The sequence below is a fragment of the Gasterosteus aculeatus genome, chromosome 8 (genome assembly GCF_964276395.1).
Source record: "Gasterosteus aculeatus chromosome 8, fGasAcu3.hap1.1, whole genome shotgun sequence".
Classification (NCBI taxonomy): Eukaryota; Metazoa; Chordata; class Actinopteri; order Perciformes; family Gasterosteidae; genus Gasterosteus; species Gasterosteus aculeatus.
Window position 1 is genome coordinate 321,580 of NC_135695.1, and position 65,872 is coordinate 387,451.

The window sequence follows — 65,872 nt, forward strand, 5'->3', positions numbered from 1 at the left end:
ATCCCCAAATATTTTGCAAAAAGTCATGAAATTCTATCTTTAGTCATATGAAAGTGTACGATGGTGAGAAAACCTACTTTTGAATAAAAATCCGAATTTTTTCTAAATATGAGTCAGAAGACATTCTAATGGCAGCAGTTGACACGGTACAGTGGTTTAGTGGTTAGCACTCTCGTCTCCCAGACAGATGCCTCGGGTTCAACTCCACCCAGTGGCGCTTCTGTGTTAGGTGGTGTAGGCTAAGCCTGCATAGGGTTCACTCCATACTTGTAAAAGTAATGGAATTTTTTTTTTTAAACTTCCGCATCTGAAAAGAATCCCCAAATATTTTGCAAAAAGTCATGAAATTCTATCTTTAGTCATATGAAGGGGGACGCCGGTGAGAAAACGTACTTTTGAATAAAAATCTGTATTTTTTCTAAATTGGAGTCTTAAGACATTCTAATGGCAGCAGTTGACACGGTACAGTGGTGTAGTGGTTAGCACTCTCGCCTCCCAGACAGATGCCTCGGGTTCAACTCCACCCAGTGGTGCCTCTGTGTTAGGTGGTGTAGGCTAAGCCTGCATGGGATTCAGTCCATACTTGTAATAGAAATGGAAAAAAGTTTTTTAAAACTTCCCCATCTGAAAAGAATCCCCAAATATTTTGCAAAAAGTCATGAAATTCTATCTTTAGTCATATGAAAGTGTACGATGGTGAGAAAACCTACTTTTGAATAAAAATCCGAATTTTTTCTAAATATGAGTCAGAAGACATTCTAATGGAGGCAGTTGACACGGTACAGTGGTTTAGTGGTTAGCACTCTCGTCTCCCAGACAGATGCCTCGGGTTCAACTCCACCCAGTGGCGCTTCTGTGTTAGGTGGTGTAGGCTAAGCCTGCATAGGGTTCACTCCATACTTGTAAAAGTAATGGAATTTTTTTTTTTAAACTTCCGCATCTGAAAAGAATCCCCAAATATTTTGCAAAAAGTCATGAAATTCTATCTTTAGTCATATGAAGGGGGACGCCGGTGAGAAAACGTACTTTTGAATAAAAATCTGAATTTTTTCTAAATTGGAGTAATTAGACATTCTAATGGCAGCAGTGGACACGGTACAGTTGTGTAGTGGTTAGCACTCTCGCCTCCGAGACAGATGCCTCGGGTTCAACTCCACCCAGTGGTGCCTCTGTGTTAGGTGGTGTAGGCTAAGCCTGCATGGGATTCACTCCATACTTGTAAAAGTAATGGAAAAAACTTTTTTAAAACTTCCGCGTCTGAAAAGAATGCCAAAATATTTTGCAAAAAGTCATGAAATTCTATCTTTAGTCATATGAAGGGGGACGCCGGTGAGAAAACGTACTTTTGAATCCCAGACAGATGCCTCGGGTTCAACTCCACCCAGTGGTGCCTCTGTGTTAGGTGGTGTAAGCTAAGCCTGCATGGGATTCACTCCATACTTGTAAAAGTACTGGAAAAAAGTTTTTTTTAAACTTTAGCATCTGAAAAGAATCCCCAAATATTTTGCAAAAAGTCATGAAATTCTATCTTTATTCATATGAAGGGGGACGCCGGTGAGAAAACGTACTTTTGAATAAAAATCTGAATTTTTTCTAAATTGGAGTCATAAGACATTCTAATGGCAGCAGTTGACACGGTACAGTGGTGTAGTGGTTAGCACTCTCGCCTCCCAGACAGATGCCTCTGGTTCAACTCCACCCAGTGGCGCCTCTGTGTTAGGTGGTGTAGGCTAAGCCTGCATGGGATTCACTCCATACTTGTAAAAGTAATGGAAAAAAGTTATTTAAAACTTCCGCATCTGAAAAGAATCCCCAAATATTTTGCAAAAAGTCATGAAATTCTATCTTTAGTCATATGAAGGGGGACGCCGGTGAGAAAACGTACTTTTGAATAAAAATCTGAATTTTTTCTAAATTGGAGCCATAAGACATTCTAATGGCAGCAGTTGACACGGTACAGTGGTGTAGTGGTTAGCAGTCTCGCCTCCCAGACAGATGCCTCGGGTTCAACTCCACCCAGTGGTGCCTCTGTGTTAGGTGGTGTAGGCTAAGCCTGCATGGGATTCACTCCATACTTGTATAAATAATGGAAATTTCTTTTTTAAAACTTCCGCATCTGAAAAGAATGCCAAAATATTTTGCAAAAATTCATGAAATTCAATCTTTAGTCATATGAAGGGGGACGCCGGTGAGAAAACGTACTTTTGAATAAAAAATCCGAATTTTTTCTAAATTGGAGTCAGAAGACATTCTAACGAAAGCAGTTAACACGGTACAGTGGTTTAGTGGTTAGGACTCTCGCCTCCCAGACAGATGCCTCGGGTTCAACTCCACCCAGTGGTGCCTCTCTGTTAGGTGGTGTAGGCTAAGCCTGCATGGGATTCACTCCATACTTGTAAAAGTAATGGAAAAATGTTTTTTAAAACTTCCCCATCTGAAAAGAATCCCAAAATATTTTGCAAAAAGTCATGAAATTCTATGTTTAGTCATATGAAGGGGGACGCCGGTGAGAAAACGTACTTTTGAATAAAAATCTGAATTTTTTCTAAATTGGAGTCATAAGACATTCTAATGGCAACAGTTGACGCGGTACAGTGGTGTAGTGGTTAGCACTCTCGCCTCCCAGACAGATGCCTCGGGTTCAACTACACCCAGTGGCGCCTCTGTGTTAGGTGGTGTAGGCTAAGCCTGCATGGGATTCACTCCATACTTGTAAAAGTAATGGAAAAAAGTTTTTTAAAATGTATGCGTCTGAAAAGAATCCCCAAAAATTTTGCAAAAAGTTATTAAATTCTATCTTTAGTCATTTGAAGGTGCACGATGGTGAGAAAACGTACTTTTGAATAAAAATCTGAATTTTTTCTAAATTGGAGTCATAAGACATTCTAATGGCAGCACTTGACACGCTACAGTGGTGTAGTGGTTAGGACTCTCGCCTCCCAGACACATGCCTCGGGTTCAACTCCACCCAGTGGCGCCACTGTGTTAGGTGGTGTAGGCTAAGCCTGCACGGGGTTCACTCCATACTTGTAAAAGTAATGGAAAAAGGTTTTTTAAAACTTCCGCGTCTGAAAAGAATCCCCAAATATTTTGCAAAAAGTGATTAAATTCTATCTTTAGTCATATGAAGGTGCACGATGGTGAGAAAACCTACTTTTGAGTAAATATCCGAGTTTTTTCTAAATTGGAGTCATAAGACATTCTAACGGCAGCAGTTGACATGGTACAGTGGGGTAGTCGTTAGCACTCTCGCCTCCCAGACACATGCCTCTGGTTCAACTCCACCCAGTGGCGCCACTGTGTTAGGTGGTGTAGGCTAAGCCTGCACGGGGTTCACTCCATACTTGTAAAAGTAATGGAAAAAGGTTTTTTAAAACTTCCGCGTCTGAAAAGAATCCCCAAATATTTTGCAAAAAGTCATTAAATTCTATCTTTAGTCATATGAAGGTGCACGATGGTGAGAAAACGTACTTTTGAATAAATATCCGAATTTTTTCTAAATTGGAGTCATAAGACATTCAACGGCAGCAGTTGACACGCTACAGTGGTGTAGTGGTTAGGACTCTCGCCTCCCAGACACATGACTCGGGTTCAACTCCACCCAGTGGCGCCACTGTGTTAGGTGGTGTAGGCTAAGCCTGCATAAGGGTTCACTCCATACTTGTAAAAGTAATGGAAAAAACTTTTTTTAAACTTCCGCGTCTGAAAAGAATCCCCAAATATTTTGCAAAAAGTGATTAAATTCTATCTTTAGTCATATGAAGGTGCACGATGGTGAGAAAACGTACTTTTGAATAAAAATCTGAATTTTTTCTAAATTGGAGTCATAAGACATTCTAATGGCAGCAGTTGACACGGTACATTGGTGTAGTGGTTAGGACTCTCGCCTCCCAGACACATGCCTCGGGTTCAACTCCACCCAGTGGCGCCACTGTGTTAGGTTGAATAAAAATCTAAATTTTTTCTAAATTGGAGTCATAAGACATTCTAATGGCAGCAGTTGACACGGTACAGTGGTCTAGTGGTTAGCACTCTCGCCTCCCAGACAGATGCCTCGGGTTTAGCTCCACCCAGTGGCGCCACTGTGTTAGGTGGTGTAGGCTAAGCCTGCATGGGGTTCACTCCATACTTGTAAAAGTAATGGAAAAAAGTTTTTTAAAACTTCCGCGTCTGAAAAGAATCCCCAAATATTTTGCAAAAAGTCATTCAATTCTATCTTTAGTCATATGAAGGGGGTCGATGGTGAGAAAACGTACTTTTGAATAAAACTCTGATTTTTTTTTCTAAATTGGAGTCATAAGACATTCTAATGGCAGCAGCTGACACGATACAGTGGTGTAGTGGTTAGCACTCTCGCCTCCCAGACAGATGCCTCGGGTTCAGCTCCACCAAGTGGCGCCACTGTGTTAGGTGGTGTAGGCTAAGCCTGCATGGGATTCACTCCATACTTGAAAAAGTGATGGAAAAAAGTTTTTTAAAACTTCCGCATCTGAAAAGAATCCCTAAATATTTTGCAAAAAGTCATGAATATCTATCTTTAGTCATATGAAGGGGAACGCCGGTGAGAAAACGAACTTTTGAATAAAAATCTGAATTTTTTCTAAATTGGAGTCATAAGACATTCTAATGGCAGCAGTTGACACGGTACAGTGGTGTAGTGGTTAGCACTCTTGCCTCCCAGACAGATGCCTCGGGTTCAACTCCACCCAGTGGTGCCTCTGAGTTAGGTGGTGTAGGCTAAGCCTGCATGGGATTCACTCCATACTTGTAAAAGTAATGGAATTTTTTTTTTAAAACTTCCGCATCTGAAAAGAATCCCCAAATATTTTGCAAAAAGTCATGAAATTCTATCTTTAGTCATATGAAGGGGGACGCCGGTGAGAAAACGTTCTTTTGAATAAGAATCTGAATTTTTTCTTAATTGGAGTCATAAGACATTCTAATGGCAGCAGTTGACACGGTACAGTGGTGTTGTGGTTAGCACTCTCGCCTCCCAGACAGATGCCTCGGGTTCAACTCCACCCAGTGGCGCCACTGTGTTAGGTGGTGTAGGCTAAGCCTGCATAAGGGTTCACTCCATACTTGTAAAAGTAATGGAAAAAACTTTTTTTAAACTTCCGCGTCTGAAAAGAATCCCCAAATATTTTGCAAAAAGTGATTAAATTCTATCTTTAGTCATATGAAGGTGCACGATGGTGAGAAAACGTACTTTTGAATAAAAATCTGAATTTTTTCTAAATTGGAGTCATAAGACATTCTAATGGCAGCAGTTGACACGGTACATTGGTGTAGTGGTTAGGACTCTCGCCTCCCAGACACATGCCTCGGGTTCAACTCCACCCAGTGGCGCCACTGTGTTAGGTTGAATAAAAATCTAAATTTTTTCTAAATTGGAGTCATAAGACATTCTAATGGCAGCAGTTGACACGGTACAGTGGTCTAGTGGTTAGCACTCTCGCCTCCCAGACAGATGCCTCGGGTTTAGCTCCACCCAGTGGCGCCACTGTGTTAGGTGGTGTAGGCTAAGCCTGCATGGGGTTCACTCCATACTTGTAAAAGTAATGGAAAAAAGTTTTTTAAAACTTCCGCGTCTGAAAAGAATCCCCAAATATTTTGCAAAAAGTCATTCAATTCTATCTTTAGTCATATGAAGGGGGTCGATGGTGAGAAAACGTACTTTTGAATAAAACTCTGATTTTTTTTCTAAATTGGAGTCATAAGACATTCTAATGGCAGCAGTTGACACGATACAGTGGTGTAGTGGTTAGCACTCTCGCCTCCCAGACAGATGCCTCGGGTTCAGCTCCACCCAGTGGCGCCACTGTGTTAGGTGGTGTAGGCTAAGCCTGCATGGGGTTCACTCCATACTTGTAAAAGTAATGGAAAAAAGTTTTTTAAAACTTCCGCGTCTGAAAAGAGTCCCCAAATATTTTGCAAAAAGTTATTAAATTCTATCTTTAGTCATTTGAAGGTGCACGATGGTGAGAAAACGTACTTTTGAATAAATATCAGAATTTTTTCTAAATTGGAGTCATAAGACATTCTAATGGCAGCAGCTGACACGATACAGTGGTGTAGTGGTTAGCACTGTCGCCTCCCAGACAGATGCCTCGGGTTCAGCTCCACCAAGTGGCGCCACTGTGTTAGGTGGTGTAGGCTAAGCCTGCATGGGATTCACTCCATACTTGAAAAAGTAATGGAAAAAAGTTTTTTAAAACTTCCGCATCTGAAAAGAATCCCTAAATATTTTGCAAAAAGTCATGAATATCTATCTTTAGTCATATGAAGGGGAACGCCGGTGAGAAAACGAACTTTTGAATAAAAATCTGAATTTTTTCTAAATTGGAGTCATAAGACATTCTAATGGCAGCAGTTGACACGGTACAGTGGTGTAGTGGTTAGCACTCTTGCCTCCCAGACAGATGCCTCGGGTTCAACTCCACCCAGTGGTGCCTCTGAGTTAGGTGGTGTAGGCTAAGCCTGCATGGGATTCACTCCATACTTGTAAAAGTAATGGAATTTTTTTTTAAAACTTCCGCATCTGAAAAGAATCCCCAAATATTTTGCAAAAAGTCATGAAATTCTATCTTTAGTCATATGAAGGGGGACGCCGGTGAGAAAACGTTCTTTTGAATAAGAATCTGAATTTTTTCTTAATTGGAGTCATAAGACATTCTAATGGCAGCAGTTGACACGGTACAGTGGTGTTGTGGTTAGCACTCTCGCCTCCCAGACAGATGCCTCGGGTTCAACTCCACCCAGTGGTGCCTCTGTGTTAGGTGGTGTAGGCTAAGCCTGCATGGGATTCACTCCATACTTGAAAAAGTAATGGAAAAAAGTTTTTTAAAACTTCCGCATCTGAAAAGAATCCCTAAATATTTTGCAAAAAGTCATGAAATTCTATTTTTAGTCATATGAAGGGGAACGCCGGTGAGAAAACGAACTTTTGAATAAAAATCTGAATTTTTTCTAAATTGGAGTCATAAGACATTCTAATGGCAGCAGTTGACACGGTACAGTGGTGTAGTGGTTAGCACTCTTGCCTCCCAGACAGATGCCTCGGGTTCAACTCCACCCAGTGGTGCCTCTGAGTTAGGTGGTGTAGGCTAAGCCTGCATGGGATTCACTCCATACTTGTAAAAGTAATGGAATTTTTTTTTTAAAACTTCCGCATCTGAAAAGAATCCCCAAATATTTTGCAAAAAGTCATGAAATTCTATCTTTAGTCATATGAAGGGGGACGCCGGTGAGAAAACGTTCTTTTGAATAAGAATCTGAATTTTTTCTTAATTGGAGTCATATGACATTCTAATGGCAGCAGTTGACACGGTACAGTGGTGTAGTGGTTAGCACTCTCGCCTCCCAGACAGATGCCTCGGGTTCAACTCCACCCAGTGGTGCCACTGTGTTAGGTGGTGTAGGCTAAGCCTGCACGGGGTTCACTCCATACTTGTAAAAGTAATGGAAAAAGGTTTTTTAAAACTTCCGCGTCTGAAAAGAATCCCCAAATATTTTGCAAAAAGTCATTAAATTCTATCTTTAGTCATATGAAGGTGCACGATGGTGAGAAAACGTACTTTTGAATAAATATCCGAATTTTTTCTAAATTGGAGTCATAAGACATTCTAATGGCAGCAGTTGACACGATACAGTGGTGTAGTGGTTAGCACTCTCGCCTCCCAGACAGATGCCTCGGGTTCAGCTCCACCCAGTGGCGCCACTGTGTTAGGTGGTGTAGGCTAAGCCTGCATGGGGTTCACTCCATACTTGTAAAAGTAATGGAAAAAACTTTTTTTAAACTTCCGCGTCTGAAAAGAATCCCCAAATATTTTGCAAAAAGTGATTAAATTCTATCTTTAGTCATATGAAGGTGCACAATGGTGAGAAAACGTACTTTTGAATGAAAATCTGAATTTTTTTCTAAATTGGAGTCATAAGACATTCAACGGCAGCAGTTGACACGCTACAGTGGTGTAGTGGTTAGGACTCTCGCCTCCCAGACACATGACTCGGGTTCAACTCCACCCAGTGGCGCCACTGTGTTAGGTGGTGTAGGCTAAGCCTGCATAAGGGTTCACTCCATACTTGTAAAAGTAATGGAAAAAACTTTTTTTAAACTTCCGCGTCTGAAAAGAATCCCCAAATATTTTGCAAAAAGTCATTAAATTCTATCTTTAGTCATATGAAGGTGCACGATGGTGAGAAAACGTACTTTTGAATAAATATCCGAATTTTTTCTAAATTGGAGTCATAAGACATTCTAATGGCAGCAGTTGACACGATACAGTGGTGTAGTGGTTAGCACTCTCGCCTCCCAGACAGATGCCTCGGGTTCAGCTCCACCCAGTGGCGCCACTGTGTTAGGTGGTGTAGGCTAAGCCTGCATGGGGTTCACTCCATACTTGTAAAAGTAATGGAAAAAACTTTTTTTAAACTTCCGCGTCTGAAAAGAATCCCCAAATATTTTGCAAAAAGTGATTAAATTCTATCTTTAGTCATATGAAGGTGCACAATGGTGAGAAAACGTACTTTTGAATGAAAATCTGAATTTTTTTCTAAATTGGAGTCATAAGACATTCAACGGCAGCAGTTGACACGCTACAGTGGTGTAGTGGTTAGGACTCTCGCCTCCCAGACACATGACTCGGGTTCAACTCCACCCAGTGGCGCCACTGTGTTAGGTGGTGTAGGCTAAGCCTGCATAAGGGTTCACTCCATACTTGTAAAAGTAATGGAAAAAACTTTTTTTAAACTTCCGCGTCTGAAAAGAATCCCCAAATATTTTGCAAAAAGTGATTAAATTCTATCTTTAGTCATATGAAGGTGCACGATGGTGAGAAAACGTACTTTTGAATAAAACTCTGATTTTTTTCTAAATTGGAGTCATAAGACATTCTAATGGCAGCAGTTGACACGATACAGTGGTGTAGTGGTTAGCACTCTCGCCTCCCAGACAGATGCCTCGGGTTCAGCTCCACCCAGTGGCGCCACTGTGTTAGGTGGTGTAGGCTAAGCCTGCATGGGGTTCACTCCATACTTGTAAAAGTAATGGAAAAAAGTTTTTTAAAACTTCCGCGTCTGAAAAGAGTCCCCAAATATTTTGCAAAAAGTCATTAAATTCTATCTTTAGTCATATGAAGGTGCACGATGGTGAGAAAACGTACTTTTGAATAAATATCCGAATTTTTTCTAAATTGGAGTCATAAGACATTCTAATGGCAGCAGTTGACACGATACAGTGGTGTAGTGGTTAGCACTCTCGCCTCCCAGACAGATGCCTCGGGTTCAGCTCCACCCAGTGGCGCCACTGTGTTAGGTGGTGTAGGCTAAGCCTGCATGGGGTTCACTCCATACTTGTAAAAGTAATGGAAAAAACTTTTTTTAAACTTCCGCGTCTGAAAAGAATCCCCAAATATTTTGCAAAAAGTGATTAAATTCTATCTTTAGTCATATGAAGGTGCACAATGGTGAGAAAACGTACTTTTGAATGAAAATCTGAATTTTTTTCTAAATTGGAGTCATAAGACATTCAACGGCAGCAGTTGACACGCTACAGTGGTGTAGTGGTTAGGACTCTCGCCTCCCAGACACATGACTCGGGTTCAACTCCACCCAGTGGCGCCACTGTGTTAGGTGGTGTAGGCTAAGCCTGCATAAGGGTTCACTCCATACTTGTAAAAGTAATGGAAAAAACTTTTTTTAAACTTCCGCGTCTGAAAAGAATCCCCAAATATTTTGCAAAAAGTGATTAAATTCTATCTTTAGTCATATGAAGGTGCACGATGGTGAGAAAACGTACTTTTGAATAAAACTCTGATTTTTTTCTAAATTGGAGTCATAAGACATTCTAATGGCAGCAGTTGACACGATACAGTGGTGTAGTGGTTAGCACTCTCGCCTCCCAGACAGATGCCTCGGGTTCAGCTCCACCCAGTGGCGCCACTGTGTTAGGTGGTGTAGGCTAAGCCTGCATGGGGTTCACTCCATACTTGTAAAAGTAATGGAAAAAAGTTTTTTAAAACTTCCGCGTCTGAAAAGAGTCCCCAAATATTTTGCAAAAAGTTATTAAATTCTATCTTTAGTCATTTGAAGGTGCACGATGGTGAGAAAACGTACTTTTGAATAAATATCAGAATTTTTTCTAAATTGGAGTCATAAGACATTCTAATGGCAGCAGCTGACACGATACAGTGGTGTAGTGGTTAGCACTCTCGCCTCCCAGACAGATGCCTCGGGTTCAGCTCCACCAAGTGGCGCCACTGTGTTAGGTGGTGTAGGCTAAGCCTGCATGGGATTCACTCCATACTTGTAAAAGTAATGGAAAAAACTTTTTTTAAACTTCCGCGTCTGAAAAGAGTCCCCAAATATTTTGCAAAAAGTTATTAAATTCTATCTTTAGTCATTTGAAGGTGCACGATGGTGAGAAAACGTACTTTTGAATAAAAATCTGAATTTTTTCTAATTGGAGTCATAAGACATTCTAATGGCAACAGTTGACACGCTACAGTGGTGTAGTGGTTAGGACTCTGGCCTCCCAGACACATGACTCGGGTTCAACTCCACCCAGTGGCGCCACTGTGTTAGGTGGTGTAGGCTAAGCCTGCACGGGGTTCACTCCATACTTGTAAAAGTAATGGAAAAAAGTTTTTTAAAACTTCCGCGTCTGAAAAGAGTCCCCAAATATTTTGCAAAAAGTCATTAAATTCTATCTTTAGTCATATGAAGGTGCACAATGGTGAGAAAACCTACTTTTGAATAAAGATCCGAATTTTTTCTAAATTGGAGTCATAAGACATTCTAATGGCAGCAGTTGACACGGTACAGTGGTGTAGTGGTTAGCACTCTTGCCTCCCAGACAGATGCCTCGGGTTCAACTCCACCCAGTGGTGCCTCTGAGTTAGGTGGTGTAGGCTAAGCCTGCATGGGATTCACTCCATACTTGTAAAAGTAATGGAATTTTTTTTTTAAAACTTCCGCATCTGAAAAGAATCCCCAAATATTTTGCAAAAAGTCATGAAATTCTATTTTTAGTCATATGAAGGTGCACAATGGTGAGAAAACGTACTTTTGAATAAAAATCTGAATTTTTTTATAAATTGGAGTCATAAGACATTCAACGGCAGCAGTTGACACGCTACAGTGGTGTAGTGGTTAGGACTCTCGCCTCCCAGACACATGACTCGGGTTCAACTCCACCCAGTGGCGCCACTGTGTTAGGTGGTGTAGGCTAAGCCTGCATAAGGGTTCACTCCATACTTGTAAAAGTAATGGAAAAAACTTTTTTTAAACTTCCGCGTCTGAAAAGAATCCCCAAATATTTTGCAAAAAGTGATTAAATTCTATCTTTAGTCATATGAAGGTGCACGATGGTGAGAAAACGTACTTTTGAATAAAAATCTGAATTTTTTCTAAATTGGAGTCATAAGACATTCTAATGGCAGCAGTTGACACGGTACATTGGTGTAGTGGTTAGGACTCTCGCCTCCCAGACACATGCCTCGGGTTCAACTCCACCCAGTGGCGCCACTGTGTTAGGTTGAATAAAAATCTAAATTTTTTCCAAATTGGAGTCATAAGACATTCTAATGGCAGCAGTTGACACGGTACAGTGGTCTAGTGGTTAGCACTCTCGCCTCCCAGACAGATGCCTCGGGTTTAGCTCCACCCAGTGGCGCCACTGTGTTAGGTGGTGTAGGCTAAGCCTGCATGGGGTTCACTCCATACTTGTAAAAGTAATGGAAAAAAGTTTTTTAAAACTTCCGCGTCTGAAAAGAATCCCCAAATATTTTGCAAAAAGTCATTCAATTCTATCTTTAGTCATATGAAGGGGGTCGATGGTGAGAAAACGTACTTTTGAATAAAACTCTGATTTTTTTTCTAAATTGGAGTCATAAGACATTCTAATGGCAGCAGTTGACACGATACAGTGGTGTAGTGGTTAGCACTCTCGCCTCCCAGACAGATGCCTCGGGTTCAGCTCCACCCAGTGGCGCCACTGTGTTAGGTGGTGTAGGCTAAGCCTGCATGGGGTTCACTCCATACTTGTAAAAGTAATGGAAAAAAGTTTTTTAAAACTTCCGCGTCTGAAAAGAGTCCCCAAATATTTTGCAAAAAGTTATTAAATTCTATCTTTAGTCATTTGAAGGTGCACGATGGTGAGAAAACGTACTTTTGAATAAATATCAGAATTTTTTCTAAATTGGAGTCATAAGACATTCTAATGGCAGCAGCTGACACGATACAGTGGTGTAGTGGTTAGCACTCTCGCCTCCCAGACAGATGCCTCGGGTTCAGCTCCACCAAGTGGCGCCACTGTGTTAGGTGGTGTAGGCTAAGCCTGCATGGGATTCACTCCATACTTGTAAAAGTAATGGAAAAAAGTTTTTTTAAACTTCCGCGTCTGAAAAGAGTCCCCAAATATTTTGCAAAAAGTTATTAAATTCTATCTTTAGTCATTTGAAGGTGCACGATGGTGAGAAAACGTACTTTTGACCAAAAATCTGAATTTTTTCTAATTGGAGTCATAAGACATTCTAATGGCAACAGTTGACACGCTACAGTGGTGTAGTGGTTAGGACTCTCGCCTCCCAGACACATGACTCGGGTTCAACTCCACCCAGTGGCGCCACTGTGTTAGGTGGTGTAGGCTAAGCCTGCACGGGGTTCACTCCATACTTGTAAAAGTAATGGAAAAAAGTTTTTTAAAACTTCCGCGTCTGAAAAGAGTCCCCAAATATTTTGCAAAAAGTCATTAAATTCTATCTTTAGTCATATGAAGGTGCACAATGGTGAGAAAACCTACTTTTGAATAAAGATCCGAATTTTTTCTAAATTGGAGTCATAAGACATTCTAATGGCAGCAGCTGACACGATACAGTGGTGTAGTGGTTAGCACTCTCGCCTCCCAGACAGATGCCTCGGGTTCAGCTCCACCAAGTGGCGCCACTGTGTTAGGTGGTGTAGGCTAAGCCTGCATGGGATTCACTCCATACTTGAAAAAGTAATGGAAAAAAGTTTTTTAAAACTTCCGCATCTGAAAAGAATCCCTAAATATTTTGCAAAAAGTCATGAAATTCTATCTTTAGTCATATGAAGGGGAACGCCGGTGAGAAAACGAACTTTTGAATAAAAATCTGAATTTTTTCTAAATTGGAGTCATAAGACATTCTAATGGCAGCAGTTGACACGGTACAGTGGTGTAGTGGTTAGCACTCTTGCCTCCCAGACAGATGCCTCGGGTTCAACTCCACCCAGTGGTGCCTCTGAGTTAGGTGGTGTAGGCTAAGCCTGCATGGGATTCACTCCATACTTGTAAAAGTAATGGAATTTTTTTTTTAAAACTTCCGCATCTGAAAAGAATCCCCAAATATTTTGCAAAAAGTCATGAAATTCTATTTTTAGTCATATGAAGGTGCACAATGGTGAGAAAACGTACTTTTGAATAAAAATCGGAATTTTTTTATAAATTGGAGTCATAAGACATTCAACGGCAGCAGTTGACACGCTACAGTGGTGTAGTGGTTAGGACTCTCGCCTCCCAGACACATGACTCGGGTTCAACTCCACCCAGTGGCGCCACTGTGTTAGGTGGTGTAGGCTAAGCCTGCATAAGGGTTCACTCCATACTTGTAAAAGTAATGGAAAAAACTTTTTTTAAACTTCCGCGTCTGAAAAGAATCCCCAAATATTTTGCAAAAAGTGATTAAATTCTATCTTTAGTCATATGAAGGTGCACGATGGTGAGAAAACGTACTTTTGAATAAAAATCTGAATTTTTTCTAAATTGGAGTCATAAGACATTCTAATGGCAGCAGTTGACACGGTACAGTGGTGTAGTGGTTAGGACTCTCGCCTCCCAGACACATGCCTCGGGTTCAACTCCACCCAGTGGCGCCACTGTGTTAGGTTGAATAAAAATCTAAATTTTTTCCAAATTGGAGTCATAAGACATTCTAATGGCAGCAGTTGACACGGTACAGTGGTCTAGTGGTTAGCACTCTCGCCTCCCAGACAGATGCCTCGGGTTTAGCTCCACCCAGTGGCGCCACTGTGTTAGGTGGTGTAGGCTAAGCCTGCATGGGGTTCACTCCATACTTGTAAAAGTAATGGAAAAAAGTTTTTTAAAACTTCCGCGTCTGAAAAGAGTCCCCAAATATTTTGCAAAAAGTTATTAAATTCTATCTTTAGTCATTTGAAGGTGCACGATGGTGAGAAAACGTACTTTTGAATAAAGATCCGAATTTTTTTCTAAATTGGAGTCATAAGACATTCTAACGGCAGCAGTTGACACGGTACAGTGGGGTAGTCGTTAGCACTCTCGCCTCCCAGACAGATGCCTCGGGTTCAACTCCACCCAGTGGCGCCACTGTGTTAGGTGGTGTAGGCTAAGCCTGCATGGGGTTCACTCCATACTTGTAAAAGTAATGGAAAAAAGTTTTTTAAAACTTCCGCGTCTGAAAAGAATCCCCAAATATTTTGCAAAAAGTCATTAAATTCTATCTTTAGTCATATGAAGGGGGTCGATGGTGAGAAAACGTACTTTTGAATAAAAATCTGATTTTTTTTCTAAATTGGAGTCATAAGACATTCTAATGGCAGCAGTTGACACGATACAGTGGTGTAGTGGTTAGCACTCTCGCCTCCCAGACAGATGCCTCGGGTTCAGCTCCACCCAGTGGCGCCACTGTGTTAGGTGGTGTAGGCTAAGCCTGCATGGGGTTCACTCCATACTTGTAAAAGTAATGTAAAAAACTTTTTTTAAACTTCCGCGTCTGAAAAGAATCCCCAAATATTTTGCAAAAAGTGATTAAATTCTATCTTTAGTCATATGAAGGTGCACAATGGTGAGAAAACGTACTTTTGAATGAAAATCTGAATTTTTTTCTAAATTGGAGTCATAAGACATTCAACGGCAGCAGTTGACACGCTACAGTGGTGTAGTGGTTAGCACTCTCGCCTCCCAGACAGATGCCTCGGGTTCAGCTCCACCAAGTGGCGCCACTGTGTTAGGTGGTGTAGGCTAAGCCTGCATGGGATTCAGTCCATGGAAAAAACTTTTTTTAAACTTCCGCGTCTGAAAAGAATCCCCAAATATTTTGCAAAAAGTGATTAAATTCTATCATTAGTCATATGAAGGTGCACGATGGTGAGAAAACGTACTTTTGAATAAAAATCTGAATTTTTTCTAAATTGGAGTCATAAGACATTCTAATGGCAGCAGTTGACACGGTACAGTGGTGTAGTGGTTAGCACTCTCGCCTCCCAGACAGATGCCACGGGTTCAACTCCACCCAGTGGGGCCACTGTGTTAGGTGGTATAGGCTAAGCCTGCATGGGGTTCACTCCATACTTGTAAAAGTAATGGAAAAAAGTTTTTTAAAACTTCCGCGTCTGAAAAGAGTCCCCAAATATTTTGCAAAAAGTTATTAAATTCTATCTTTAGTCATTTGAAGGTGCACGATGGTGAGAAAACGTACTTTTGAATAAATATCAGAATTTTTTCTAAATTGGAGTCATAAGACATTCTAATGGCAGCAGCTGACACGATACAGTGGTGTAGTGGTTAGCACTCTCGCCTCCCAGACAGATGCCTCGGGTTCAGCTCCACCAAGTGGCGCCACTGTGTTAGGTGGTGTAGGCTAAGCCTGCATGGGATTCACTCCATACTTGTAAAAGTAATGGAAAAAACTCTTTTTAAACTTCCGCGTCTGAAAAGAGTCCCCAAATATTTTGCAAAAAGTTATTAAATTCTATCTTTAGTCATTTGAAGGTGCACGATGGTGAGAAAACGTACTTTTGAATAAAAATCTGAATTTTTTCTAATTGGAGTCATAAGACATTCTAATGGCAACAGTTGACACGCTACAGTGGTGTAGTGGTTAGGACTCTCGCCTCCCAGACACATGACTCGGGTTCAACTCCACCCAGTGGCGCCACTGTGTTAGGTGGTGTAGGCTAAGCCTGCATAAGGGTTCACTCCATACTTGTAAAAGTAATGGAAAAAACTTTTTTTAAACTTCCAAGTCTGAAAAGAATGCCAAAATATTTTAGTGGCGCCACTTGAATAAAAATCTGAATTTTTTCTAAATTGGAGTCATGAGACATTCTAATGGCAGCAGTTGACACGGTAGAGTGGTGTAGTGGTTCGCACTCTCGCCTCCCAGACAGATGCCTCGGGTTCAACTCCACCCAGTGGCGCCACTGTGTTAGGTGGTGTAGGCTAAGCCTGCACGGGGTTCACTCCATACTTGTAAAAGTAATGGAAAAAGGTTTTTTAAAACTTCCGCGTCTGAAAAGAATCCCCAAATATTTTGCAAAAAGTCATTAAATTCTATCTTTAGTCATATGAAGGTGCACAATGGTGAGAAAACCTACTTTTGAATAAAGATCCGAATTTTTTTCTAAATTGGAGTCATAAGACATTCTAACGGCAGCAGTTGACACGGTACAGTGGGGTAGTCGTTAGCACTCTCGCCTCCCAGACAGATGCCTCGGGTTCAACTCCACCCAGTGGCGCCACTGTGTTAGGTGGTGTAGGCTAAGCCTGCATGGGGTTCACTCCATACTTGTAAAAGTAATGGAAAAAAGTTTTTTAAAACTTCCGCGTCTGAAAAGAATCCCCAAATATTTTGCAAAAAGTCATTAAATTCTATCTTTAGTCATATGAAGGGGGTCGATGGTGAGAAAACGTACTTTTGAATAAAAATCTGATTTTTTTTCTAAATTGGAGTCATAAGACATTCTAATGGCAGCAGTTGACACGATACAGTGGTGTAGTGGTTAGCACTCTCGCCTCCCAGACAGATGCCTCGGGTTCAGCTCCACCCAGTGGCGCCACTGTGTTAGGTGGTGTAGGCTAAGCCTGCATGGGGTTCACTCCATACTTGTAAAAGTAATGGAAAAAACTTTTTTTAAACTTCCGCGTCTGAAAAGAATCCCCAAATATTTTGCAAAAAGTGATTAAATTCTATCTTTAGTCATATGAAGGTGCACAATGGTGAGAAAACGTACTTTTGAATGAAAATCTGAATTTTTTTCTAAATTGGAGTCATAAGACATTCAACGGCAGCAGTTGACACGCTACAGTGGTGTAGTGGTTAGCACTCTCGCCTCCCAGACAGATGCCTCGGGTTCAGCTCCACCAAGTGGCGCCACTGTGTTAGGTGGTGTAGGCTAAGCCTGCATGGGATTCACTCCATGGAAAAAACTTTTTTTAAACTTCCGCGTCTGAAAAGAATCCCCAAATATTTTGCAAAAAGTGATTAAATTCTATCATTAGTCATATGAAGGTGCACGATGGTGAGAAAACGTACTTTTGAATAAAAATCTGAATTTTTTCTAAATTGGAGTCATAAGACATTCTAATGGCAGCAGTTGACACGGTACAGTGGTGTAGTGGTTAGCACTCTCGCCTCCCAGACAGATGCCACGGGTTCAACTCCACCCAGTGGCGCCACTGTGTTAGGTGGTATAGGCTAAGCCTGCATGGGGTTCACTCCATACTTGTAAAAGTAATGGAAATTTTTTTTTTTAAACTTCCGCGTCTGAAAAGAATGCCAAAACATTTTGAAAAAAAGTCATGAAATTCTATCTTTAGTCATATGAAGGTGCACGATGGTGAGAAAACGTACTTTTGAATAAAAATCTGAATTTTTTTCTAAATTGGAGTCATAAGACATTCTAATGGCAGCAGTTGACACGGTACAGTGGTGTAGTGGATAGCACTCTCGCCTCCCAGACAGATGCCTCAAGTTCAACTCCACCCGGTGGCGCCACTGTGTTAGGTGGTGTAGGCTAAGCCTGCATGAGGTTCACTCCATACTTGTAAAAGTAATGGAAAAAACTTTTTTTAAACTTCCGCGTCCGAAAAGAATCCCAAAATATTTTGCAAAAAGTCATTAAATTCTATCTTTAGTCATATGAAGGTGCAGGATGGTGAGAAAACGTACTTTTGAATAAAAATCTGAATTTTTTCTAAATTGGAGTCATAAGACATTCTAATGGCAGCAGTTGACACGGTACAGTGGTGTAGTGGATAGCACTCTCGCCTCCCAGACAGATGCCTCAAGTTCAACTCCACCCGGTGGCGCCACTGTGTTAGGTGGTGTAGGCTAAGCCTGCATGAGGTTCACTCCATACTTGTAAAAGTAATGGAAAAAACTTTTTTTAAACTTCCGCGTCCGAAAAGAATCCCAAAATATTTTGCAAAAAGTCATTAAATTCTATCTTTAGTCATATGAAGGTGCAGGATGGTGAGAAAACGTACTTTTGAATAAAAATCTGAATTTTTTCTAAATTGGAGTCATAAGACATTCTAATGGCAGCAGTTGACACGGTACAGTGGTGTAGTGGATAGCACTCTCGCCTCCCAGACAGATGCCTCGGGTTCAGCTCCACCCAGTGGCGCCACTGTGTTAGGTGGTGTAGGCTAAGCCTGCATGGGGTTCACTCCATACTTGTAAAAGTAATGGAAAAAACTTTTTTTAAACTTCCGCGTCTGAAAAGAATCCCCAAATATTTTGCAAAAAGTGATTAAATTCTATCTTTAGTCATATGAAGGTGCACAATGGTGAGAAAACGTACTTTTGAATGAAAATCTGAATTTTTTTCTAAATTGGAGTCATAAGACATTCAACGGCAGCAGTTGACACGCTACAGTGGTGTAGTGGTTAGCACTCTCGCCTCCCAGACAGATGCCTCGGGTTCAGCTCCACCCAGTGGCGCCACTGTGTTAGGTGGTGTAGGCTAAGCCTGCATGGGGTTCACTCCATACTTGTAAAAGTAATGGAAAAAACTTTTTTTAAACTTCCGCGTCTGAAAAGAATCCCCAAATATTTTGCAAAAAGTGATTAAATTCTATCTTTAGTCATATGAAGGTGCACAATGGTGAGAAAACGTACTTTTGAATGAAAATCTGAATTTTTTTCTAAATTGGAGTCATAAGACATTCAACGGCAGCAGTTGACACGCTACAGTGGTGTAGTGGTTAGGACTCTCGCCTCCCAGACACATGACTCGGGTTCAACTCCACCCAGTGGCGCCACTGTGTTAGGTGGTGTAGGCTAAGCCTGCATAAGGGTTCACTCCATACTTGTAAAAGTAATGGAAAAAACTTTTTTTAAACTTCCGCGTCTGAAAAGAATCCCCAAATATTTTGCAAAAAGTGATTAAATTCTATCTTTAGTCATATGAAGGTGCACGATGGTGAGAAAACGTACTTTTGAATAAAACTCTGATTTTTTTCTAAATTGGAGTCATAAGACATTCTAATGGCAGCAGTTGACACGATACAGTGGTGTAGTGGTTAGCACTCTCGCCTCCCAGACAGATGCCTCGGGTTCAGCTCCACCCAGTGGCGCCACTGTGTTAGGTGGTGTAGGCTAAGCCTGCATGGGGTTCACTCCATACTTGTAAAAGTAATGGAAAAAAGTTTTTTAAAACTTCCGCGTCTGAAAAGAGTCCCCAAATATTTTGCAAAAAGTTATTAAATTCTATCTTTAGTCATTTGAAGGTGCACGATGGTGAGAAAACGTACTTTTGAATAAATATCAGAATTTTTTCTAAATTGGAGTCATAAGACATTCTAATGGCAGCAGCTGACACGATACAGTGGTGTAGTGGTTAGCACTCTCGCCTCCCAGACAGATGCCTCGGGTTCAGCTCCACCAAGTGGCGCCACTGTGTTAGGTGGTGTAGGCTAAGCCTGCATGGGATTCACTCCATACTTGTAAAAGTAATGGAAAAAACTTTTTTTAAACTTCCGCGTCTGAAAAGAGTCCCCAAATATTTTGCAAAAAGTTATTAAATTCTATCTTTAGTCATTTGAAGGTGCACGATGGTGAGAAAACGTACTTTTGAATAAAAATCTGATTTTTTTTCTAAATTGGAGTCATAAGACATTCTAATGGCAGCAGTTGACACGATACAGTGGTGTAGTGGTTAGCACTCTCGCCTCCCAGACAGATGCCTCGGGTTCAGCTCCACCCAGTGGCGCCACTGTGTTAGGTGGTGTAGGCTAAGCCTGCATGGGGTTCACTCCATACTTGTAAAAGTAATGTAAAAAACTTTTTTTAAACTTCCGCGTCTGAAAAGAATCCCCAAATATTTTGCAAAAAGTCATTAAATTCTATCTTTAGTCATATGAAGGTGCACAATGGTGAGAAAACCTACTTTTGAATAAAGATCCGAATTTTTTCTAAATTGGAGTCATAAGACATTCTAATGGCAGCAGCTGACACGATACAGTGGTGTAGTGGTTAGCACTCTCGCCTCCCAGACAGATGCCTCGGGTTCAGCTCCACCAAGTGGCGCCACTGTGTTAGGTGGTGTAGGCTAAGCCTGCATGGGATTCACTCCATACTTGAAAAAGTAATGGAAAAAAGTTTTTTAAAACTTCCGCATCTGAAAAGAATCCCTAAATATTTTGCAAAAAGTCATGAAATTCTATCTTTAGTCATATGAAGGGGAACGCCGGTGAGAAAACGAACTTTTGAATAAAAATCTGAATTTTTTCTAAATTGGAGTCATAAGACATTCTAATGGCAGCAGTTGACACGGTACAGTGGTGTAGTGGTTAGCACTCTTGCCTCCCAGACAGATGCCTCGGGTTCAACTCCACCCAGTGGTGCCTCTGAGTTAGGTGGTGTAGGCTAAGCCTGCATGGGATTCACTCCATACTTGTAAAAGTAATGGAATTTTTTTTTTTAAACTTCCGCATCTGAAAAGAATCCCCAAATATTTTGCAAAAAGTCATGAAATTCTATTTTTAGTCATATGAAGGTGCACAATGGTGAGAAAACGTACTTTTGAATAAAAATCTGAATTTTTTTATAAATTGGAGTCATAAGACATTCAACGGCAGCAGTTGACACGCTACAGTGGTGTAGTGGATAGCACTCTCGCCTCCCAGACAGATGCCTCAAGTTCAACTCCACCCGGTGGCGCCACTGTGTTAGGTGGTGTAGGCTAAGCCTGCATGAGGTTCACTCCATACTTGTAAAAGTAATGGAAAAAACTTTTTTTAAACTTCCGCGTCCGAAAAGAATCCCAAAATATTTTGCAAAAAGTCATTAAATTCTATCTTTAGTCATATGAAGGTGCAGGATGGTGAGAAAACGTACTTTTGAATAAAAATCTGAATTTTTTCTAAATTGGAGTCATAAGACATTCTAATGGCAGCAGTTGACACGGTACAGTGGTGTAGTGGATAGCACTCTCGCCTCCCAGACAGATGCCTCGGGTTCAGCTCCACCCAGTGGCGCCACTGTGTTAGGTGGTGTAGGCTAAGCCTGCATGGGGTTCACTCCATACTTGTAAAAGTAATGGAAAAAACTTTTTTTAAACTTCCGCGTCTGAAAAGAATCCCCAAATATTTTGCAAAAAGTGATTAAATTCTATCTTTAGTCATATGAAGGTGCACAATGGTGAGAAAACGTACTTTTGAATGAAAATCTGAATTTTTTTCTAAATTGGAGTCATAAGACATTCAACGGCAGCAGTTGACACGCTACAGTGGTGTAGTGGTTAGCACTCTCGCCTCCCAGACAGATGCCTCGGGTTCAGCTCCACCAAGTGGCGCCACTGTGTTAGGTGGTGTAGGCTAAGCCTGCATGGGATTCACTCCATGGAAAAAACTTTTTTTAAACTTCCGCGTCTGAAAAGAATCCCCAAATATTTTGCAAAAAGTGATTAAATTCTATCATTAGTCATATGAAGGTGCACGATGGTGAGAAAACGTACTTTTGAATAAAAATCTGAATTTTTTCTAAATTGGAGTCATAAGACATTCTAATGGCAGCAGTTGACACGGTACAGTGGTGTAGTGGTTAGCACTCTCGCCTCCCAGACAGATGCCACGGGTTCAACTCCACCCAGTGGCGCCACTGTGTTAGGTGGTATAGGCTAAGCCTGCATGGGGTTCACTCCATACTTGTAAAAGTAATGGAAATTTTTTTTTTTAAACTTCCAAGTCTGAAAAGAATGCCAAAACATTTTGAAAAAAAGTCATGAAATTCTATCTTTAGTCATATGAAGGTGCACGATGGTGAGAAAACGTACTTTTGAATAAAAATCTGAATTTTTTTCTAAATTGGAGTCATAAGACATTCTAATGGCAGCAGTTGACACGGTACAGTGGTGTAGTGGATAGCACTCTCGCCTCCCAGACAGATGCCTCAAGTTCAACTCCACCCGGTGGCGCCACTGTGTTAGGTGGTGTAGGCTAAGCCTGCATGAGGTTCACTCCATACTTGTAAAAGTAATGGAAAAAACTTTTTTTAAACTTCCGCGTCCGAAAAGAATCCCAAAATATTTTGCAAAAAGTCATTAAATTCTATCTTTAGTCATATGAAGGTGCAGGATGGTGAGAAAACGTACTTTTGAATAAAAATCTGAATTTTTTCTAAATTGGAGTCATAAGACATTCTAATGGCAGCAGTTGACACGGTACAGTGGTGTAGTGGATAGCACTCTCGCCTCCCAGACAGATGCCTCAAGTTCAACTTCACCCGGTGGCGCCACTGTGTTAGGTGGTGTAGGCTAAGCCTGCATGAGGTTCACTCCATACTTGTAAAAGTAATGGAAAAAACTTTTTTTAAACTTCCGCGTCCGAAAAGAATCCCAAAATATTTTGCAAAAAGTGATTAAATTCTATCTTTAGTCATATGAAGGTGCAGGATGGTGAGAAAACCTACTTTTGAATAAAAATCCGAATTTTTTCTAAATTGGAGTCATAAGACATTCTAATGGCAGCAGTTGACACGGTACAGTGGTGTAGTGGTTAGCACTCTCGCCTCCCAGACAGATCCCTCGGGTTCAACTCCACCCAGTGGCGCCTCTGTGTTAGGTGGTGTAGGCTAAGCCTGCATACTTGAAATGGAAAAAACTTTAAGCCATTTTTACACCACTACTCAGCATGCGCCGGAAGTTCTAACAGAAACACGAAGTAAACCGGAAGTGCCCGGGAAACGTCTATACCAAGCACTCCGCTCTTTCACAATAAAGCTCAAGCTCTTCTCCACAACAACCATCTGGATAATCTGTGCAAACTCTGGAAAACAGCTGAGCCATGAACAACGACCATACCTTCCCTGTAGTTCACTCCATTAACAGACTCATTCTTTGCGAGCTGACAGTGAGTAATATCAGGGTCTTTCAGCTGCAGAACCTTTTGTATATCGTGATGCAAAATATCAACGGAGACAGTTGAAACAGCAGAGACAGTCAAGCTGGACATTTTGGTTGTGTCCGACTCCAAGTGATATGCCATCATAAACTGATGCTTCACCGCCAGGGAGAAGAGTATGTTTTTAAAGCAGCGAGTGTGACGAAACAACCTGCTTAAAAAAACAAAAACAGTTTTGCCTCAAACCTCATTGTCCACATCCCAACTAGTGGGCCAAAAGATCTTATCATCTGTGGATAGTGTTCCACAAAATGATGTTTCGGCAACAGCTTGGCCCCTGGAAACACCTCTTGTAACCTGTATCTATGGTCACAAATCTTGCTTTCAAGGAAAGCAACAGATTGTGTTGTGTGCACTGGTGCAACAACTAGTTCCACGATATCTTTTAGGTCCAAAATGACCTGCCAGGCTGGCTCATCTGGAGGCACCAGCTGTCCAACCAAAAATGGAAGCAATCGCAAAAGGCTCCAACTCTCGTGAGCATTTCCTCCAATAGTTTTCTTCAGTGAGAACGCCTTGGGAATAACATGAGGACGGTTACTCTTGTCTGTCCACTTGTAAGAAAATGTTTTAATGGACTTGAGATTTTCAAGTGTGAAATATTTTTTTGAAATTAACAAGTTGAGGCACTCTGCTAACTCGACTGGTAATATGCCTAAAAATGTTATGCACAAGATCTGGAGGGTAGCCAGTGCAGACATTGAAATGCAAAAGATGTGAAGAGAAAACACACTTTCTTTTAACTCCACAACAAGGTTTTGCATTGTCCTGTGCTGATCTGACCTGCATCTCATTGTTTCGGAGAGTAAAAGCATCTGAACTTACTTCTCTCTCCTGAATTTCAGACTTTTGTGCCACACAAAAGCGGCACATGTAGGCACCTGAAAAACTCAATAAAACCAGCAATTGTCTGCTATGACACACTGTATTGTACCCTTAACACAATCTCCAAGCTGTGCAATAAAAATACCCTCACTTTCCAAAATGGCAAGATCCCTCAACAAAGACTGTAGGACTCTTTCATAGCCAAATGTCCTCAAATCATCAGACTTGCAGAGTAAGGCCAGATAAATCGAAGATAACAAATAATGGCAACCAGGGGGTAAATTGCTGAGATTCCAATAAACACCACAGATCTTGTGCTTTTTACGAGATGTGCCAAGTGGATTACAAACCTCAAAATCATCAACATACAAATTCAGTAACTCGCAACTCACCTCCAGACAAAAAAGAATTCTCCTTGAAAAACAAACCGTCTCGAAAAGACTTGTATACCCCTTCATCTCCTCTACCCTCTGATGAGATGATTATCTAACGATTTGTTAAGAATATGACCATCAGTGAAAAGCTCCTGCAAAAACTTTAATAGTGGGACATACTGCAGCGTTCTTTTATCTTTGTCATCCAAGATAAATTCTATGGGTACCACAACTTTATAGAATCTTTGTAGAATTGTCTGCATTTAAAGGATGTTGCCAAAGGACAACTTTTTCCAATACTTATACACAGGATTAGATGTGCACGGAGCAGACGCAATTTCTTCAACTTGCAGATTGTAACTATTCAGTGTGTCATGTATCACATTTCTTGTAGTACACAAAGATCCTGTGCTCAACAAATATTGAAATTCCTCCAGCAATTCATCAACTGCAGCAGTTGGAACATGAAAGATAGTTTCCAGCTTTAATAACACTGAAGCAATTTTTTGTTGGATTAGATCTGACTCATCTTTTGAAGTATCTAAAGCAACCTCATCAAACTGACTTTGAGCATGGATTTCTTCACTGTTTGAAACACCAGGCTCTACCGTTTCAGCTATACACGTTTCTTGTACTAAATCATCCTTGAAATCCACCAATGAATGTAAATGATGCTTTTGTTTTCTGTGTGATGTAAAGGTGCTGTATACGTTCGATTTGTATTCACAGCCTTTTGTGTTCACAGCCTTTAAACATAGAAGTTACTGTCTCATTGTTTCTCAAATGATGGCTGATGTGCAAAACATAATCTCGTTCTGTTCCAAGGTCATTACAGTCACATAAATGGCAGGAAAATGTAGTGAAGCGGTCACTAGAGTGCTTTACGGTAGTGCTATGATTTCTCGATAAGTGTGCCAAAAGCGAATTCCAAGTCTTAAAAGTGCATGCACAATCAGGATATACACACTTAATATGAAGGCCACGTCCAAAATGACTGTTTTAGTTTGTAATGTTTAAGAATCTCTGATCGCCTAGAGTAGACACTTCAGCGACACAGTCTTTACACTGCCACATAAACGAGACAAACAACAAAGAGAAGAAAAAAAAATAATTAGTGATGTTTATACAGTCACCTGTGGTACTTAAACTCCTGCACTGTACAGCTAACAAAAGATGCGTAATTAATTTAACTCATTGTTTGGCCCAGGAAATGTAATATTAAGCTGACTAAAGAGGACCAAAATCATTTGCACAAAAGTTGTTGAGTGCCTACATATGATCAGTGGCAGATTTACTTTGCTCTCAGCGATAACTGCCCTATAGAGAGCAAAAATACCACAACATTACAGAGTAATGAGCAGTACTGCTGGGATCAGCATACCTGTGAAGAGTTTGTTAAATGTACTTACCAAAACTTTATGAGGTCCCCAAAGAGTTCCGCATCACACCAACATCATAGATAGAATAAAACTGCAAAAAAAAAAAAAAATACAATTCAGGTTTTTATTTTAGGAAAAATAAGTAATGTTCAATAATCATTACTGACTTGGGTTAAGATAATGACTCAAATCAGATCAACAAAGATATTTTGTATTTAAATAGACCCTGATATTACTATAGAAATGAGCAACAAATGGCAGAAAGGTTTCTTAAACATTCATTATTCATATGTAATTTGTTTTATCTAAAATATATATGTATATATATATATATATATATTTTAGTATCAATTCTCAATTATTAACAGACAAAATACTATGGGTAAGCTACAATAGTTTGTTAATTTCTAATGAAACCAGAGCTGAAAACGAAGCTAAACTATTTTGGCACGGCAGGCAACGCCAATATTATCCTATCCATTTAGTTTTTGGCAAACAACTAAAAGTAGTATTTTTTTACCGGACAGTGGTCATGAATCGACCTTGCTTGTCCTTCTGTTATCTACACAGCAGCTGCAGCTTACATTTCCCCCCGCTTGAAGCGCATTTCCTCCGTGCTCTCAGAGCTACCTACATGTTTAAGCTAACGCTAGCTCATTAGTGTATAGCCGAGAAAACCACCAAAAAGGGAAAATATACCACAGTAAAGAGTTGAGCAGAGCCGCGTGCGACTCACGTAATGGCGGTGTTAACATTAACCCATTTGGTGCCAGAGAGCAGCAAGCGCACCTTTATCAATAGGATTTCAGTTTAGTTATTGTTCCTCCTAATATTACCGCACTAATAGGTTAAAAATACACTTAAAGTGGGTCCGTAACGTTAAACCTTTCTACATGCCGAGAAAGCCGGGAAGGTCAGGCTACAAGCTATTAACGTTAGCTAACATTAGCCAGCGAGCGTTAGCTAACGTTAGCTATCAGCTAGCGTTAAACCAGGGGTCTCAGGCTCGCGGCCCGTGGGCCAATTGCGGCCCGCAGGACAATGTTTTGTGGCCCCCTGCCTGAAATCCAATCTTTGTGTTAGTGCGGCCCGCGCATTTTTTTTCACATATCACAATAACTCAAATCAAACCCATCCGACACAGAATAAATATGTTATATGTTTTTATTTTTTGTTGGTTTTATTTTTATAAACAAGATGTAAGATTTCTTCCACTCTGGAAGAGAGAGGCAGACCCTCTGACTTTTTCAAAACCTGCCGTGAAGAGAAAAATTGGCGATGAGCACAGACAATTTCAGGAGAAGTGGGAGACGGAATATTTTTTTGTTGAGCACAGGGACATCCCAACGTGTCTAATATACATGGATAAAGTTGCGGTGCACAAGGAGTATAACATCAGACGTCATTACTCAACTAAATATGCTGAGGAGTATGGAAAATACCTGGGAGATGAGCGAGAGGACCGGGTCGCCAAACTTAAAACATGTCTACTGAGGCAACAAGATTTTTTCAAAAAAGCAAGCAAAGAGAGTGAAGCGGCTATCAAAGCCAGCTACGTGGTGAGTGAGATGATTGCTAAAGCAGGGAAGCCATTCAAAGACGGCGAGTTCATCAAACAGTGCATGTTACAGGCTGCAAGTATAGTCTGCCCGGAAAAAAAGGCTCAGTTTAGTAACATCAGCATTTCAGCCAACACAGTGGCAGAGCGCATTTCTGACATGTCAGGCAACATTTATGATCAACTGCGTGAGAAAGCTAAACATTTCCATTCATACTCACTTGCTCTTGATGAGAGCACAGACGTCACTGACACGGCGCAGCTCGCGTTGATAACAATTTTGAAGTTACGGAGGAGTTGCTCTCAGTGATTGCAATGCATGGCCAGACCACTGCCCAGGAGATATTCCGCGAGCTGTGTGATTCCATTGAGGATGCCGGCTTACAATGGAAGGGTTTGGCTGGAATAACGACCGACGGAGCGCCGTCAATGACAGGGAGGAAAAACGGACTTGTGGCGCTTGTTCAAACGAAACTGGAAGAGGAGGGTGTGGAAGATGCCATTGCTCTGCACTGCATTATCCACCAGCAGGCCCTTTACAGCAAGATCATGAGGTTTGACAATGTGATGTCTGACGTTGTGAAAATCATCAACCATATCAGATCCAGGGCTTTAAAGCATCAGCAGTTCCGCGACTTTTTGGCGGAAATAGAGTCAGAATACGAGGACGTGCTCTACTTCACCGAGGTACGTTGGCTCAGCAGGGGGAAGATCTTGAAGAGGTTTTTTGAGTTAAGAGCAGAAGTGAAAGCCTTCATGGAGAAGGATGGGATGACTGTTCCTGTGCTAAATGATCCTAAATGTCTAATGGACTTAGCTTTTCTTGTTGACGTCACACAGGAGCTGAATGTACTGAACAAGAAGTTACAAGGTCAGGACCAGCTTGTCAGTGCTGCATATGACAATGTCAGAGCATTCTCCAAAAAACTTGTGTTATGGAAAGCCCAGCTTTTCCAGACAAACCTCTGCCATTTCCCAGCATGCAAGGCACTCATGGATTCAGGCACAACATTCAGTGGTGAGAAGTATGCTGATACCATTGGAAAGCTACAGGAAGAATTTGATCAGAGGTTTGCAGACTTCAAGACACACAGAGCCACTTTTCAGATTTTTGCTGACCCCTTCTCCTTTGATGTGGAGGATGCCCCCCCTGTCCTGCAGATGGAGCTGATTGACCTGCAGTGCAATACTGACCTCAAAGCCAAGTTCAGGGAGGTGAGTGGAAAATCAGTGGAGCTTGGACAATTTTTGAGAAAACTGCCCCCCACCTTCCCTGAGCTTTCCAGGATGTTCAAGCGGACCATGTGCCTTTATGGCAGCACCTATCTGTGTGAAAAGCTCTTCTCCACAATGAACTTCAATAAGTCAAAGTTCAGGTCCAGACTTAAAGATGAGCACCTTAAAGCCATACTGAGGGTCTCAGTTGCCTCCTCCCTCAAGCCAAATGTGGCTCAGCTGTGTGAGAGGAAGCGCTGCAAAGTCTCTGGCAGCAAGGATTAGAAGGAAGTAAATGAAGCCTATGTTCTGAAGAACTGTTCATGTTCTGCATGTTCTGACTTGTTAAGATTGAGAAGATTGGTTCAGTTGACCTTTTTTTTTGAATACTTAAAGCCTTTTTTTGTGGAATACATGATGCGGCCCAGCGTCACCCAGACTATACTTCCAGCGGCCCCTAGGTAAATTGAGTTTGAGACCCCTGCGTTAAACAGTCAAATAAGAAAAGGATTTGATGCATCACGCATTTATATTGATAGCATCAGCACCAGTTAGATAATTATTTTCACTTAAATGAGTAATAATGCTAACCTAGCCTTAATGATGTAGGCAACATTAAGCGAACGTTAGCAGCTATAGGCCTCAGTTAACATTTTATTAAGACACAGCAGACAGCAAACTACTTTTCTTTGTGGCAACTAAATCCGGTTAAAGTGAAAATATAATACAGCCATGAATTTAAGATGTTTACTTACTGACAACGTAGAGCCTTGGATACCCAGGCAGCCAGGAGATATACCTCTTTAAAAGTGAAAAGGATTCCCACATCCTCCAGGGGCAGATTGTGGTTGCACATGCGCAGATGTGGAAGTTGAATATGGTTTTAAAATGTACACATTTCTTTCATGCAACTTTTAAATGAAGGAAATTAGCTTCTAGTAAACCATGGAAGAATGTGTTAGGATTAATTAAAAAAGATAAGTAGGATTAATTAAAAAAGATAAGTAGGATTCAATAACACGTTCAAATCAGTGAAATAACCTTGAATAAATCAAGTAATAAAAAAAGGGTCAGAATCATTTTTTTCAGTGTGTAAGATTTAGCCGGTCCATGAGGCTGGTTAAAAGCCACCATTGGCCTGAGTCACTCTTTTGTTCTGCTTTGGGGTGGAAATGCAACAACGTGGGGTGCCTATAATCGCATACTCTACATATTAGACGTTTTATGCAATCTTTACTCATGTGCCCAACACACAGACATCCAAAGCACATATGGTTCTCCTTCAAAAAGGACAATTTTTCATCTTGTGTCTTTTTATCTAAAGAAAGACAAACATCCAACGAATTTCCAGCACCACAAAACAAACAGACTTTCACAAGCGAGTTCTTTTCTATTTTGTTCCCAGACTCCACTTTCTTCCCAGCAGGTGTTACGGTAGTGGCAAGACTACTGCCTCTAGCTTTTGAACCAGTTTGAGAGTGCAACTTGACCAATTCCTTTCTTCCTTTCACAGGTGTATCTTGTATATTTCCAAAAAGAGGGTCACTTGCTATCTTGACTTGCCTCTCAACAAACTCCACAATGTCCGTGTTACGGCCCTTTTGTAGATTCCAGGACAGTAACACGACAATCAACGATAGAGTCAGGGTAAAAGGGGTCTTTCTGGTTTTTATTACACACAAAGATGGCTCCCAACAGGAGGGAGGGAGATGGTGGAAGATGGGACCTACAGGTTGTGCCAAACAAATTAAATTAATATAACAAAACGAGGCCTAGCTCACCACTGGCTCTTCATCCCAAACAAAATACTTTACCTGCTTCTCTAAAAAGGGGTAAAGGAAAACGTTACACAGGAGGCAACAACCCCTACACCTGGTGCATCTATTCAAAGGTATACCTACATGCAGAAATGTACAGGGTACCCCAACTTACTAAGGTCCTCAAACTCCACTTTACAAAACTCCAGTTTTGCTACCAGGCAGCACAAACTCACGGACAGGAAGACTGGCCACCAGCCCGCAGCGCAGAACCCACCCCCTTTCACTTCTCCGGAGTCCTTCCTTTATGGTCTGCTGATTGCTTTCCACCTGTGTTTGGAGTTGGCCAATCAGCGTAATCACCTGGAGAGAGAAACAATGGGCAAGGAGGGAGAACACATGCAGACCGTCCCTGTCTGGCATGTAACAGTCTGAAAATGTAGCTCTACGGCGAAACTTCTCCTGAATATCACCGGCCACACTTCTCCAATGATCGCTTATAAGGCAGCTTTTTCACAATGGTTTGCATATTCGTAGGTACGTTTCAGATCATTTACGGCGGTCTCCATGGAGTTGCAACATTCCTGTAACATTAGACTACGCCTGCAAAGCCTTGATATCTTCAGCTTTAACCATCGGCCATGAAAGCACCTTCTCCATGTAAGCGGAGGCTATTTTGAATGGATCGCCAAAATGTCAACAGTCCTTTTGACTTTGTGTTCTAGCTTCAATGTTGTGTTCAAATCCTCTTATGAAGGTTTGATACTCCAGGGGATCTCCATCGAAAACATGTAGGTCTCGCTTAGGTAAGAGAAAAAGTGACTTGTTCAACCAATAAAGATGTAATTTGATTTTGTCTTTCCAGAACTGTGAGAAAACGCTGATCAGAATTATTCACTGTTACGGGTACAGCTCCAGATTGAATGTGGGTAACTGGTGGATGAAAAGCACCTCCTTGAAGAGTGGACATACCAACCCCAGTTGCAGCAGCGGGCAGAGAAAGCAAAGCAGACGAACCGGCCCCAGTCACAGCAGCAGGCGGCTCACAGCCGAATAACCCGAAAGCAACGCTTCACCTCCAGCCTCTGCAGGTTGGGTGTTGAACTCAGGAACAAATTTTGCAGTGTCAGGTCTTAACTGTGTTCCTTTTCCTCTTTCCAATAGGAGTTTATCCTATCTGATTTTACAGAAACATTAGACACACAAGATCCTTCTGCAGCCTTCAACACACTCACTTTAGCCATAGACGCTGCCAGCTCCATGTCCAGGTCCAGCTCCTCCTTCCTCTTCCTCAATAGTTCCTGCTGTTCTTCCAGGGCATGTTTCTGACTCAGCATTCTTTGACGAGCCATAAGAGCAGCTGTCTCAGCCTCAGCCCTTAATCTGGCTTATGAAGTAGTGGACATAGATTTACTTATTACTGTACTGTGTCTCTTCGACTTCACTGATACATTAGAAACACTGTCGGTCGGTCTAATGGTATCTACTGCAATTTCCACAATACATGCCTCATGATTGGGAACAGATCCTAAACATGGTGCGACTACACACTCTTCTGGTGTGTCTGGCACCTCAAGCAGCCATTTATTTGTCTCCTCTACAAAAGCAATTGTATGCTCTTCAATACTGACAAATCAAGCATTTTGTTTTTCTTGTTCTTCAGGTGGGAGCATAGGAATCACATCACCATGAAGATGACTTGCTTCTTTAAAGAAGCTTGACACATTTTCAAGACATGACCGTATTTTTTCGGCATTATTCGCTTTTTGCATTAGGCCTTTAATTTCTTTTATTGCACATCTTTCTTATTTTGACTTGGCGTTCTTCTTGGAGCTTTTCCAATTTATACTCAAAAGCTTTGGGTGTAAGTGTTATTTGTCTTTTCTCAACTTGGCTGGTATCATTCAACTCCATTTTTCATTTACAAAAGAAAATCCAATAAATCACAAAAATATTTGCAAATGACACCGAAACACAGCGCTCTTTTGGAATTTGTATTTCCACATGAAAATAGTACAGTGCATTGTTTTTATTCCCCGTAACTTCCACCGAGGCTAAGCTAAACTCGACCCTAGTCTTCTGTGCGTACTAGCGGTGGGTATTTATGTACCTAAATACCGATAGTCTCGAACCAGACTAACAGTCTTAGAACCAGAACTACGGCGGCACTCCCAAGTGCAATGCTTCACCTGCTTAACGCATTAACAAAAACACTACAAAAGGTCCCAAAACAAACAAACCAGTACAATCACCTCATGCGAAAGTACCACTAAGCCTAGCGGGGAATACAATCAGTCTTTGACAAACAATGCACAATGTTCATAAACGTGTACCTTTCATTCGAAGCGCTGTGATTACAAAAGGCATAGTAGCAGCAAATTTGTGAATGAATGGGTTGTACGCGAGTCGAATGAGCGTTCACGTCTATCGTTTACAACTTTGAAAGCGATCTCAAAAATCCAGTGTTATCGCGACAATACATTTTCGCGCTTCCACAAAGTTTCTTTTGATAAATTGTAGCGGCTTATACACAAAAAAACCTATCCAAAAGCCGCAGCAGGCTAAGACATGAGGAGATTATACTCAAGACGCGTCGCACTGAAGTATTTTATCATCATGTTTATTACTCCGTTTCACCAGCAGAAAGAATACACGCCAATCACTTACTTGATAGATGCCTTTCATCAGGCAAGAGAGGATCAACAGCGCATAAAACTTCGTAGTGACAATAATTACTCCGGTGACGGTGACGATGACGGCAACGGTCAAAAGAAAGTTTGTTCCCCATGCTCACCCTGCAGCCATGCTCCAAACAATCCGCCGAGCCCCACAGGTGAACAGACACGCTAATATACACACCACACCCCCTTACGGTGTCGGAGATACAAATGACGTCGCACAAACAAAACAAGGAAGAAGTTCTTCTTTCCTGTAGAAGGAAAGAAGAAATAATACAAAAGAATAATCAAACCCAATGTATGGCTCCTACAGGGTCAATCTTCAGAGCTCCCACTATGACCGTGCGCACGAACCATTCCCTTTTACCATGCTTCTCATCTTCTGTTGCCTTCCAAGTAAATCATACCGAGTTCCTCAGTCCTGTAGACATGATTGCCTGTGTTAGGACGGGACTTTAACAGCTTTATCTACGAAGCTCCATACACCGCACAGCTTTAGCACCCACTACTACACTTGATCTCAGCCAAAAGGCAGAGAAGCTATAACACCAAACTGTTTGTTTGCAGACCCAACGTACCAGCACATTGCTTAATTGTCGGGGTGCGGTTCTTTCAACTGGGCGTAGCAGTCGCTTGCTACTTAACAACCCACTCCCCACGCTGCCCCTGTCCTCAAAAAAGCATTGATTTCTTTCCAATCAAAAGTGTAAACTCCTGCTGAAATCTGGTTGATTTCACTGTTCAGACAGTGATTTGAGACTTGCTGCATGGCTCCACTACAGACTCCAGTGATGATCAATCACTGTAAAGTCCTGCTGAAAATCTTGTTGATGGATTCAGACAGTGATTTGCTGATTTGAGACTTGTTCCACTGGAGACTCCAGTGATGATTAAACGGGACATCTGGTTTTTCTTTGACTTCAATATCAGGGGAGAGCGCGAACGCAGTCCCACACTACCACAAATTATACAGTCGAGATTCCCACATTTGGGGAATTCGCAGTGGTCAGCACAGTCGCAGTGCAATGACTGTGCCTCGCCCTGGGTGAACCACCTTCTTGATCATGGTATCTCCCCTGCCAGATAAGTTGGTGGTGACAGAGACAGGGACGGTATTCCCAGTCACAGCATTTGGGGTGACGGTTTGCAGATGGCACCATCCTCACAGATCAGTGAATTTGAAATCAGTGATTTGAGACTTGCAAAACAAAGGCACCATTGATGAGTAAGCATAACTCACTTGCCAAAAGCCTCAGTCTTAAAAACTATGTGGAGGTGAGACTTTATTTACTCAAAGCAGAAATAATTTCCAACAGCACACCACTGATTCAGGTTACCATTTCTTTTATTTTTCCACAATTCCAAAAATAAAGGGTGCACCGTTCCCGAAGGTGCTGCAATACCGGGTCGATGCTTGGAGTGAACGGAGCAAGCCCCCTTTTCATCTCCCAGAGCTAAAAATCGGCTTAATATGTAGTCCTCGTATAGAAGACATATCAGATATTAAACTGATAAGAACAGAATTTTTTTTTTTTTTTATTATGAAAAAGATCTTTACACAATACAAACTCATATCTGTGGTTATTTCTCTTCACAATACATCAACAAATCAAACACAAATGCATACAAACTCATACTGTAGTTCAGTCTTCTCACAATACATCAATAAAACAAACACAAATGCATACAAACTCATATCTGTAGTTCGGTCTTCTCCCAATACATAAACAAACCAAAAACCAAATGAAAACTTTCAGGGATGAGATCAATCTACCTAGTCCCAAGGAATCCCCCTTAACCCAAGTCCACCTTCCACCTCTCCAAGGCGGCATGCTTCCCCCACCTCCTGATGTCCATCATTATTCTCCCCTTCAACTCCAGCTCGATCCTCTTCACCACCCCCTCCACGCTAACTTCCTTGTTGTTGTTCACCACGTCTTGCCTCGCCCGCCACAGGCCCCTCTTGACAAGGCTCACAATTAGCCATGTGAGGACCATTGTCCTTCCCAAGCTAACCCCTTTTTTCATCACACTCCAAGTTAAATGAAACCCTGGGACCAGCTGTACTAGCTATTTATTTGCTCTTGCCCACCCACACTTGCAAAAGTACAGTCCCACATTACATGTCTAATTGTCTCATCGTGTAGACATCCAATCCTCGGGCATACGGGAGCTCTGGTCAAACCATGCCGATAAAGCAGATCTCGTACCGGCAGGCACCCATGGAGACATAACCAGTTGAGGTCCTTGAGCCCATTGTCAAGGCCCTGCGGTTGGATCCCCCACCAAACACCTGCTGGTGTCCCAACCACTGCAGGTGCTACCACTCCCTTTCTGGCGACTCTGTAAAGTGCCCTGTGGCTCAATAACACGCCTGTTCCTGAGGCCTCAGGGTGAGCCCGCAGCCACCTTGCTGCATGATGGTAGTGCCATGGCTGCTGTTCCACCCGGGGAGCTAGATTACTCCAAGCTATCACACCCCTGGCCTGGTAGGAGAAATATAGCCGTATGAAGTGTCCTGATGGATGTGCCACTGGAACAGATAACTGGCTAAACAAAAAGGAAACAAAAATGCAGTCCAGTTTCAGGGGGAGGTGTGGCACATCTCTCCCTCCTGCTTCAATTGCAGCCATCATGCGGGTCCTCGACACATACTTGTATCGTCCTCCCCAGATAAAAGAGAAGACGAGACGGATTAGGGGCCTCCTCATGCTGACAGGCAACGGATAAATGTATGCCGAATAGAGGAGAGATGGCAGAACGTCTACCTTCAGTACAAGTACCTTCCCTATCAAAGTCAGATTCCTGCTTCTCCAGAGAGCAAGCTTTTTCTGGGCTGCCAAAAAACGCCTGGTCCAGTTGACCATGGCACTATGGACTATCTCAAAGCTGACCACCAGTACCTTCAGGGGTCCTTCGCAGAGAGGCAGCCCCCCTGGTACGTCCGTCCTCTCTTTCCAGCGCCCAAAGTACTTCAATGACGATTTGGCGCAGTTTAGTTTTGCACCAGCTGCCCGCCCAAAGCTCTGGATAATCTCGAGTTAGGCAAGCATCGCTGTCTAGCAGCAGTGTGGTGTCGTCTACGTACTGAGACAGTTTGACCCGTAGGCCTCCGCTGCCAGGTATCAGGAAACCCTTAACACCCGGGTCAGCCCGAATGGTTGCCGCCAGGGGCTCCATGTAAAGGATGTAGAGCAGTGGTGAGAGCGGACACCCCTGTCTGACCCCTGCGTGCACCCTAAAAATCTCCCCTAGGTGGCCGTTAACCGAAACTGTGCTTCCCACGCTTGTGTACAATACACGTAGCCACCCTACAAATCAGTGAACCCTAATCTGCTTAAAACCCTAAACATAAAACCCCAGTGAACCCTGTCAAACGCTTTTGCCTGATTGAGGCCCACCACCATAAGCGGTAGCTGCCTGTCTTCCGCCCATGCAACAGCGTCCCGGATAAGCTGGAGATTCCATCTCACCGAACGTCCCGCCACTGCGCAAGTCTGATCCACATGGACCACATGAGCAAGTGCTGTGCCCAGACGGTCCGCCAACACCTTTGCCAGGAGCTTCTAGTCGACACACAGCATGGTCAGTGGCCGCCAGTTCCCTAGGTCGGTTGGATCCCCCTTCTTAAAAAGAAGAGAGATAACTCCAGTGGCCAAAGACCCTCCCATTTCGGCTGTGCGGAGTACTGCGGAAAGGATCTCCAACACTACCGGGCCCAGCATGTCCCAAAATTTTAGATAAAATTCTGCCGGTAGCCCGTCGATACCCGGCACCTTTCGCCTGTTCGGTCTTTTGAGAGCACCCTCGAGTTTTTCAAGGGTGAGCAGGGCATCTAGCGTCTGTGCTATGTTCAAAGGCACTCGCTGGGTCAACAAATCCAGAAAGTCCTCCCCACTAACTACGTCTATCTCCTTCTCTGAAAACTCTGTGCGGTAGTAGTCGGTGGCGGCCCGCACCATCTGCACCCTATCTGACACAATCCTACCCTGCTCGTCCCTAACCCCGGTCACTACCCTTTTTGCCCTGTCAGCCCTTATTGAGCTGAAGAAAGCAGCTGAACACGTTCTCTCAATGAATTTTTCACGTGACTCCAACAGGTAGGCTCTGGCTTTTGACTCAAAGACATCTCTAAGCTGCGTTTTGAGGGAGTCGCAAGCCTGCTGGTTTAAAGTTCCGTCCGAGTTCCCCCTAGTGTACTCAAGCTTGAGTAGTCGCTGTAGGCAAAGGACTTCTCTCTTTGCCCACCTTGCCTTTCTTTTGCTGTATTGTACACAAAAGGCCGTTATCCTCTCTTTGGCAACCTCCCACCACTCAATAGCTCCAGGACACATCGGCCTTAAACCCACCAGACCTCTGAAAAACAGGGGGAAATCTTTGAACACCTCCTCCTCCTCCAAGATGTTAATGTTAAGACACCAGAACCCAGACCCAAAAACTGGTGCACATGAGCGCACCTCCAGGAGTACTCCATCATGGTCAGAGAAAAACACAGGGAGCACTCTGCCTGCCAATAAACTCAAAGACCTCGAGGTAAAGATGTAGTCCAGACGCTTTGCTGCGCCCCTTGAGTTCCGCCACGTAGGACCTAGCGCATGTGGTTTAACCCCCTTCAAACCATCTACTAAGCCATGCTACAAGGCACTTGCTGGTGAGGCACCGTTGTATCTTCAAGAGCTTGTAACACCGTATTGCCCTACAAGGCAACTGCGCTCCATAGATGCTGGGTTACTTGTTGTTCTTAGGGTTTTAAAAAGTAGGCTGGGGGCCAGAGCCTTCAGTTATCAAGCTCCTCTTTTGTGGAACCAGGTTCCACTTTCAGTGCGGGGGGCAGATCCGGTCAGCTCTTTTAAAGTAAAACTTAAAACGTTCCTCTTTGATTCTGCCTATAGTTAGGGCTGGCTCAGGTTAGTCCGGACCAGCCCTTAGTTAAGCTGCTATAGGCTTAGAATGCCGGGGGAATTCTTAGGACACACCAAGCTCCTCTCTCACGCTCTCATTCTACCATAATTCAAGTTTTAATAATGCACATGACTACTTCAGCTTCTCTCGGGGAGTTTTTTGTGTGCTTTCTCCCCTATCAGGTCTCCGTAGATCGTGGTTCCTTCGGGACCCTGGTCCTGACACCTACCGTGGCCATGCTGACGCCTGCTGCTGCCATCATCATTATTTTAGATATTAATCATATTACTTTACTCATAAACCAACATTACCCTCTCCTAAAATCTCTGTGCTCTCCCTCCCCACAGGCTTCTGTGGATGGTGGTTCTATCTGATGGTGGTTGCCCCTGCAGTGGTCCTGCTGTGCGCCTGGCTTACTACTCACAATTACCTGAATCATTTCTGTCATAGGAATTGCATGATTATACATTGTTCATTCTGTACACATGGCATCCATTGTAGTCTGTCCATCCCGGGAGTGGGATCCCTCCTCTGACGTTCTCCCTAAGGTTTCTTCCCTTTTTTCCCTCTTGTAAGGGTTTTTTCATTTTTTGGGGAGTTTTTCCTGTGCCGATGGTGGGTTTCGGGGCAGAGGATGTTGTATGTGTACAGACTGTAAAGCCCTCTGAGGCAAATTTGTAATTTGCGATTTTGGGCTATACAAAATAAAATGACTTGACTTGGCTTGGCCATTAAATTGGTGATAAAAATGTCACTGGTATCCCCCCTCTACCTAGCTCGACATTTAAGTCACCCCCTAAAATAACCTGCCTGCTAGTGGCAAGGTGTGGTTCCACTTGGCCGATCATGTCCTTCCTCTCGGTTGCTGATTATGGCCCATAAACCACAATAACCCTAAGCTTGACTGTGCCCCATGTCACGTCTGTACCCATTATCCTCCCCTGGACAATAACAAAGGATGCCTCCACCATAATCTTTTTAGAACCAAATAAAATGCCCACCGCAGTAGCGTGGACCCCCCCTACACTCCAGACCGAGCCCCATTTGGTCCACTCCTTTGCAAAGGTTTGGATGTCCCCAGCATCCCGTAAATGAACCTCCTGCAAAAAACAAATATCGGCTTGGAGTGTGTTCACAAAATCAAAAACAGTCCTCATTTTCACAATATTCCTCATTCCCCTTGTGTTTAAAGACTGTACCTTAAACGAAGCCATAAAGCAAAGTTCAGACTCCTACTGGGTGTAGGAGGTGTCTTTGTCCATCTCTTCAGCCCAGGAAAGGGGCACTGTGTTGGGTGAGTTTGCCGGTCGACTAGGCCCGTCATATATGTCCACCCCATACGGGGATGACAACATGAGCAAACCTTGGGGGAAATCGAAATCAACCCCAGCCCTTCAGCCGTTAAAACGGCCCCTTCCCCCATGCACCGTTTCTCCCCATCTACTGCAACATTCCCATTTGGGCCCTGTAGTTCCTCCTGAGTTCCACCTTCTTGCACCTCGTCAGTGGACTTCCCTGGCTTCACAGCTTCCTCTCTTCTACTGCCGTCAATCCCCTCCTCTTTGGCCACCGCATCCTTCTTCTCCCTTTTGGTTTTTTCGCTGCATGCCTCCTCCGCACCCTCTTTATACTCAGCTGCCCGCTCTTCAAAAACCTCTGAGACCTTTCGGACCCCTTGCTTCATTGTGGGGAATGATGCACCAAGAGTAAGCTCGGGAAACTCCATCACGCCATGGTCTGCTGCCCAAGCTACCTCATCCACTAATATGGCCCTTTCCTCCTTCAATGCGGTCTTCCCTTCTCCCGCTGTGGTTTCTGCTCCGGACCCCATCTGTAGTGGCCCCTCCTCGGAATTCTGCGATGTCTTGGATCCTTTCCCCCGCTCCAAAGTTCTGTTGGAGACTCACGTTTGTCTGGTGACTTCAGAAAAGGTCCTCTTGCGGCTGGGACAGCTTCTATAGAAGTGGTCCGACCGTCCGCATCCATGGCAGTTTTTAGGGACAGTGCAGTCCTTGGCCGCGTGTCCTGTTTGCCCACAAAAGCGGCAACTTTCTCCTGTGCAGCCTGTCTCTGAGTGGCCAGACCGTCTGCATTTCCGGCAGAAGGCTGGCTGGCGGTTATAAAACTAATGTCCTCGATCTCCCCCAAGACTAAAAAAAGCAGGGGGGTGTTTTAGCCCATCCGGCCCTGTCGGGTCTGGATTAAGCAGGACCTGGAACTGCCGACGGCCGGTCCAAAAACCAAGGGGGTTTTTGGACCAGGGGGGGGTCCTTTACATGCCGGGCTGCTGTTGCTACTTCCCCGTAGCGGCCCAGGAATGGAACTAAGGCTTCATCAGTCACAAAATGATTGTACATATGGACTGACACTGTTCTGAAGTTCGGTCTGTCGAGGTTCAGGACTTCGTAGTAGGCAAGAGGGCTCACCTTCGCATCCTTTCTGCAGATTTCAGACACCCTTCTGTAGATGTGCTCGGCCCCAAGGGTAACGTCGAAGGCTTTTTCCTGCTGGTTCCACTGGATACACAGAACATCCTGCACCATCAAATGCAGCTGCCCCATGATAACTTGTTTTCCAAAAAAAACTCTCGACAGGACTTGGTCTTCTTCTTTCATAGCTCAAAATCTCAAAGTATATCTCAGCCCGACCCTTGGGATTGGCTGCTCGTGGGGTGTCATAGCCATTCTTCTGTTCTCAAACACTTGGCTTTTGTGGCCAAAAACAGATACTACACTTGATCTTAGCCAAAAGGCAGAGAAGCGATAACACCAAACTGTACATTATACAGCTGAACATAACTGAACATTGCTCAATTGTCGGGGTGCGGTTCTTTCAACTGGGCGTAGCAGTTGCTTGCTAGTTAACAACAACTATCATTGATTTTCTGCTGAAACTCCTGCTGAAATCTGGTTGATTTCACTGTTGTTTCAGACAGTGATTTGAGACTTGCTGCAAGGCTCCACTGGAGACTCCAGTGATGATTAATCCCTGTAAAATCCTGCTGAAATCTGGTTGATTTCACTTTGGATTCAGACAGTGATTTGAGACTTGCTGCAGGGCTCCACTAGAGACTACAGTGATGATTAATCACTGTAAAGTCCTGCTGAAAATCTTGTTGATTTCACAATGGATTCAGACAGTGATTTAAGACTTGCTGCAAGGCTCCACTAGGGACTCCAGTGATAAGTAAACACAACTTTGTTTGTGCTCCATTGTCAGGAGCCTCTGTCCAACTAATTTTCTTTTCACACAAGTACATGAGGCTCAGCCAATTGGCAGAGCCTGCCAAAAATATGGTCAACTCAATGTTGTTCCTCTCCACGGAAGTCTTTAGTAAAAGGCGAAAGACTTATGCGTATTGAAGAGAAACCAATGTCAGTTGCCGAATCAGGTGGCAGGCAGCCTTATATCCCAGTCGCAACAGTGATCCCTCTTGTGGTAGGGATTGGTTGAGCTGCGGTTGTCCAATGCCAAACCCATTCCCCAGCACCAGCCATCAAAAAATCATTGATTTGTTTACAAGCAAAAGTGTAAAGTCCTGCTGAAATCTGGTTGATCTTATTTTACTTTACTTACTTTACTTTGGATTCAGACAGTGATTTGCTGATTATAGACTCCCTCCACTGGAGACTCCAGTGCAGTGATGATTAATCCCTGTAAAATCCTGCTGATATCTGGTTGATTTCACTTTGGATTCAGACAGTGCTGCTTTGAGACTTGCTCCACTGGAGACTCCAGTGCAGTGATGATTAATCCCTGTAAAATCCTGCTGAAATCTGGTTGATTTCACTTTGAATTCAGACAGTGCTGATTTGAGACTTGCTCCACTGGAGACTCCAGTGCAGTGATGATTAATCCCTGTAAAATCCTGCTGAAATCTGGTTGATTTCACTTTGGATTCAGACAGTGCTGATTTGAGACTTGCGCTACTGGAGACTCCAGTGATGATTAAATGGGACATCTGGTTTTTCTTTGACTTCAATATCAGGGGAGTGCGTGAACGCAGTCCCCCACTATCACAAATTATGCAATCGAAATTCCCACATTTGGGGAATTCGCAGTGGTCAGCACAGTCGCAGTGCAATGACTGAGCCTCGCCCTGGGTGAACCACCTTCTTGATCATGGTATCTCCCCTGCCAGGTAAGCATGAGTTGGTGGTGACAGAGGCAGGGACGGTATTCCCTGTCACAGCATTTGGGGTGACGGTTCACAGATGGCACCATCCTCACAGATCAGTGAATTTAAAATCAGTGATTTGAGACTGAGTAAGCATAACTCACTTGCCAAAAGCCTCAGACAATGAAAGGGAGTCACCTTCTAACGCCTTATCTGTGTCTTTTACAGATAGAAATGAAAAAGCTTACGGCACCGGGGATTCCCAGGCAGTCTTCCATCCAAGTACTAACCAGGCCCTACTCTGCTTAGCTTCTGAGATCAGACGAGATCAGGCGGAGCCAGAGAGGTATGGCCGTAAGCAACTGTATGTCCTCTTCCTAATCTTTTAAAATGTGTCAAAGGTTTTGGAGTTTTAACAATGAAATGGAGTCACTTTCTATGGCCTTCTCTGTGTCTTTTACAGATAGAAATGAAAAAGCTTACAGCAACGGGGATTCCCAGGCGGTCTTCCATCCAAGTAATAACCAGGCCCTACTCTGCTTAGCTTCTGAGATCAGACGAGATCAGGCGGAGCCAGAGAGGTATGGCCGTAAGCAACTGTAGGTCCTCTTCCTAATCTTTTAAAATGTGTCCAAGGTTTTGGAGTTTTGACAATGAAATGGAGTCACTTTCTAAGTCCCTCCAATGACTTCCCAATATAGTGGGTTTAGTGAACATGCCAGATCAGACACACATGTGAATGCGATGATTGCATGGAGTGAGTTCAAAAGAATGGCCATGAAAAATACAACTGTCTTGGGAATGATGGGAGATGAAAATCGGAAACAAGTAATGGAAAATCAAAAGTACATTAAAACTTTGGCTGAAACCTTGTTGTTAACAGCCACTCAGAATATTTCCCAACGTGGCCATGATGAATCGGAAAACTCTAAAAAAAGAGGAAATTTCCTTGAGATTTTACATCTTGTGAGTAAACATGATGCCTTAATGAAAAAACGGCTGTCACAGGGACCCAGAAATGCTAAATACACAAGCAAAAGCACTCAAAATTAGATTTTGGAGTGTTTAGCAGAAATAGTGACAGAGGAAATTATAAAAAAGGTTAAAGAAAGTGAGCACTTTTCTATTTTAGCAGATGAGACTAAAGACATTCAAAAAAAGGAACAGCTGTCTCTATTATTATAATGGTGTGGTTCAGGAGAGCTTCCTTGAGTACCAGAAAGCAGAGCACTTAGATGCAGCCGGTTTGACAGAGAAACTTATTTCATGTTTGGAAAAGTATGGACTGGCATACAGAGAGAATCTGGTGGGCCAAGGCTATGATGGGGCTGCTGTCATGAGTGGCAGGTGCTCTGGGGTCCAAACAAGGGTTAAGGAAGTTGCCAAATATGCATTTTATGTTCACTGCAGGGCACACTGTTTGAATCTTGTCATTGTGGACAGTGTAAAAAATGTCCCAGAAGATGCATGTTTTTTCACTTTGCTGGAAAGACTACACATTCATGTCAGGCTCATATGTTCACATTAAGTGGATGGATGTTCAAAAAGAAATGTTTAGTGGTGGGGCACCACGAGAACTTCCCAGGCTGTGACACTAGTTGGGCATGTCGTTATGCTGCATGTAGAAACCTTATGGACAGGCTGCCTGCAGTAATAAGAGTGCTAGATGAAATTTCAGGCCAATCCACAAAGAGCTGTAGACGCAAGAGGACTACGTTCTCAAATTGATTTTAATTTCATAGGGCTCCTTGCAGTCTTCAAAAAAGTGCTTGGTGAAACCAAGTTTTTATCTGAGATGCTCCAGTCAACTAATGTGGACCATACCAAAGCAGTTGACCTTACTGAAACCCTCAGACAGACATTGGAAGATTATCGCAAAGAGGAGAGCTTTAATGACCTGTGGAGTACAGCAATTGACACATGTAATCGTTGCAACATTTCTACCATTGTCAAATCAAAAAGAACCAAACACACATCTAGGAGACTACATGATACTCTTGTAACATCTACACTTGGGCAGCAAACACATGTTGACAGCAATGATGCCTTTAGAATAGGTATCTTCATTCCCATCATAGACTCAATGATCAGTGAAGTGGACAGGCGCTTTTCAAACTCGAGCAGCAAGATAATGAGGGGTATACAAGCTTTAAACCCATCAAACAATGACTTCTTAAAAGAAGAATTGGTTTTGTTAGTGGCTGAGGAATATGGCTCTGACTTGCAAGACTTGAAAACTGAGATACACCAGGCAAAAAGACTTCTTGAAAGAAACAGATCAAATGGCAGAGTAAACCCGTCCAGTCTGACTGAGTTTGTGACGTTCTGGGTGCCTTTTAAAGAGGTTTTCTTTGAGCTTTTTCGCCTGTGCAAGATCACTATTGTTTTGCCAGTGAGTACTGCTGGGTGTGAGCGAAGCTTTTCAACTTTAAAGCTTGTAAAAACTCACCTGCGCTTACCCATGGCAGATGACCGTCTGAGAAATCTGGCTGTTCTCAGCGTGCAAAAGCACTAGATTTAGATGTGTTTGTGAAACGTTTTGCTGCAAAACAACAATCGTCGCCTTAAACTTTCATAAAACTGGGTTGTCGTGGGTCATTTGTGGACTAATTATACGTTTTAAATTATTGTCCGCTGTTTTACACTTGTAGACTACTGTATCTTGGACACAACTATTGTACTTTTTTGTTTTCATTTTGATTTTTTTACTTTTTAAAAGATGCAGCTTTGTTTGATTCATGTTGTGAATTAAAAACCTTAAGTTTAAGTGTTTTTGTGTTTGTTTTGTTAAAGCAATTCACATATAGGGATTCCTATGTACCGTCATCCCTGCCACGACCTCTTGCCACCCCTTTTCCCCCCCATGTAACATTTTCTAGATCCGCCACTAGTGGGGCCTCAAGGTGAACACGAGATGGAACCGCCCTAACCGCCTTCTCAGAGTGCTACCACAATCCGCAATCACGTCCTGCAAGGGATCAGGACATTGTCTTTCGAATCTGCAGTAGAACTCATTCAGCTTCTCTGCCAGGCGGAGGTAATTTATGGAGTGGGTTTTTTTTGGCTTGTAGTTAGTGAGGTGTTGAGGCCTCTCCAAACCAAGGCAGAGTCACTTGCTGAGAACTGTTGGAGTTTCTCAGAGTACAGTCGTTTAGCGTCTCTCACCGCCTTGCTAAACTTGTATTCTGACTCTGTGTACTCTTAAATGCCTGGTCCTTCTGCAGGCGAGTTCCGCTGTGAACCAGGGTTTGTCGTTGTAACTCACCCTGGTGCATGATGGTACACAGCTGTCCTCACAGAAGCCGATGTAGGAAGTTACAGCCTCTGTGAACTCATCCAGACTGTCAGTAGCAGTCCTGAAAACATCCCAGTCTGTGCAGTCAAAGCACGCCCGAAGATCCTCCAGCGCCTCACTGGTCCAGTTCTTGAATTCCCTCACCACAGGTTTGCAGAGCTTTAGTTTCTGCCTGTATGCAGGAATCAGATGGACCATGACGTGGTCAGAGTGTCCCAGTGCAGCACGAGGGACGGCGCGATAAGCCCTGCTCATGTGTCACAGTGATCCAGTGTGTTCTCCTCTCTGGTGGGGCATTTAATAAACTGTCTGTACTTAGGGAGTTTGTATGTGAGATTTCCTTGAAACCACAACGTACTAACAAATAAAATCACTCGTGATTGGCAGCAAAACCACACCTGGGCAGGCCAGGCTTGAGTTTCCTTGTTCATGATTGGATGTAAACACAACTTTCAATCACTCGTGATTGGTTGGCAGATCTGTCGCTTGGTCACCCGCCTCATTTTATTTATATATTCATATTATGCTGTATATTAATTTCATGGTTATCCTATGTAGGCTACAACACTATTATTAGGATACCAACCAGGACATCAATGAATTTATAGAGAAAATGAACATTTGCCACATGTTTATGCAAAGAAAGAGCTTTATTAACAACACACAAACAACAACTACATACAAAGTGAGGATCTGCCCACACTTGGGTAACGGCGGTTTAAAAACTACAGCTCAGTAAACTGTCCGTTTGCCTCCTCTGGGTTGTAGACCGTCACTGGCGCCGTGTTTTCCGAGGCAGGTCTGTTGTGCAGGCGGCTAGTGTGCGTGGCTCTGTATTTCTGAGTCGCCTCTAACCGGGACTGACTCAGAAATGGCGGCGACCGTACAATCCACCCCGAGACCCCGCCAACAACGCCGTCCTCTCCGTCCGACGTGAGCTCTACGGAGGCGGATTTCCAGAGTTCCACCTCGTCATCAGCCAGCGCACTTTGTCTCGATTCCAGCAGCTGTAGAAAAAACAATGAATCAGTACTGTGCGATGCGATGCGTATGGACACAACACATCTATCAATGCACCTGAAAAAAGTTAGCAAATAAACTCTGACCCTCTTTCTTCTCGCTCGACTCCGCGCTGAATCCTTCGCAGCTTCCGCCCGCAATGAGTGTTCCGGCTGAACCTGAAGCTCCTGCGTACCCTCTCAAAATACGTCTTACAGGCGGCTGGAAAACAATTAAATGAGTGTGGTGTAAATACAAAAAGAAAATCAAACGCAACTCACAGTAACATTTAACAAGGAAGGAGAAACAGTGTCACTTACACACAATGACGTCGTCTAAATCTGGACTTTTCCCGGAGCAAATACGAGGTCACCGCCTCATTGTGAGGCGAAATTAGTCTGTGAAAACAAAATGTACAGTTATGATCGGTATCTATACGTATATATTTCCTTATAGCGCAGAATGAAAGCATATTCTTTAAATCTGACCCTTGCTCCGGTTCGTAGCGCCTGTAGTTCGTCTCGGAGTTGTGAAGACGGCGCATCGCTTCCTGTCAACGACACGGCAAAGAAAACACACTTTAATAAAAGCTGTTTCTGCTCACTTGTAAGGCTACTAGGCTACTCTTAGGCCGTTTCTCAATACCTAAGACGGCGAGAACGGACTCGCGTTCCCGCGAGAATAGACTCGGGAGACAGACTCGGGAGTCCTGACTCACGGGTACGGGAGAACGGAGAACGGACAATTGGAACAGCAGCTGACTTGATGACGTCACCACAGTAGGCGGTCTTTGTTTACGCACGCAAGTATCTCATCTGCCATCGCAGCTTGCTGAGGTGAAATGCATTCTGGGATATATGTCTCTCACAAGAACAGACGAGCCTGCTTCGATGCATGCCCGGTAAAATGGGCGGGGCGAGTCACATCCGGGTATTATGACCGTTCTCGGCCAGATGCGGACTTGAGAATTGGAACAGTACTCGGGCTGTGACTGATGACGTTTCACGAGTCCACGAGAACAAAAGTCCACACAAGAACGCATATTGAGAAACGGCTTTAGCTTTCGTTTGAGGCTACGCTACTTTTAGCTTAGCTTGCAGTCATCGAACGTATTCTTACCGCTATCGTGGGATCGTGCGCCCGTCTCCTCTTCTTTGAGTCGGTTCCTCTGATCTATGGACAGAAACCCGCAGAGTCCCGAACGCTCCAGTGGAGCGAACCGCTCGTTGATATCGGCAGTTTGTTGTTGGAGTTGACGAGACGATCCACTGAGAGCTTTCGCGGAGAGGAGTTGAAGGCGAGTTGAACGCGAGACGTCGTCCCGCCATTATTCACGAACCAGCACACACCAAACAAAGGAACTGGAGATACAGTTCTTCTGAATATAGTCTGTTTGTATGCTCGTCTTGCAAGTACTGCTGTCTGAGTCATGCCTATGACCTCACACGTGATTGAACGAGGAGTCTAAGGGTCCTCCAATCACATACGAGGTTATTGTTATACGGAAGGACCAGTATTTTAGGAAGACAAATGGTTGGGACTTTGAAACAGCTGATATGCTTTATGTAAAGCAGTGTTTTGGTGTCAGCAGAACGACTTTCCCTAGAAAACTGTACAGTGGTGCCTCTTTCTCCATTCCACCAGACACTCTAGAGGCTGACAGACATGCAATGTTGACAATGTATCATCAGATGTACCCGTGTGTCACGGAGGTTGAATGTTTTGCCGTGACATGTAAACGGGTAACATATATGAATGTAACTTAATCGATAGATGCAGAGCATAAAGGTCCGCATATGTTCATGCTAAGTGGTGTGGAAACACTAACAGTTTTGAGGAACTTGTCCTTGACCCTCTAGCAGAACTACGACCAGCCATTATAAAGCAGTTTATAGTTGTTAATGTTGGGTCAAAGGGTACGGCATTTAAACATGTTCTTGCACAAGTTTCCTGGCTTCATCTCCACCCGGACAGACATTTTTATGGAAAGCCAATAGAAGTTTGGGGCTTGCAGGGAACAGACACGTCATACCCAGCATCATTTCTGCCAGTTGAGCGCATTGCTAGAAGATGTGTGGTTAATACATCCTCTGTGCATTTAAGTAAGACCAAAGAAAAGGTCACTGTAGTCCTGCCACTATGCACTGTAGTTGAGCTCTAGGAGACTGATCTCTGCAGACCCCTCATGCTGATTCAAATGTTGTTTGCATGGAATGCTCATTTTACCTTGATTAAAACTCATCTTTTAAAGAATTTATTTTGTGTATCTTTTTTACATAACATTTGCCATTGCTAATGGCGTACACAGTAATCTAGCATATTTGAATTAAATAAATCAATTCAAGCTAAAATGTAAGTCTATAATTAGGCTACTGAGCCTGATCTATTTGTACCAGAGATTTTCTTACCTTTTAAAAAAATGTCACCTGGGCTAAAACTCCCTCTGCGACCCTGATTTGCATTTGTATAGCTCACAGCATTTTCATTTACATGTCAAAGCCTCCCCTAGAATTAGGAGGAGGGGGGTCATGGGGGGACAACTGCCAAGGGAGGCCCACATCAATTTCTGACAATTTACGGCAGTTTTCGGCGTTCCGCGCAAATTGCCGCAAACCTGAAATTCCACGACAATTTACAGTGCCGCATACTGCCGAAAATCCCACTTTTCATGCAGTGTGTGCCTCGTGCACGTTGCCTGCTGGCGGCATGTAAACACCGACCAGGACGAAGGAAGCAAACTCACGGGGGGAATAAAAGGGTTTGCAGTTGAAGAAAGTTTACAGATCAGGAGAACAGTGTTTTAGGATCACCGTTACGTTGTTGCACCAGCTGTTGAAGTAAAAGCAGATTCCTCCACCCTTTGTCTTGCCGGAGAGCTTCGTGTCGCGGTCCGCTCGGAGCAGCTGAAAGCCCGCCAGCTGGAGCGCGGAGTCCGGTATTGATCCGCAGAGCTACGTCTCCGTGAAGCACAAAACTGAGGATGTAGAGAAGTCTCTGTCTCTCCCCTCAGGGCTTGTCTCTCCGCAAGCCCTGAGGGGAGTCTGCTTCAGGAGAGTACACCTATTTATGTATGACTCTACAGTTTCTGGGCTCATTCCTGAAAAACAAGATATTGTTACGTTCTGACTCCCCAGGAGGGGAGTGGGATTCACGCCACTGCCCGAGGACGTCCTGTTGCCAGTAAACGGGTATGGCGTCGTAGGTGCAAGAAAAAACATCACCTGAAGTTGGGGTAAGCAGGCTTTTATTTAAGCGCAGTTAACAGGGGAAATGAGGAGGGCTGGCGGTACCAAAGCAAAGAACAAAATGCCTCCCACCCACTTAACTGTCCTATCTCCCAACGAAAATCACTAATTGGCACACTAACAAGGCGCCCTACCAAAACTTGCAGTAGGTGGCCCAGCCAGGTGTAGCTAGTGTTGTTAGACAGGAGAGTAACCCTACGTGCAGGTATGTAAACTCCGGAGCAGGTCTAAACTACTCTGTACTCTACCCTGTAAGAAAAAGAACAAAGAAAAAACAATTAATTGAATACACAGTACAGCAAATCACCAGAACTAAATAACTACCCCACCATACACCAGCACTCACATACACACAACCAAAGTGACACCCCCCTGGGTGAAACAAACACAGGGGTACATATACCGACAGAAGGGCATGATGGGATTGGAGATGAGTGGAAACAGCTGAATTGGGTAACGAGCGGGGCATCAGTACCACCTGTATGAACACACACACAAAACAGAACATACACACAAACCTATACACAGAACAGGGGACGTAACAATATTCAGTTTCCAGTTTGTTGGCCCTCAAATCAGAAATCCACACCTGGACACAGTATACATAAGATCACCAACCAAGGAAAGAGACACTGAAATGCTTTGTAGAAATGAGGGGATGACCATATTCGTGATTTAATGAATGGTTCATGTATATGATGTGGCTATATTTTAGTATAGTTGTTTTTTCTACCCTCATGTTAGCATGTGGGGGCCTGCAGGTCACTTGGTGTAGGCTGCTGGGTTGAACGACTTCCTCCACCATATAGCCATGTCACACTGCTGCCTTGGTTCAGCTGGATAGATGAAAACAATTGAGTTAATTACCCTCGATCAACTCACATCTTATTAGCCTGTTCAAAAATAATCTCGATTGAAGATTGGGATTCCATAAAGACGTTCTCAGGCCCTTCGCCCTAATCTATTTTAACCAACGATCTGCCTTTGATGATGAACGACAACATTGACGAATCTCAAATTCTTGAGTTTGTTCCCTCAGTTTTACTGGAACTTATACATGTGGCATGGGCATACATGTGGGCTGAGAAAATTCACAGCATCCAGACTAAAGGCCACAGCGAGCTCTATGAAATAAAACACTTCTTTCAACATCTCATATCAAAACTTTAAAGAACGCACAGTGTTTAATGTCACTGGAATTAAAAAGTTAACTGGTTGGCTGTTTTCATACTATGTTGTCAGATACGTCATCTGTTTAGTGCATGTCTCCATATGAAACATTCAGTACATTCACCAACTTAAAAGTACATTGTTTTTTTTCCTCACAATTACAATAACATTACGTTTTCTGCAATTTGGTTGATCAGACCTCAGAGGGGTTGCAGCACAAATATTTAATCATGAAAGATGAAATTGTCTCAAAGAAACGAACAAACACTTCTCTTCACTTGGAATAGTTGGTCTATTGTGTAACGGTTGCATCATGTTTTATTACATTCTTTTGTCTCACAGTAACATCTGATTGCACTGATGCCACCATGTGACACTAATGAGAGCAGTTGTTAAAGTTGCCTTGGCTGCAGAGGTACACAGCGACAGGTAATGGCCTTCATGCCGAAAACTGAGGCCCGGTGGGTCTCTGTGTGTGTGTGCGTATGTCTATAACAATGAGCAATGTGACACTAATGAGAGCATGTGTGAAAGTTGTCATGGACATAGAGGTACACAGCGACAGCCCAGTGGGTCTTAATGACACAGTGTGTGTCTGTGTGTACTAGTTCCACAACAACAAACTCCAAAGTTATGAAGAGTAAACAGATGCTTTCTAAACGGACACCAACGTGCTGTGGTGACACCATCTTTCCACCAGGGCTCTGTCTTTTTTTGTCTTTCAGGCTAAAGCTTATGCGCTACACACCGAGTGTTACGCCCGGCCTAGGGTAGCCGGAGCGCAACATACCTAAAGGTCTCCCCCCCTTCCAAATTAGGACCAATGCTGCAGGATAGCGTTTTTAACACCGTTATTTATTGTGAGCATGGGGGTCATGAGCTTCCTTCAGGGTGAGCGTTGCCCAAAACAACAAACAAAACAATCTGTGCAGGTCACCTAACTTCCCTAGACCACACAAAGGAACAAACAAAAGTACAAATATCTTACCCATCTCCCTACCCAGAAACAGGAGAAATGGTCAAACAAAAAGGGCTTCTCACCCCCACCACCCAAAAGTCTGTGTGATGCAGCATGGCCCGGTTGGAAGCTGGAGAGAGAGGAAACAAGGCCCAGCTGGCTCCCACAGGATCCTCCTTATATCCCAACGGCCAATCACCTGCAAAGACAAGGGAGGCACAGAGCAAGGCAAAATATAACAGCACCCCCCCAGGCAGGGTGGTGAAACGCAACTTTTATATGACTTTGAGTCATAATACTGAGCCTGGTGAGGTTCCTGCTTCCAAGTGGCTGCACCTAAACATTGAGGCTCTGTCTTCCTCAGCCGACGTGGCTGCTCTTAACTTTAGTTTGCACAACACATGCTTAAAGGACTGGTACCAACACGCCATTTTGGTTTCTCACAGAAGCAGAGAGTATTATAAAAGTTAAAATTACATTACATGTCATTTAGCTGACGCTTTTATCCAGAGCGACTTACAATAAGTGCATTTCAACAATTTCTACAATTTGTTTTGTGTTTTTTTAGTCAAGGTATAGTCTGAGTATTTAGAATACAATACAGAGAATGAAAATGAATATACAACTTACGCAACCAGTACGCACTGATCTCCGGAAACCACTTCTTCCTTTAAATCAGGGGTATTCAACTAAAATGTTAAGAGGTCCAGTTAGAGAAATTTTCTTGAAGCAAAGGTCCAGAAGATCATAATGTCTAACTATTTTGTGTGATATATATTTAAGTAGCCTGGTAGTTGTATAAACATCTGCATATAATCAATACCTTTCAAATCAAAGGAATTCGGTACGATATAAAACACTTTTTAACAATATATATTATCATGTAACATAGAACTGGACTTATGTGTGACTGCAGATATGTATGATGGTCTCTCATGAACTAAATAAAAGTAGGGCTGCATTTTTAAAATAAAATAAATACAAAATGAAAATGGTGCATGTAATAATAAATAATAATAATCAAATAAAGTGCTTAACTTCAGAAAAATTAAATAAAGGGAGGAAAAGCTTAAATGTCCCCGTTTCTGTTTCAGTCTCAAACGATTTTACAGATAATAAATCTTAACACATCTTAACAATTTAACAGTTTTAGAGCATTAGTCTTGCATCCCACTCTCCCACTTTGTTGGTCAGTGGGATAATTGAGCTCTAGCTTGTCCTGCCAGGACTTTAAACCTGGGCTTGAATGAGTCAGGGCCATCCGCGTGCACATGTGGAGGTGCTCATTGGTGAGCCTCGAACGAGCCAGAAAGTGGAAGGGTCAGTTCTTAGAAACTCTTTCAGGGACACATCTGCTTGGAGATCAACCAGTTGCATCTGGAGAGGCCCAGGATTTACCCATTTAAAGTGCTGTGTGACTTCCTCTGAGAACGCCCTGACATCCGTGATGATAAATGGGTTCTGAATGAACATGGTGAGCTGCTGTCCAAAGCTGAAGCTGTCAAAACGGTTGCTGAAGTTTACGATCAGCTTATCAATGAAGTCAACAAAAGAAGATACGTCTCTCTGTCCCTGTACCTGTTCCTGCACTGCTGGGAAAAAAGGCCACATTATCCATCTGTTTCTCATTTCCTAAAAAGAGAGAAAACTGCGTTGCCTTCTGATGTCTTAGCTCTGCCAAAAAAGATGCTACTTCCCTCCTGATGGACCAAAAGCGCGCTAAGACCTTCCCTTTGCTGAGCCATCTCACATTATTGTGCGGCAAAAGATCATCAGCATTGGCATGCTGCATGCTGGGTGGAAGAGGATGCCCTGAGAAAATTGATCATTTTCATCATTGTATTCATCACTTCAGCATGCTCATCTGACAGGGAGGCACAGAGGACAGATTGGTGAATGATGCAATGTAAGCTATGAGCTCTGGATTGTCCTCTTTCAGTCTTGCTACAGCTCCTTTCTCTCTCCCTATCATAGCAGGGGCTCCATCTGTGGCTATTGAAACCACTTGTGTTGGCTCGAATCTCCTTAATGGCCAGGTAGATATCTTCTCCTCTTGTACTGGTTTGAAGGGGAGTGACACCTAACAGATCTTCACAGAATGCTTTCTGGTCTGTGTTGAAAAACGTGACATACACTAACAGCTGAGCATTGTCACAGATGTCAGTGCACTCATCCACAGCTAAGCCTACACATGGTGCCTTATGTATGGCTTCATCTAGCTGGGTTAGCACATCCTGAGTTAATATTTCACCTATTTTATGGCAGATGATGCTGACATGGGTATTTGCTTTATCTTATCACAAAGCTCTTGTTTTGGTTTTCCGTCAAGTAATGTTTCAGCGACGACACTCATGCGTTCTTTGACAAGCCCTCCATCAGTAAACGGCTTTTTGTGTTGCCCCAAAATCCAAGCAACTCTGAGGGAACCCTCATGAGCATGTTGTTGGGCAGCGAACGTGTGGCTCAGGGTCCTGGTTGACTGTTCATATTGGGCTGTGAGGCCACTTGTTTTCTGTCATCTCACTTCGGATTTGAGTGGGTATGTTTGTTCAAAACCTTTATGTTTTGTCTCATAATGGCGTTTCACATTGCCACTTTTAATAAGTGCCACGGTTTCTGAACATATAAGACACGCTGGTTTTGTGCTCCCTGTAGGAAGTATGAACAAAAATGAGTCTGTCCATAACGGATTAAATACTCTATTTTCGCTGTCAACTTTTCTTTTTTTGGAGAGCGACATTTGTTCTTTATGTTTCTCTCCCTTTCTCTGTCTCAATCGACTTGTCCTCAACTTTCTCCGGCACAGTCGTCCGTTTCTCTCCCTTTGTTTTCTAAATGTGTTGCTATCTTTCTTTTTCTTTCTCTAACTTTCTCATCTCTCAGCGCGGGCGCAGCGCTGTCTTGAGACGTAATGTTTACCGGCGAGAATGCATAGATTTGATTGGCTGAGTTGGCTCGCATGCAATTGGTCTGTGCGTTTCCTCATCCGCTAAACCACTACCGTAAATACTGCAAAAGCCGCGCCGCGCCGCCAGGTAAAAAAAATAAAAACGCCGTCAGGTTTTAAATCACAACCTTCTGTTTTGGCTGGCAGTGCGGGTCCGGATGGGACGGCCCCTGGGTCCGGACCCGGACCGCGGTCCGCCAGTTAGTGACCTATGCTTTAAATCTAAAGACCGTTGATCAGAGGTTCCCACACCTTTTTGGCTCATGAGCTACTTTTCAATCGATTTAAGTCATGGCGATCTACCCCCCACCCTCTCCTCCCGTTGACCGGTTCCATTGCCCGACCAACCCCCACCCAACCTCGCCCACCCCTTTTGGCCGTAAGCGCAATACAAATCGATATAAAAATACAACAAGCCGTACATCTGTCAGAAGCGAGGAAACCGTCAGTCGAGGACGCATCCAGGCCGAGCAGATGTGATTTTTTTTTTTCCCCAATGGCAGGCGATCGACCGGCACTGCTTGCCGTTCGACCTATTGGGAAGCCCTGATGATGGACAGAAGGCGGTAAAGAGCCGCGTTTCTCTGGCGTGAAACAATCATCATTGGCGAGGTGTAAAAAAATTGCACTTTCTCGTTTCTTGTTCTTTTGATGGTTGAAATGCACTTATTGTAAGTCGCTTTGGATAAAAGTGTCTGCTAAATAACATGTAATGTAATGTGTAGCTGTCCGGAAATTTCAACTTTGAAAAAACACTCAAAGGCTAAATATTTGTTTCCCAATAACTTTGTAACTTCAAATGTCCGAGCAATAAAGAATGTCCTAACCATTCTTAATACTTTGTTTAGGCCTCTATGGCTACATAAGAACGTGCTTAATGTCACTGAAATGATGGACTTTCTAGCCCTAAAGAAGAACCCATTTCAGCATAAAACTTCAACAACAACCTCAGTTCAACGGGAATAGTTGCTTGTCACGTGTTTAAAGTTATAATCTCTTCCAAACTGAGGACTGTTGTTCATGATTAGCACTTCTGGGCATCGATACCTAGAAAACACAGCTTTAAATCTTGCAATAGTCTGTTTAGCTGTTGGGTAGGGTGCAAAACTCAATATATCATGACTAAATAGTTCCCATTCTGCCATTGGAAAAGATCTGCTGCGACCATCTGCCATGGTCTGCTCGGGAGGTCAGTCGTGAGCAGAAGCTCGACAGGTGTCTGAGAGCTTCACAGCAGACGTGATGCCTGGCCACCAGACTGATTCTTTTCTCCCTAGCTAGGCATTTGTTGATCCCTTGATGTCCCTGGTGAAGTCTCTGCAGGATGTCAGGTCTCGTGTGTTATGAATCTCTGAATCTGATAATCCTCGGTGGAAGGTTATCCAGTGCTCTGGACTTCAGGAGTGTTATGAGTGGCTTGTCTGTTCTTATGGTAAAATCCAGGCCGCTCAAGTATCTGTACAGGCGCTCATGTTCAGGTCGTAGCTAAAGCCTCTTTTTCTATTTGGGTATATCTTGACTCTGCTTTGGTCTTGAAGCCAACAGGTCTCCTCCACTCACTGCCTAGCTGTCTTTGTGTCAAGATGCCTCCTAGTCCATACAAAGAGGCATCCGCTGACACCATGAAACGGTTTGGGCTGTATTGGGCAGTCTCTGACCCCAATTCTATCTTAGTGTCCAGGAATGCTTTCTGTTGGGGTGCTCCCCATGTCCAGCTGTTCTGTCTTTAACAGATCGCGAATGGGCATTGTCAAGTCGGGTAGGCGTGGTGAAAATTTTACTAAAAAGTTCACCATGCATCTGCAGTCTGCGAATGGCTGACAGGCCCAATAAGGGTGTGGTCAGGTCTTTCACGATGACCACCTCCTCCTCAAACTTTCTGTTGCCTCTTTGAATGACAGCATGCGCTTGCCCATTGACATTCAAAGGTTGACCGGCAGGGCCCAGTAGAGGTCGGCGTGTCACTGTGTAGCTGCCGTATTTATCTTCCGTGTATTCTGTTTCTGGAATCGCAGTCACGGGCCACCATTTATGGTAAGCCTTTCAGTTCATGTAGACGACTGTGGATGGTTAACAGCTCCCAAATAAGCCGCCACATAATCCTCCTCAATGGATTCTAGCTTTTGAGCTGATCTGCACACAGATGCAAAGTGTCCCCCCTTTTGACATTTTCTACATTCAACATCTTTTGCTGGGCATTCAGTCCATGCATGTGTAGGGGTTTTGCCACACTTCTCACACTGCTTTGGGTTGGTTTAGGCAGGCTAAGGCTGAAAACGGCTTACGCCTTGAGCAGACTTTTTCCTATAAGCTTGTCTCATACTGTTCAGACACTGCATCTATTTGCTCCAGTGAATTGGCTGTCTGGAGAATAACTGCTTTTTCACCTCTTCGAGCTACCTCACTGGAACTATGGCTGTAGCTACAACCGATTTTGGATTGAGCTGCAGCTTTACTTTTATTTGGCACCACGTATGCCGCCAACAATCCTGTCTCAGATCATATCTTCACGCACTCAAGACGACATTCTCAGCTAGCTTGTGCACTGCTGTGATAAAGTTCCCTGCAGATTCGCCAACTTCTTACATTTTTTACTTACATTTTTACTTACATAATTACATTACAAAAATTACATTATGCACTCATACAATCACAACAGAACTCCACAGCAATGTGGTCGGGATTTCACACTACATCTCCAAATTGATTAGTTAGTACAGTGGGGGGCAAGTGTGGAACTGTATGGGGGGGGGTCAATGGGTGTAGGCAGAGGCAGGACTCAAATGCAGAGTTGAAAAAAGAAAAAGACTTTAATCGTAAACACTTAAACAATCTTTTGACATTGGTATGAAAAACATTGCACATGATCAGAAAGTCCTGGGTCAAAGGTCAACATCGAAACGCAACAGTCATCTCCAGTGGGAAGGAAGTTGAGCAGGGTAACTATTGTTCTTCAATCTCCATGGAGAAAGAAACAACAGTGAGGTGATGCAATAGGAGGGGTGGACCCAAAGTAAAGAGACAAATCAGTTGTAAGACAAGAAGCTTTGGCCAGTCAGCTGAAGCTGTTCTGCAGCTTCTCCTCGCCGGTGATGGAAACCTTGGTGGGAACTGAACTTTGCTTTCCACAACTCATCAACACCTCATGCAGAAAAACAATTCATCCTCACTTAGAAGCAACGTTGATTTACATTTTGTTGTCCTCCATCTCTCTGCTCACTGTAGTTCTCAACCTGCTGGTCATCATCTCCATCTCCCACTTCAAGTAGTGACATGTATTATTGTTATTATTCATTTCTGAAACCAGTGTTACAAATTTGTAGATTTTGCTAATTCATTTTTCTTGAATTGTGTATTTATATCTGATAGATCCCATAATGCCATAATTATTGATCCGAATATCAATATCCGTTTCCCTCCAGGCAGCTCCAGACCCCCACCAACCTCCTTCTCCTCTCTCTGGCCGTCTCAGATTTCTTCATGGGCCTCTTCATGATCTTTCAAACAATGATCGAGGGCTGCTGGTTGCTCGGAGATGTCATGTGTTATCTTTGGTTGATTCTATCATCCGTTGTTTTTTTGTCCTCAATTGAAACAATGGTGCTCATATCAGTGGATCGATATGTGGCTATTTGTTATCCTCTGCATTATTTCACCAAAGTCAAGCGAAAAAGCGTTCAAGTCTGTGTTTGTCTGTGTTGGATGTTTGCTGCTTTAATTAACAGTGTACTGCTTAAGAATAACCTGCAACATCCAGGCAGGTACAACTCCTGCATAGGACAGTGTGTCATTGACATGAACTACATCGCTAGTATTTTTGATCTAATTGTTACATTCATTTTTCCCATTACTGTTATTATCATACTATATATGAGAATATTTGTGGTGGCTGTGTACCAGGCTCGTGCCATGCGGTCTCACATTGCAGTTGTGACACTGAAAGCAACCGTTAAAAAGTCTGAAATGAAAGCAGCCAGGAATCTTGGTGTTCTTGTAGTTGTGTTTCTGATATGTATTTGTCCATATTACTGTTTTGTTCTTACATCTCAAAATAACGTGTACCCAACCTCATCTGTAACGATTGTAATATGGTTGAGTAATTGTAACTCTTGTCTCAACCCTCTGATCTATGCCATTCTCTACCCCTGGTTCAGAAAATCAATTAAGGTCATTGTTACACTTCAGATACTGAAGTCTGGTTCCTATCGGACCAACATGCTTTAGCGGCACGCTGCATGTGTCTAAATTTAAACTTTTAGCCTGAACAATATGAAGAATTTTATTCATAGTGCAAAATAATCAGGATTTCCCTTTTCACCTCAACTTATTGGGCCAAAGCAAATGGTCAATTTTTTTCCCTGGGCAGACCTACAATAACCTGGTACACCTGTATTTTACAACACTATCCCTCTGATACATTCCCTTGTTACCCTGCCGCTTCTATCTTTATTATGAACTGATTATATGTAGAAAGCGCAAGCACATGTACAGCCTTAAAAACAAGGCAAGCATCTTCAAAATGTGAAAGAAAAACATAAAAATGGAATAGATTGTGCTTTCGAATTATGTGACTAAATGTGAATAAATACATTTAATACATGACGAATATACTGAATTAATTAACAGCAATATCATGTTTTATTATTTTAATTGAAATTAAGGTAATGCAGATTAACTGATTTTATATATGTAAGATACAATATAAGTGAGTCATTATATCGGCCCGAAAAGGCCATTCATTTTATCGTGGGAGTTTCAATATATGTTAAATGTGAACCATGAATTAATTACATTACAGTGTAAAAATCTTAGTGTGAGAAAAAACTTTAGTGCTGATTGCTATTGGTTCAAAAGACGACATCAGCTGAGGCCTCCTCCGAGCCATCTACCTCCTCATCAGCTGAGGCCTCCTCCGAGCCATCCACCTCCTCATCAGCTGAGACCTCAGCCTAGTCTAGTTTTCGTCGACGAAAACTAGACTAAAATCTAATTAGTTTTAGTCTAGTTTTACTCCCATTTAACAGCCATATTAAACTCCTTTTCTTCCCTTCTCAGGCCCAGGGACCCCCTGTGTTGTGTCTACAGCTGCATAATAGTCTAGCTTGCAGTACTTGGTTGTCCATCAGATGTCCCTCCTAGGACAGGTCTATAGATGTCCCTCATAGGACAGGTCTATAGCAGGTCGGCAAACTTTTAAACTCGCGGCCACAATGGGTTGTAAAATGTGACAGAGGAGCCGGGCCAAGAACAAATGGTTGAAGTGTTTGTGTGAGCTGATATAAATGACATGTGAAAAATCATTACATGAAAGGATTTGGATTTTAACAAAATGCCAAAGCATTTATTTGCGAGGCAATTTAACAAATTGGCAAAGGCGTAACAACTTCATGAGGACCAGGGACCTAAACGCAACACTTTGTGGTCTTTGTCTGGTTACTTGCAATGCTTTTGACATGGCCACCGGAAACTTCATGGTCCTTTATTGTTTCCACTATCCCAACTAAAGAGACCGTAACGTCCAAAATCGGTGCAATACATTATTTTCTTGGCTTCAGAACCTGCAATGACTTTTATTATGTTAGACGTGTTTGGAGAAGCCTGTAACGGACCGTCTCATCTGAAGAAACGCTGCCTGCCGTCGCCAGAGAAAAGAGCAGAAATGTCCGACAGTCTTTAAACGGGTCATGTTTCTGTGAAGCAGCGCGGCTTCAGCCTGCTAACAGTCAGCTAACCCGAGACAGCTGAGCTAAACTAACGAAGCTCACGTTCAAACTCGCCGAAGCATAAAATAGTCGTCGCGGTCCGTAGTCGGTGCACAAGAACCACCGCTGCACCGCTGCGACCGAGCGTGTTGGGTTCGTGGATGACGTCATCATGACGCGTTAATAACCGCCGTACTTTGCCTGTCTGTTGTCTGTCAGTTGCGTGCAAATTTAGGAGGGAAAAAGTATTGTGACTTCGTCAACCACCAACATTTTCGTCTCAGCTCGTTAAGGAAAGTTAGAATAGATTTAGTCATAGTTTTTATTTTTTAAGATCGTTTTCGTCACGTCTTAGTCATGGAAAAAAAGGTCGCTAACGAAAAAATGTTGTCATAGTTTCCGTCGACGAAATTAACACTGAGTGTGGGGCATTGGTTGTGGTCCCAGGAAGGTGCGTTGATGGCGGCAGGTTCATCTTCTGGTCGACAGCATTTTGCCAAAACTGCTCTCTTTGAAAATGCCGCCGTCGCTTTCCCGTCCGTACCCTCCGACATCCACCATTGTAAAGCGATACCTCGCATCGCATATTGCCATGAGGACAAAGGAGTGATTGCCTTTATAGTTAAAATAATCACTACCAGCATGAGGTGGTGCCTTAATATTGACGTGCTTCCCGTCGAGGCTTCCAACGCAGTTCGGGAAATTCCATAGTCGCCAAAAATCCGTTGCTATGGCTGCCCACTGGCTGGTTGAAGGACAGGGAGGAATTCTGGCTGCAGCGCTTTCCACAAAGCCTGGCAGACCTCGGAAACAATGCTGGACACCGTGCTGGATCCCAGTTTATAGCTCGCAGCTGCAGCCTGTTGGGTTCCACCCGAGGCTAAAATGCGTATGGCCACAGCCAGTCTGTGGCCATACGCATATGTGCCAGGCGACATCGATTGGCGTGCTGTGTGTGCCCTGATGCCGTATGTGCGGTTGCACACAACGGAGAAGGTCGTGGAATTGGCCAGCCAACATGCGGAAATACTTTAAAGTGCATCTCTTCGTCCATATTCCTCATAGGTTGGACAACAGACGAATATTCACCCGTCCACGGCCTAGGTTGATTTAGTGGCCGTACAGACCGCCTGAGTCTCTTCTTCTGTTCTTGGCGATTCATTAAAAGAAGTTGCTCTTCAGCAGCTCCAATGCCATCAACTGTTTTTGTGTGTCTCGCCTCTCTGCCGTCTTCCAAGGTGTATGTGGACCACAAGACAGAGTAAATAAACCAACCAACAACTTCCACACAAAGACGTGACTCTCTAGGTCGTCTTCAACAAAACACGTTACTCCACCTGTTGTTCTGGAGGTGAATTGCTCTGCAACACACGCAAGACTTTTAGAACCAGGAACTGAAACGAGTGCGTCGACACAACGACGCAGACGCAGAAACATGCGGCAGCCTTAAGATTGAACTTACTTCGAGGACCTCCCCCGCACACAGGACTGAGGTGAGGACACACAACCATCACATACATTTGATCCAAAATAACTAATTATGTATGAAGTTTTGTGGGGCTATTTATTGTAGTATATTTATAATAGTTATGATATGGTAGTTATATTCAGCATATTGTTTTATATATGTATGTGTATATTAATATACTGAATTGTTGGAATAAGATGTTATGTTAAATATTTAACTGCAGAGTAATTATACGTGTTTGAAATGCTTTTTTGCATTGAATCATACTGGGATGTTTACTGAAACTGATTGGCTAACCCCACCAAAAAAATAATCACGCCACCGTCATCTGCCTCAAACACAAAGTACTGCCATACCCGACTCTTTGTTCCTTCGGTGATGTTGCGCATTGAGCTGCAGACACGTGACTTCACTTCCTCACACGAATGACAGGAAATCGCCTGGTTATTTTTGTCTTTTAGTGTTTACTAAATAAATAAATAAATTCTATCACACAGTAGAACAAGTATATGCTCTCGTGCTTAATGCAGCACTTCTGTGTTGCACCTGCAATTATGACGTCAATAAAAGGTGACAAAGAAGGAGCGTCAATCTACGTAAATGCTTTCTAATCTAAACAAACTGGATTTGAGTTAATAAAAATGTATGCCAATGCACCATATTTTTAAACCTGTTGCCTTATTTACACGGCCACAGGCTAAGATTGAACTTACTTCGACGACCTCTCCCTCCACGGTAAACAGCCCCGCCACATCTGTACAGCTGCTCAGGGGGGGCAGAGGAGGCTCTCTGCTTGGCTCCTGAGGGCTTTTCCATGGGGCTTTTATTTTGAAATTATTGGATTGGGTGGGGGGGCGTAGATAGAGGGAGGGTGAGAGGAGAAATAGACAGACAGACTGAGTGAGTGATTAACAGTGAGTAGAGGTCAGGGGGGAGGGGGAGCTAGTGTCTTTATCATGTTAGTCCAGCGGTTCCCAAACTCAAGGATGCTGCGGCCCACTTGGAAATCTGAAAATCTTTTGCGGCCCACCCAAACCTTTAATCACAACTCTGATCAAAACATAAACCAGGGATGATTAAATGACCTTAAGAATTTAACCGATTAAACATGTATTAACCGACAATGTATGTTTTGTAAACCATTTTCTCCAGAGCTCATGTGCAGTGTTTTCCGCACAACAAGGCGCATAAGATACTGCAGTACCGCGAGCAAAAGTCAGTCAAAAGTCCGTCTCGAGCGAGGTATTGCTCGCTTGCGAAACGTGAACTTCCTCGCTCGCGAGGTTAGGCAAGGCAAGGCAATTTTATTTGTATAGCACTTTTCATACACAAGGCAGACTCAAAGTGCTTCACATAACATTTCATACAATAAAGTGAAATAAAATGCAGGAATTAAAAGACAATTAAAAACAGCAAATAAAATTATAAATTAAAATCTTAAATTGTTTAATTAAAAGCAGAGGTTAAAAGTGCAATGTAGGTAAAATTTAGCAGAAGGCGAAGCTGAACATAAAAGTTTTCAGTCTTGTTTTAAACGTGGTCAGAGTTGGGGCTTAAAGTCTTAAATCTTCAGGAAGTTTATTCCAGCTGTTTGTTGCGTAGTAACTAAATGATGCTTTCCCATGATTTGTATTTACTCTGGGAATCACTAACATTGCGTCAGAAGAGCTTTGTGATCTTGAAGGCTTATGTAGTGGAAGCATATCAGTGATATACTTTGGCCCGAAACCATGTAGTGATTTATATGTGAGCAGTAGGATTTTGAAATTAATTCTCTGACATACTGGGAGCCAATGTAAGGATTTAAGAATTGGTGTAATGTGCTCACATTTTTTGGTCTTTGTTAGAACTCTAGCAGCAGCGTTCTGAACAAGCTGGAGCTGCCTGACAGTTTTTTTTGGAAGACCTGCAAGGAGACCATTACAATAGTCTAGCTTACTAGTTATAAAGGCATGTACAAGTGTTTCTAAGTCTTGAGCTGACATGAGCCCTCTAAGTCATGCTACATTTTTGAGGTGGTAGTAGGCCGATTGTGTTACTGATTTGATGTGACTCTCCAAGTGTAAATCTGAATCCATAATAACTCCCAGAATTCTGGCTTTATTTGATGTTTTCAGGGACAGAGAGTGAAGGTGTTGGGTTACTTTAAACCTTTCTTTTTTAGCACCAAATACAATGATCTCAGTTTTGTCTTCATTTAGTTGTAGGAAATTTTGACACATCCAGTCTTTGATTTGCTCAATGCACTGGCACAGAAGATCTATGGGGCGATAGTCGTTTGGTGATAGCGCTACATAGATTTGGGTGTCATCAGCGTAGCAATGGTGGTCAATTTTATTTCTTTGCATGATTTGTCCTAGTGGGAGCATGTAGATGTTGAATAAAGTCGGCCCTAAGATCGAACCTTGGGGGACTCCACACGTTACGTTGGTTGTTTCTGATACGAAGTCACCAATGGAAACAAAATAGTTCCTGTCTTGTAGATATGACCTGAACCAGCGTAAGACTGTGCCTGAGAGCCCCACCCAGTTTTCCAACCTGTCCAAAAGTATTGAGTGGTCGACAGTATCAAATGCAGCACTGAGGTCTAATAGCATTAATATTGAAGTTTTGCCAGAGTCCGTGTTAAGACGGATGTCATTTACAACTTTAATAAGGGCCGTCTTGGTGCTATGAAGAGGTCAAAATCCTGACTGGAAGTTGTCGTGGCAGCCAGTTGAAGCCAGGAAGTGATTAAGTTGTTGTAGGACAACTTTCTCAATTATTTTACTTATGAAAGGTAGATTTGAAATTGGTCTGTAGTTGTTGATAATGGAGGCATCTAGGCTCCGCTTTTTTAGTAGAGGTTTAATAACTGCAGTTTTGAAAGCTTTTGGGAAATGGCCTGTCTGAATAGAGTTATTAACTATTTGCAATACGTCTGTTGCTAGGCAGTCAAAAACATTCTTAAAGAAGTTGGTAGGTAGAGCATCAAGACAGCAGGTGTGTCAGGGATGCGTGGGGAAGGCAGGACTCAAATGCAGACTTCTCGGAAAACAAAAGACTTTAATGGTCAAAAGGCGAAAACACACAGGAACCAGGGGAAAAAACAGCAGGCAGGAAACTACGGACATCCACGACGATAGACAATGACGCGACAAGTGACACTGCTTAAATACACAAGGGAGGTGCAGGTGATTGGACACAGGTGGAAACCATTAGACGATCACAGGGGATGACGGGACAAGGCAGGAAGTGAAGTTAACCGGGGACACGAGTGGCAGAAAACTACAAAATACAACAGGAAGTGAACCACACCGTGACAAGGTGGATGGTTTTAAATTTGTCACCGTTTCCACTAGAGTTTGAGAGTCTATGGCATTAAAGCTTGTCATCATTGCTGTGTTACTTTTGCCTAAATAGGGTGGTGATCCAACATTTTTGTTTGAGATATTAATGGCGCGTCTGATGCCTTCAATTTTATCAGTATAAAAGAACGCAAACTCATTGCATTTCTGTGTGGAATGGAGTTCAGGTGGTATTTGTGTCGGGGGGTTGGTCAGTCGGTCAACAGTTTCAAATAGGGTTTTTGCCTTATTAGTGTTGATGATGTTGGAGAATAATGTTTCCCTAGCACTTTTTAAGTCTAAATTGTAGGCCCGGAGGCGCTCTTTATAGATGTCATGTGAATATGAAGTTTTGTATTCCGCCAGATTCGTTCAGCCTTCCTGCACTCTCTTCTCTAGGCTGTTACAACAGCAGCTTTTCTCCAAGGTGCCTTTTGCTTACTAGAACTGGTTTTAACCGTAACAGGAGCAATGTCATCTATAACATTCAAAATTTTGGAAATAAAGTGGTTTAAGAGATAATCAGCATGACATGGGATTAGAGGTGGTAAGGAGGAGATGACATTTTTAAAGAGTACATTAGTATGTTCATTGATGTACCGTTTGACAGTATTTGATTTTGATTGTGTGTCAGGAATGAAAGAAATGTTAAAGAAAACAGTGGTGGTCAGACAAGGAGGGATAAGTCACAAAAACATCCGAAACAATGAGACCTTTTGTGATAATCAGGTCCAGGGTGTGTCCCTTACAATGAGTAGCCTCTTTCACATGTTGA

General features: G+C 43.0%; 1 protein-coding gene, 1 long non-coding RNA gene, 5 other non-coding genes and 2 pseudogenes across 7 annotated transcripts; 1 reads left to right on the top strand and 8 right to left on the bottom strand.

Moving 5' to 3' along the window:
- Positions 1–33,895: 33,895 nt before the first annotated feature.
- LOC120824514 (U1 spliceosomal RNA) lies at positions 33,896–34,059 on the bottom strand. The gene has a single exon (XR_005712974.2). It is a non-coding gene; the product is annotated as a U1 spliceosomal RNA (small nuclear RNA).
- Positions 34,060–34,337: 278 nt separating this feature from the next.
- Positions 34,338–34,522, bottom strand: LOC120824517 (U2 spliceosomal RNA). The gene has a single exon (XR_005712978.2). It is a non-coding gene; the product is annotated as a U2 spliceosomal RNA (small nuclear RNA).
- Positions 34,523–40,536: 6,014 nt separating this feature from the next.
- On the bottom strand, positions 40,537–40,634 carry LOC120824518 (U2 spliceosomal RNA; annotated as a pseudogene).
- A 499-nt stretch (positions 40,635–41,133) lies between these two features.
- On the bottom strand, positions 41,134–41,248 carry LOC120824519 (U5 spliceosomal RNA). The gene has a single exon (XR_005712979.1). It is a non-coding gene; the product is annotated as a U5 spliceosomal RNA (small nuclear RNA).
- A 607-nt stretch (positions 41,249–41,855) lies between these two features.
- Positions 41,856–42,019, bottom strand: LOC120824513 (U1 spliceosomal RNA). The gene has a single exon (XR_005712973.1). It is a non-coding gene; the product is annotated as a U1 spliceosomal RNA (small nuclear RNA).
- Positions 42,020–42,228: 209 nt separating this feature from the next.
- LOC120824510 (5S ribosomal RNA) lies at positions 42,229–42,347 on the bottom strand. The gene has a single exon (XR_005712972.2). It is a non-coding gene; the product is annotated as a 5S ribosomal RNA (ribosomal RNA).
- Positions 42,348–42,463: 116 nt separating this feature from the next.
- On the bottom strand, positions 42,464–42,582 carry LOC120824512 (5S ribosomal RNA; annotated as a pseudogene).
- Positions 42,583–45,913: 3,331 nt separating this feature from the next.
- Positions 45,914–47,561, bottom strand: LOC144411351 (uncharacterized). Its single transcript, XR_013468498.1, has 5 exons — positions 47,401–47,561; positions 46,770–46,831; positions 46,602–46,679; positions 46,389–46,503; positions 45,914–46,289 (listed from the first exon to the last, which is right to left on the bottom strand). It is a non-coding gene; the product is annotated as an uncharacterized LOC144411351 (long non-coding RNA).
- Positions 47,562–57,693: 10,132 nt separating this feature from the next.
- On the top strand, positions 57,694–59,055 carry LOC120824230 (trace amine-associated receptor 13c-like). The gene is made up of 2 exons (XM_040184905.2): positions 57,694–57,866; positions 58,024–59,055. Exons 1-2 carry the CDS (start codon positions 57,694–57,696, stop codon positions 58,823–58,825), a joined length of 975 nt encoding a protein of 324 aa, XP_040040839.2. The 3' UTR covers positions 58,826–59,055.
- Positions 59,056–65,872: the final 6,817 nt, after the last annotated feature.

Bases quoted from the DNA above. Each gene is read 5' to 3' on its own strand.
- LOC120824230 (XM_040184905.2), top strand. From the start codon at position 57,694: ATGGAAACCTTGGTGGGAACTGAACTTTGCTTTCCACAACTCATCAAC. The intron at 57,867-58,023 runs GTAGTGACATGT...GTTTCCCTCCAG, and splicing joins ATCTCCATCTCCCACTTCAA to GCAGCTCCAGACCCCCACCA.